Source organism: Nicotiana tomentosiformis, chromosome 6 (assembly GCF_000390325.3).
Source record: "Nicotiana tomentosiformis chromosome 6, ASM39032v3, whole genome shotgun sequence".
Taxonomy (NCBI): Eukaryota; Viridiplantae; Streptophyta; class Magnoliopsida; order Solanales; family Solanaceae; genus Nicotiana; species Nicotiana tomentosiformis.
Window position 1 is genome coordinate 33,357,241 of NC_090817.1, and position 72,089 is coordinate 33,429,329.

A 72,089-nucleotide genomic window follows, 5' to 3' on the forward strand; every position below is an offset into this window, starting at 1 on the left:
CTGGCAGAAGGATGTTCTATTGTATCAGCTTAGTATCTATATTTCCTATGGTTTTGAGGTTATACACTAATTGTTATGATGTTTATGTATTGTTATCGCATGGTGTTAGTGTAATGGTAGGGTGGTCATTTATGTGTCGACGCATTGAATGACTTGAAAAGAGATTTATCTCAGTGGGTGATTTAGAGGTTCAATATTTAATTCCAGCAAAGGAAAGGCAATCAGACTGTGAATGTTCAGGTTGGGTTGATGGAGTAACGAGATTTGGTATTTTTGGGTATGGTGGAATGTTTATCTATGATGTGGTGTCGTTGTCCTTGTTTGAATATATTAAGGTTCGTCGGTGCTATGGTCTTCTTAATTTTGCCATCGGGGCAGGGTTTTGTGAAATGGTGCCTGAGGGGCGGTTGTCAGAAATAGTGGTGTGCAGCGGTTCGGGATCGAATGGGTGATTCCAAGGTTGATGGCTAGAGGAAGATGATCTACTATGAGACTTATAATTAGTAGTAATTTGTTAGTTCAGGTGCTACAAAGATGGATTTCGATTTGATACAACAATTGGGTAACGAGGAATGAGGAAGGATATATGGGAGGTATCTTGCGGTGGTTGAATTACTAGCGAGTCAAGTATGAGAAGCGAAAATCAAGAAGTTGTTTAAAGGAGATGGTTTGATCGAAGTGGGAGAGGCAGAGTAGCATATGGATTCGGTGGTAGAATAACTACGTGCCTTGAGAAAGTGCTGAACGACTTGGGGATTGTGATGAAAGGTGATTGGGTCTACATATTCTATTTGGAATAATGGTCACTGTATAGAGAGAGATTTAATATGGCAAGAAGAAGTTTGCTTGAAATGGGGAGGGGTGTGAAGTTTTAATTATCGTTTCAAATGCAATATGACTTGAGTTGAAAGATATTGTTGAACTCTCAGTTGATGTCAATAGGGAATTAACGGACTTGTACCGCTGGTGGATGAGCATAGGCTCAAGAGGTTTACTGAATGCGTGGTAGTTACACCCAGTGCAACGTCGTTGGAAGATGTCGGCATGGAAGTTCACAAGTGGGTTATCTCCTGTGAGCAGGATAACGGTTGTGTGATGATGATGAAGCTTCTACGAATAATTTTACTTGCTACCCGGTAAGAGGTCGAATATGTAATTGTAGCTGATGGTTCAGAATGTTCGGGGAAAGCTTAACAAAAAGATTTTGAGAATTTGGCGGGTTAACAGTGCGAGATCATGGTAACTGAGAAGGAGGAATCATTGTGGGCTCTACATTATGTGACGGCAGCTTAAAGCTAAGTGGGGGAGCCCTACCATCTACGAGTGAATCGCGTGGTTGTCTACTTGTGCGGTTTCTAGTTATCGGTGCATTAGTGAACTATTTATGACTAAGAAAAGAAAATATCAGGAGAAATTCGAGGAAGGAACATGATGAATGTGTACTAAACTTCATCTTATCGATTCAGGTGCAGCTTTTAGGGAGACTCAAAAATCATGCTTCTTGTGGATGTAAGGTGCAAGGAAGAGAATCCAGCCAGTTGCTTCTTTGAGAGGTTATTCATGTGCTAGCAGAGTAATGGAGCTTGGTTATATTCGAGGCCAGACCAAAGTAGGTGACTCTTAATAATGGTCAAGTGAGTTGAAGAAATTAAGTCTAGTACCTAAGGATTTCGGGTCCGTTGTGTGGTTAAGGATTGAGTTTCTGCAGTGGATGGTGAACGGGACATGGAGTGTTCTATGTTCTCCTCAGGTATGCGGTGCGGTATTGGAGGAAAGAAAGAAATAAATTCAGATTTGCTGGAGGTCACGTTGGATAAGTATACCAGTTGAAAATGCTAGTGTGCGCGTAAGGAGGTATGAGATGATTCATGGGTATTAAGATAATGTGGTCTCACGATTAGGGTCATTATCTGTCACGGCCCAAAATCCGAGTAGTCGTGATTTCACCTAACCCAACCCGCTAGGTAAGGCAATTAACCACTAACCAATTTCAATAACAATAAATAAAGCAATTAAGTATAGAAATATCTAAATCTTATGCATTCCCCAAGGACTGGTAGTATAAATCATGAGCTTCTAAGAATACAATATACAAAGCTGGTATGAAGTAAATACATTATCTATTTGAAAAGTACATAAACAGAGTTTTATAAATCTAAGACTACCATGGACAAGAGGTAACTACAACTGGAATGCAGGTACATCATCAAATCCAGATCCCAACGAACACAACAACATTAGCAGTCAACATCTGCACGCAAGGTGCAGAAGTGTAGTATGAGTACAACCGACCCCATGTACTCAATAAGTAACAAACCTAACCTTAGGTTGAAAGTAGTGACGAGCTTGTACTAAGGTCAGAGTCCAACTCCAATAACCAACAACAGTTCATAGCAACACAACGCAAGTAATAAAAGAGGTAACACAAATATAAAATACTCACCTAAATCATGATTTATGAAAATAGTTCTGCCTTTCAAGTATATCAGTGAAAACCTAAATAGTTTACTGAAGTTGCCAAAAATATCAGTAAGATTGAAAACAGTAATTTTCCCTAAATCCTTTCAATAATAATTAAGATGTTTCATTTTCTTTCCAGATAGCCAGTGTAAAACAAATGCATTACTATGCCCATATGTCAACATGTGTGAGAAGTCATGAATGACGTGATACCGTACAGCATGAGGAAAATACATCTCCATGCATATATGTCATGTGTTCATGTCAATGGAATGTATCTCAGAGATGAACTCATGTACTCGCACTCTCACAGTACTCAATCTCACTTTCTCACATATTCCACTCATCATGCTCAATCACTCGGTATTGTATATGGCCAATCCGACCCAGGGAAGATCCATCTCGGAACATACACATCAACTGTTCATCAGTCACTCAGTACCGAGTAGGGCCAATCCAGCCCGTGGAGAAGATCCATCTCCAGGTATATAATGCTTCGGAAGAGATCCATGTCCAAGGAAGATCCATCCCTCAATAATAGCAATCGCGCTCACTAGGTGTGTGTGCAGACTCGGGAGGGGCTCCTTCAGCCCAAGCGCTATCATAAATTAGTATAACTGTTGCGGAGTGTAGCCCGATCTTATAATGTCACTCATAACCAGGCCCTTTGCCTCACTCAATCATCAATCTCTCTAGTCTCTCTCTCGTTGTCTCACAATGTCATGAAACTAGCCCGAACATGATGATATGATGTATCAATAAACAACAACAGAGACTGAGATATGATATGCATATGAATGCGTATGACTGAGTAGGTAATGCAATGAAACAAGATAACTCAACAGCAGAAATGACCTCAGTGGGTCCCAACAGGATAAGCATGTAGCCTAGACATGGCTTCTAACATGAATCATAGCTCGATAACTCTAGTACATAGAGATTTCATGATTACAGATAAGTTCAGGTAACTACACAGTACCACAGAAATAACGGAATCATAGTTCACACAGTGCATGCCCACACGCCCGTCACATAGCATGTGTATCACCTCAACACCAAACACATAACACGTATAATCAGGGTTCATACCCTCAGCTCCAAGATTAGAAGAGTTACTTACCTCGAACAAGCCGAATCCCATGTTGAGCAAGCTAAACAATGCTCCAAAAATTTCATTTTATGCGTATCAACTTCTGAACAGCTCGAATCTAGTCACAATTAATTTGATTCAGTCCACACAAATTATAGGAATTAATTCCATATCAAAATACTAATGTTTTCCCACAAAATCCGAAATTACACTCAAATTATCGCCCGTGGGGCCCACGTCTCAAAATCTGACGAAACTCACAAAATCCGACAACCCATCCTATGAGAAGTTCAACCATACTAATTTCACTCAAATCCGACTCCAAATCGGTATTCAAAACTCAAAAAAAATTTATATGAAATTATAGAAATTTCCTTCGATTTCTCTTGAAGATTCGATAATCTTACACCTAAAATGAAAATTAATTCATGAAATATAATCACAAGGGAGTCAAGAACACTTACCCCAAGTTATTTTGAACACTTACCCAGCGTCTTCCGCATCTGCGGACAAGAGGTCGCATCTGCGACCTTCGCTTTTGCGGAAAAAGGCTCGCATTTGCGAGACATGCCGCTTCTACGAAGGCCATGGTCGCATCTGCGATCGCGCTTCTGCGCACTTAAACTGCATCTGCCGTTGCGCAGGTGCATCCAAGCACCCGCATCTGCGATCCTAACACCCAACACTCTGCAGGTGCGGTCACACCAGAACCAGAAATCTTCCACAATGCAACATGAAATGAAAATGTTCCGAACCTCGTCTGAAACTCACCCGGACAACCCGTGACCCGGTCCAAGTATACCAACAAGTTCCATAACATAAAACGGACCTACTCGAAGCCTCAAATCACATATAACAACATCAAAATGGCGAATCTTACTTCAAATCAAAATCTACGAACTTTGAACTTTCAAATTCTATATCTTGTGCCGAAACACATCAAATCAATCCGGACTAACATCAAATTTTGCACACAAGTCATAAATGACATAACGGACCTATTCTAATTTCCAGAATCAGATTCCGACCCTGATATCAAAAAGTCAACCCCCGGGTCAAACTTCTCAAAAATTCATCTTTCGTCATTTCAAGCCTAATTCCACTACGGACCTCCAAACAATTTTCTTGACACACTCCTAAGTCCAAAATCACCATACGGAGCTATTGGAAATCAACATTTGTTCGACTTCTCTAAGTTAAGCTTTCCATTATGAGAATAAGTGTCTCATTTCACTCTGAAATCCTTCCGGACCAGAACAAATTAATCTGGTAAGTCATAAAACAGCTATAAATCATAAATTGAACAGTAAACGGGGGAACGAGGCTGAAATAGACAAAATGACCGGCCGTGTTGTTACATTCTCTCCTACTTAAACATATGTTCATCCTCGAACGTGCCATGAGTTGTTTCCAAGCCATCGCATCACTATTCCATCTTACGTCGCACATACCCGGGGGTGATCCCACGTCACCCTATTCTATATAGGCCTGACAACACAATGCAACTGAAAATCATTAATTTAACCTTAGCCCAAAAACCTTGAAATTCAATTCCCAACATTCAGAATTTCTTACAACACCCGAATCTAACAGTTACACACTGTATAAGTTTGAACAAGCTGCTTCGAGCCATAACCATAACCACGGATATAATCACCTAACATATTACACAACTCGCATGCTCGTAGCACCATTCCTGATCACAGTAACTACTCCAAAACCAACACGGCACTGGTTTTAAATCCTATATCAAACAAAATCTCGTTCCAAAACCTTCGTACACTACTGATAATGAAAGAAACACGCAGAAATCTCATGACCCCTTATCAGATCAACAAGTCATGGAGATCCCTCACCCCAACCAGAACCATAATCACTTTCTAAGCTATCTTTCAGTATTATCCTCCCGAATATGCCGTAATCAAACCTGATAATACCCATTCTAGGTCCAATGACCTTATATTATTAAACACAACTAATCCCACAGACACGCCATATCAGCATAACTCAAGCCACAACTACGCAATCCGTGTACCCAAATATAGGAGATGTCTCAAGGAATAGAACCATATTGCAAGCTCAACAAGCACCACCACAACTGAATGCTATAAGCTCATCATATATAGTAGAACCAAGACACATGAATCTAACAATGGTAACCAGCCCTTCTAGAGCTCACATTAACATCAACCGCACGGCATAGTCACCGACCTCTAGTCCCAGCATATCATACAGGAGCAATTAAATAAGTACACATGTATATGATAATGAAATAAGATTCTCATGCTCCTAGACTGGTAAAAATAACACGCCATAGTGTAGGCATGTGCAAAGTCTACTATCGCAACTCAAATCGGCAAGTTTATGCAGAAATAGTAACTACCAAGTTTTCTCAGGGAATAAGCCTCTTTATAACTTCAAGTATAGCCCAGATAGTTCTCCACAAAGGTACGAATACGTGAAACGTTATAACTTTATGCTTAACAGTCAACTCTAGGCATATTATAGCCTAAGCATTCTTCCGAGTATGAATACCTTCCCCAATGCCCGCACATGGGCTCAAACCTCACCTATATGCACACTCATAGCGCATAGCTATTACGATTAATTAACGCAACTAGTGCCTTAACTGAGTTTAAATAAAATACTCACCTCAAATAGGTCACAACCCTTAAATAATATGCTTTTGAAAACTCCCAATTTGCAAGTTTATAGGACACATGAATCATCATAACTGATCCAAATTCTAGTATTTGAATGACTAACACATCTTTCATGCACGATCATCACACGAGGAATACTTCCATAATTCTTCTGTGCCACATAGAAATACTTTGAGTATCAGCAATTTATCAACCATGTGAGTACCTCAATACTAATTAAATATCCGTAAGTCAAAATACAATGCGCCTTCTGAAATACGCACACTTCTCATGCAACAACAAGTAGTAATAGTATTCATCTAGTCATTTGGAACCGCCCATGTTGTCTAAGAATTCATGACCATTCTTCCCAAACTTCGTAACCTTCCCTTCAAGACTGAACTACCACCTTGTACATGTAAATCTAACTTCCGCACAACACATAACATCTATCTTGCCATCATGTGAAAAGTACAAGAATCTCATTATCATTCTGAGTCACAAGTAGAATACAGATCCGGTCAGTTAGAATCCTTCCTATTGCTTCTTTCCAGGAGGAAATCACAATGCACAACCCGTTCCCCACACCTGTAGAAAATATTCGGTTCAAACCATGGTATAAAGCATCAAAAATACTTTGAAACCCATTTGCACATAACCAAGCTATCCGAATTGCATTCCTCTGACTCGACCAAGCCACGCATTTCACCAAACCCAAGAATATTTCCATCAAAACATCTGTAGAGCCTCACCATATAATAATTACCCAAAAGAACCGAGCATACCCTTACAATGTTGGTCTAGCCTACTACCCAGTTGTCTTATTTTCTCCGAGTTTCTTCTGAATGACCCTCAAGTTGACACTTATCATGGTCAAAACACTATGATCTTCACCCAAAGCTCACTACAAGACATCTTAACATAAAATCACACCGCCCTAAGGCCCATAAGTCATTGTAGTCTTATTCAGCACCACATAAATACCACAACCGAGACATCCACTCTGAAAGACCTTATGTGAAATTTAAAAATGTTCCTCTTCCCTTTCTTATACTGAAATATAGAATCCATAGTCATACAGAATTACCGCAAGTCTCGATACTATCCAATGTTAATAACTAATTCTAGCGATATACAAATCCAAAAAAAATTTAATTGCCAATTATACATTTTTGAATCCATTAGCACCTTCTCGAGAGTCAACCCACTTTGCTCAAATCTAAAAATTATACCGCCCAAACTGGATGAAAGACACGTGCCCCATTATCACAACAACACTTAAAGAGGTAATCCGACCTTAACACCACTGATCAAATTCATACTCCGTGCGCACTACATCATTCACAAATAACAACTCACTCATCCCATGATTTTCATACACTCATAAAGCATAATATAACCCGTATTTAGGAATGTCAGTACTTGAGTCATCCTCGATCTCAACCTCTACAAGTCATAACTAATCCACAAGTATGCTTCTGACCAAAACTAAAATTTAACATATAACCATGAAATCAAATCGTCAATAGCAAGCTCCCCCACTTGGCTCAAAGTCATAGATTAAAACATACGATAACTCACAATACCCATAACGTATTACCACCATGATACTGCAGTCGGTCCAACGAAAATTCTTTTCATGCTCATGCAATACCAACTATAAAATACCTCAATCATCCGCTAAGTTCGTATTTATTCTCGTGACAGTCAAGTCAACTTTCTCAACCAGATTCAAATTCAAATCTCAACACATACGCCTCGCTAGCAGAAAAGAAACTCTTCACTCATATTATAAGGAACACACTTACGTAGATTACTCCGCAGGGGGTAACCCACCTGCTTAGCCTCAAATTAGCATCTTGTTATGCCCTTTCGCATCCACAATTACTATGCAACCACTTAATCTTCCTGAGTCCAAACTCATTAACAAGACATGAAAAAATAATTCTCTCCACAATTAAACTGCATGATAGATCCTTCAACACACTCACAATTCGAGATTGTACGTCACATCAAACGAAAGTCAAGCACCCAATGGTCCTCTTTACATTCCAAGGAAACACTTCTCATCACATTCAATCCATCTTTATGCATCCTGCAATCGCATCATCCTCATCATATAGCCATCCGACCGCTCCTCGAGCCACAAGCTCCACTCATAGGGACACTACCAGGCATATGAGTCCAAATGTACAAGTTACAACTGAAGCTATCAAGCCTAAGCTACGGTCCAAACATGGCCTCAAGTCCTCCAGACTGGCCTATCACCAAAACACAGAATACACATCCCGCACGTCATCCCTGAAATCATAAGTCGGTGATACACAACTAATATTGAGCGCTCATATTCGCACACGAATGCGTGGAAGGAATTCAAAGGGTTATATTTCAAGCTGAATTAATTCCGTAAGATTCTACTAAACACTTGCTCATGACTTGTAGAACCTATGAACCTAAGGCTCTGATATTACATTGTCACGACCCAAAATCCGACTAGTCATGATGGCACCTAACCCAACCCGCTAGGTAAGCCAATTAACCACTAACTAATTCCAATAACAATTAATAAATCAATTAAGTAAACAAATTTATGAATCTTATGTATTCCCTAAAGACTGAAAGTACAAATCATGAACTTCTAAGAATAGAGTATACAAAGCGGGTATGAAGTAAATACATCATCTATTTGAAAAGTACATAAATAGAGTTTTATAAATCTAAGACTATCATGGACAAGAGGCAGCTACAACCGGAACGCATGTACATCTTCAAATCCATCTCCCAACTAACACAGCAATATCACCAGCCAACATCTGCACACAAGGTGCAATAGTGTAGTATGAGTACAACCGACCCCATGTACTCAATAAGTAACAAACCTAACCTTAGGTTGAAAGTATTGACGAGCTTGTACCAAGGTCAAAGTCCGACTCCAATAACCAACAACAGTTCATAGCAACATAACGCAAGTAATAAAAGAGATAACTCAAATATAAAATACTCACCTAAATCATGATTTCTGAAAATTGTTATGCCTTTCAAGTATATCAGTGAAAACCCAAATCGTTACCGAAGTTGCCAAAAATATCAGTAAGTTTGAAAACAGTAATTTTCCAAAAATCCTTTCAATAATAATTAAGATGTTTTATTTTCTTTCCAGATAGCCAGTGTAAAACAAATGCATCACTATGCCCATATGTCAACATGTGTGAGAAGTCATGAATGACGTGATACTGTACAACATTAGGAAAATACATCTTTATGCATGTATGTCATGTGTGCATATCAATGCAATGTATCTCATAGATGAAATCATGTACTCGCACTCTCACAGTACTCAATCTCACTTTCTCACACATTTCACTCATCATTCTCAATCACTCGGTAATGTATATGGCCAATCCGGCCTAGGGAAGATCTATCCCGGAATATACACATCAACTGTTCATCAGTCACTCAGTATCGAGTAGGGCCAATCCAGCCCATGAAGAAGATCCATCTCCATGTATATAATGCTTCAGACAAGATCCATGTCCAAGGAAGATCCGTCCCTCAATAATAGCAATCGCGTTCATTAGGTGTGTGTGCAGACTCGGGAGGGGCTCCTTCAGCCCAAGCGCTATCATAAATCAGTATAACTATTGCAGAGTGCAGCCCGATCATATAATGTCACTCATAATCAGGCCCTTGGCCTCACTCAGTCATCAATCTCTCTAGTCTCTCTCTCGTTGTCTCACAATGTCATGAAACTAGCCCGAACATGATGATATGATGTATCAATAAACAACAACAGAGACTGAGATATGATATGCATATGAATGCGTATGACTGAGTAGGTAATGCAATGAAACAAGATAACTCAACAGCAGAAATGACCTCAGTGGGTCCTAACAAGATAAGCATGTAGCCTAGACATGGCTTCTAACATGAATCATAGCTCGATAACTCTAGTACATAGAGATTTCATGATTACAGATAAGTTCAGGTAACTACACAGTACCACAGAAATAACGAAATCACAGTTCACATAGTGCACGCCCGTCACATAGCATGTGTATCACCTCAACACCAAACACATAACACGTATAATCAGGGTTCATACCCTCAGCTCTAAGATTAGAAGAGTTACTTACCTCGAATAAGCCGAATCCCATGTTGAGCAAGCTAAACAATGCTCCAGAAATTTCATTTTGTACGTATAAACTTCTGAACGGCTCGAATCTAGTCACAATTAATTTGATTCAGTCCACACAAATTATAGGAATTAATCCCATATCAAAATACTTATGCTTTCCCACAAAATCCGAAATTACACTCAAAATATTGCTCGTGGGGCCCACATCTCAAAATCCGATGAAACTCACAAAATCCGACAACCCATCCAATGACAAGTTCAACCATACTAATTTCACTCAAATCCGACTCCAAATTGGTATTCAAAACTCAAAAATTTGTTATATGAAATTATAGAAATTTCCTTCGATTTCTCTTGAAGATTCGATAATCTTACACCTAAAATAAAAATTAATTCATGAAATATAATCACAAGGGAGTCAAGAACACTTATTCCAAGTTGTGTGGAAAAATTCCTCTCCAAACTCGCCCAAACCGAGCTCCAAAATCCTAAAATGGCTAAAAATAGCGAAACCCTGAATTTAAGCTTTTGCCCAGTGTCTTCCGCATCTTCATACAAGAGGCCACGTCTGCGACCTTCGCTATTGCGGGAAAAAGGCTCGCATTTACGAGATAGGCTGCTACTACGATGGCCATGGTCGCATCTGTGATCGCACTTCTGCAGTTGCGTAGGTGCGTCCAAGCACCCGCATCTGCGATCCTCACGCCCAGCTCCCCTTCACGTTTCTGCGATAACACTGCCACTTTTGTGGCTCCGCACCTGCGCTGTAAAAGTCCAGAAAATTTTGAAGTATTTAAGTGTAAAGCCCCGTAAAATTTTCAAAAAGAAAATAATATTTCGTGGTGCCGCATTGGGCTTACGTGTTTGAGGACTGTATAAATTCTTTTTGGGTTGAACAATACACTGAGGGATAAAGGAAAAATTTTGGCAGAGAAATGCATTTCTGCAGTCCATTATGCGACCGCAGAATCACTCTGCGGACAGCATAATGGCCGCACAGTGAGGCAGGAGAGGGGCAGTTTTGGATGCCATTCTGCAGTCGACTATGTGACTGCAGAACTGTTCTGCGGTTCATTATGCAACCGCAGAACAGGTCTGCGGACCGCATAGTGACCGCAAACCCAGGCAGATTTTTGCCAGTTTTGGACACCAATTATGCGGCCGATAAGCGATCTGCATATCGATTATGCGATCGCAGACCTCATTCCGGAGCTCCATTTTTGGTTTTTTAAAACCCGACCCTACTTCGTTAAATACATGCTTTGGGCCATTTTTGAGCAAAAATCTGACATTTTACAGTGAGAGAGAGTACCCCTAGAGTCAGTAGGTGTTCCTCAATAATTGTTCTTCAATTCATGCTCCAATCTTGGAAGATTAACAAGGATAACCCACGAGGTCTTCATCCTAGAGATTGAAGTTACTAAGAATTCCAGAACATTTTAGAGTTTGAGGAAGCTCAGATGAGGTATGTTGGCAAAAATACTCTCTTAGAATTGAATTCAATGATGTTCTCATAGGTTTCAAGTATGGTTGTCTCAAGTTCCTTATTCTATGTTCTGAGTTGTTCCCAATAAATTCGATTGTCCCGAATAAATAAAGTGATGAGAATTGTGTAATCAAAACTTGTTCCGAATGTTCCAATCACATTATGTTATCCTTTGGGAATGTTTTCAAGAATGATATGTGTACTAAAATGCTATGTCTTTGAGTCGTGTTCAAAATGAAGGTTATGATGCCAAATTATGCGAGAAAACTCAATATGCTTAAGACTCTTAACTGCTCATATGTATACCTAAAGTCTTGATTGGAAATGTCTTACTGTTGATAACCTATAAAGATGGTTGGAACTGAAATAAGTAAATTAGGGATATAAAGTGTGGCCAACGTGCCAAGAGTGAAAGTTATACTTGTGGCCAATTTTGTCAATGAAATGAAAAGATGTGAAAGAAGTATGAAATGTGATGATTGATATAAGTGAAAGTTATGCATGTGGCCAATGGTGCCAATGAAATAAAATGATGTGAGAAAGGTTATGAAATGAGCCTTGATTCAACTATTCTGAATTAACTTCGAAAATAGAATTGCCTAAAAGCTTATAAACTCAAGTCATGCCCATATGTGGTTGTTTTAACAAATGTTATGCTTTGTGAGTATTTTCAATGTGTTTTGCGTTCTTACATATTCATGAGTGAAAATTGTGTATTGCCCTTCTTGGAAAAAAGTATTTCAAGAATAAATGGTGCGTTACTTGTTGATGATTTTAACTTGCGCATCAATTGCCAATTATTGTACTCCATTTCTCGGAAGGGAATCTATTGTGCTTAAATTGTTCATTTCTAATGAACTTAAAATTGTGATTTCTGGAATAGTATATATGTTGATATTTATGATGATGATACATGAGAGGGAAGGAATAAAAGTGTGGAATATTAAATACGGCTACCGTGCCTTGAATAAAGAATCTTGTGTATAGACAAAAGAGCCAAGGAAATATTGTTGTTGTTATTGGTTGAAAATATTAGGGGAGATTTGTCGCGTCCCATTTTCTCGCGAAAGCGGGCTTCGACATTACGACAACGCTTTTGAGTAGGAGGTAAAGTGTTAAAAGATAATAGTCACCACCTAACGATTTTTAAGGCGCATTAGGGCACCTATTGTATAGATAACTCTATTTGACTAGTCAGCGCCACCGAAGATCGGGTAAGGGCTCAAATTACCTCAAAGAGAAGGTGTTAGGCACTCTTTGAGGTCCACAACTGTGGGTCCCGATCGGACTTAAGACTATGTGGATTATAATTAGGCAAGATGATTAAATAAACAAATAGAATAAAAGGTCAAAGAGTTTCATTATAACACAATGAGAATTGGTACAAATCTTAAGGACTACAAGGATACAACTATAACGGTCTATATTAGATGACTTAAGTGTATAAAGAGAAAGGGGGTCCTAAGATTTTTAGCCTAAAGGATCACCCCGTGCAACATAAAATAATACTTCGTAACTCCTTTTAGATAGGAGTTACTCATATTATTCAGCGGGCACAGACTATTATCTCCTGCTACCCGATTACTATGTTGAAGTTGTTTACTTAGAACGTTCTAATTCAATTCCAGGTCGCGTCCTATGTGTGCACTACCTGTCCCATGCCTATGGTCCAGGAGACATTGGACCTCTATTTGGGTGGTTCTAGACTTTACTTAGGCTTCTTAAAATGAAAAAACTAAGCGACATTCAAAACAAATAGGACTTCACTTAAGGACAATTAAAGGCTCAAGTTAGCCTCCACACTTAGACAATAAATGCACGCAAACAGATTTCTACGTTAGGTACTAGATAGTTTCAGAATTGAGGCAAATTGAAGTCATTAAGCTCTATAGACATGGTTTCTAAACGACTACTCAGTTTAAGAGTATCAGGTCTTGTTATGCTGTTTATTAAAATTACAGATTATAAGTTATTAAAACCTATAGACATGGTCTCTAAGTGATTTACGCGATAGGGGGAATGAAAACCATTGGGAATACTCAAAATTACTCGTATTTCATCCTATTGTCATGCTTTCTAAGCGAGTAGCAGTATTTTATAGATAGGTTCTAATAGTTGGCAGTTGAAAACTGATTTTGTAACACTACGTCCCTATAGGCATGTTTTCTAGGCGAGCAATAGATATAACAGTAACTGATGAATCAATTAAGAACCTATGGACATGATATCTAAATGAGGACGAGTAGAGCATAAGCTAGTATAATCCTATAGGCATGGTATCTAATGAACATGTTGCCGTTATGCAAATTGAAGGATGGTTATTGGCATTTGTTTCCTATAGGCATGATGTCTAGTGACATATAGTAGTAGACATGGGAATAAATAGAGTATTTACGCTCATACTTTGATAGTAAACAAGTTGTGTGAGTGTGTGATTCCCCTAATGGCATGATTTATACTAGTGTACATGGATATTTAAATAGCACATATGGCAGATTGGATAAAATAATAAGTAAATCATACGAATCTTATAGGCATGTTTTCTACCCTTTCATGCAAAACATAAGAATATACAGTTTTCCCAATTTCACTAACACCCCAATTGTTTATTAAAAAATTATTATAGACCGGATGAGGAATATAAGTGCAGATATTACACAAGAAATTATAGCAGGCTTGCAGCAGGCCCAAAGGAGATACCCAGTATTGCTTGGGCCTTCAACAAACCCCTTCTTCGCAAATAGCATGCCCAGATCCGAACAGGGGACTATGCCCATCAGCACAGCCCAAAAATCATAGAGGAACTCAAGCCAAACCAAACAGTCACAAATTGCCCATATGACCCAAATATTGAATTACACAGAAATCACTTACACAACCCAGTTTGCAGATTATACCAATAATGTGAGCAAGTAAAGCTAAATGCCAAAGATAGCTCAAGTTCCATCAGCAATAAAAGTGATCAAAGAACCCCAAATCCTAGTGTGTCAGAGTTCACAAGGGTCTCAAATGGGCCCCGAGCAGTGCTCACACTAGGGAGGTCAATAGAGAGAGTTTTGGTGGCTTTGGCTTTCAGCTGGCCCAGATTGATAGATTCAGAGTAGTGTACGTAACAAATGAGAGTGAGATGACAGTGATCAAGTGATAGAGTTTGAAGAGGTGCACTTATATTTTAGAAGCAGACATAGCAGGGGTGATTGAACAAAGAACATACAAGCAAAGAGAATCAGCAAAAAACTCAATGGACAGGTTGATATCACAAGTTCAAACACTGAGCATATTGGGCAGTAAACATTTTGTAAGAAGAAGGGGAATTAGGTTTTCTGGGACTACAAGATTAACATACAATGGTGCACAATGCCAAACGAATCTAAAGTAGAGCACTAACTTAAATAATTTAAAGCCTAGGGGTCCAAATTATGTTGAATATCCATCACAAACTAGAAAGTAGACATGCCAACTTATATCACTAAGACAAAACAGTATCAAACATTATAAGGAATCACACGTTAAGATGGCTACTCTAAAGGTCCCAACTAATCACCAGGGGGTACAGGATTAGGCAAACCGAAGATATAATGAGTGACAAAATAGTATGGGAGCAGGTCATAGCTAGAGTGAAGGTCATAGATTATGACACATTATAGATACGAGTCAGTCATTACAGGAACCCAGAACAAAGCAGGGAAGCAAACTCATGCCACGTAGTAAATGTAAACATTCAGGTACCAACACAGTAGGCTAAACGAACTTAAGAGAGTCCAAAATTATTCAAGTTAAGCATAAATATATCTCAAAACTAGCAGATTTAGGTAAAATCAAGCGCTAAAGAAGTTCAAATCATAAAACGAGTTCAATGCTAACAAGGTTGCACATAGAGATGGTCTAGAAACACATTAGGTTTTGAAATTTCTGAGGTATGAATATGCAAATCATGAACACAGGAGAATAACATTGCGAAAGCTAAGGAACTTACCAGTTATCACTTAACAAATAGACAAATAAGAAAGAACAAACTCCACAATACTCTGAAAATCAGCAAAGAGCAATAGAACCCAGAATCCTAGTGCGTCAGAGTTCCCAAAGGCTTCAAACGAACCCCGAGCAGTGCTCGCACTAAGAAAAATTGAAAAATCAAATTCCGGTGGCCTTAGCTTTCAGCCGGCCAAGTGAAAAAGTATAGAACACGAGAATGAGAGAATAATAGTGTGACAGCCTTTAGTTTTTAGTGAATCTCGTGAAAAATGTATGTTTCAAAGGGGAATGGGGAGGTGTTTATATAGTAGTAGAAATCAAGCAAACAAACAAGGAAACACTGTAAAAATGAGTTGGGTCAGATTTTGGACTAGGCAGGGTCGCTTGGGGTTGGGCTTGAGGATTGGGCTAGGGATTTGGGTTTGTTTGGTCCGAAAAATAGCTCAAAAGATTGGGCCAGCTTTTAAATAAGAGATTAAAAGAGAAATAATTTAATAAAAATAGCTAAATAAATATATATAGAAATACTATTTATGAAAATTAATACTTTAAAACAATAGTAAAATATTATAAAAATGTAAAATATTATTTTGACTCGGAATAAAATGATAAATGCAATAAAAATGCAAAATATAGGCTATTATTGCAAGATTGTGCAACTAGCCTAAGAATAACAATATAATTAAGTAAAAAATATTTGAAACATGTATTATAGATGCAAATAATAATTTTAGATGATTAGGTCATCACAAGAATAAAATTAAGGAATAATTAATAAATATTTCAGTAATTTAAATGCAAGAAAATTGATTTTAAAGCTCTAAAAATTATGAAAAATTATAGACAATGCTTGTATAGATTTTGTAAACTGCATAATAATGCAAAAAATGATATTTTGAAAGTATATATACTATTTGAGAAAATATGAGGGCAAAATTGGGTATCAACAGCTGCTCCTCTTTACCCGGGAATGATGAAAAAGTTATCGGGTAAAAGAAAATGATGACCAATTTGGCCGAATTGAGTGAGGAATGATGTGATTTGAAAAAATGGAGGCCGAACCCCGGTTCCTGAGTTTCTTACATATCCCTGGTATTACGGGAATCAGGTCGTGTGTAGTTCTGGATCCAACGGTGAATGAAACCGATGGACTTGTTATCGAAATGTTTGCATGTTTCGAAGAGGGTTCTTTTTGGGTGTGATAGTATCGGATGAATTTATGCGAAGTCGTGAATGTCAATTTGAAACGTTACAGATGTGTCACAAGGCAGAAATCTGAACGGTCACAGAGTAAAAGGTAGGAAATTACTGGTAGTTGATTACGTTTGAAACAATTAAAGGATGTGAATGTTATGAACGGAAATCGGAGCGAAGATTGCTCCCGCTTGTAGAACGGTTACCTCCTGGATTACACTACAAGAAAATCGCCTTTAGGGACAAGAATAATGGTCCCTAAAAGTTTGATTCTGGTCGCTAGAGGCTCCGCCGCTAATGGTCAATAACGACGAGATTTAGTGACCGGTCCTTAAAAACCTTTAAGGACTGGTGTGATTTTGGTCCTTAAAAACTTTGAGGGACCACATTTCTGGTCCCTAATGAATGATAAAAAATAATGTTGGATGTTGCATCTAGTGCCTATTAATTTACAACGACCAGATTTTACAGGTCCTAATAGGACTTTGAGGACGAAAATGTCTGGTCCTTAAAGATCTTATGAAATGTTGTCCTAAACAAATGTATTTTATGTCGTGCTTTTCCGAAATAATATTCCATTCATAATGTATATAATGAATGCATGTAGTCAAACTTATCAACAATGTGTTCATATATATATTTGTAAAATAACAAAAGAAAGGATTAACATTCCATTTGTACTGTATCATTTACGCACCCCTTGGGAAGAAAACAAATTAACATCATTTGCAAATAAAATGACTTGTTGTCTATAGTTCTCGGCAACTGATAATTAGCTTGTCAGCTTGAATTCTCCAAAATCTACATCTTCACTTGTAAACTGAAGTTTTCAAGACCCCTATGAGAAGTATGAAATGAATTCACTTCAGAAAAACTATAATAATCAACCAGAAAGATTGGGTAACTAATTGTGAGACCTACATTATTTCACAAACTAATTACAATATAACAATATTTTGGTCATATAAGAAACTTGCATTATGAAATAAAACACAAAATAGCCATGTCTGCAACTAAAACACTGTAAGAGACTCAAAAAGTGCATTTGTTTCATCAATGACTAGGAGCACTACATCTTATTATATAAAAATTGGTTCCATAGGCTTAGAGGGAGACAATCAGATAATTATTTACCATATTACACCCCAAGTTGTAAGTGTCACGCGACCTAAGAAACAAAGATTAAGTTCAACATTAGCATTAATCAGAATCATCCAAAGTCCATAATATAGCGTTAATGAGAATCAGCCCTCATTATTTAATACATTTAAAGATAGGATGCAAATTATAAGATCGAATAACATTATGTTATATAAACTACTAACAAACAAATTGTACTTTTAAAGTACATCTTCCTTTAGAGAATATCTGGCACAGAAATATTTAAGAAAAAAAATCAAAATCAGTGCCTCATAACTTTTCCCATTATCATAATCATATTTTGGGTTCTGCTATAAACAAGAAACTGTGAGGGATTCATGTTCCTATCAGTTCAATGTAGCAAATTTCCAGATCACTCAACACAGATCAGGGTAAATCTGCTGATGCAAAAATAAAAAATAAACTATTGACAATTATCCTATACTTGAACCTAAAACTTGTTGTCCTTGAAATTAGCCATTAACTTGTGAGAAAATAATTAGCACTTCCTTAATGATCAATGCGCGCACACATAGATATTTTTTTTACAAGTAAAAGAAACATAATATTTACAAGAATTTGTGAAAGAAATTTCTGGACCTGCTATCTAACTCTCTCAAGTTTCAGCTCAAGTTGTGCTAACTTCAAATGGCATTGTTTTCAGCTACTCAACTTACTCCTGGAAAGAGAAGGGAAGAGAATCAAGAAAAGGAATTTATCTTCCATATAATTGAATTTTAAAACGCAAAATTTCTTGTACCTTTTTCCGCATACGGCTTTCACACAGTGAGCTTTGATTTTGCTGCTAAACACAAAAGTGAGAGATAAAGAGAAAATGGCTTTGGGTATGCACACCTTGTCGATAATACTCTATTGGTTGATACTCCCATATCAAAGGGTATAAATTGTTCATAAAAGTAAAAAGAGTACATAACCAGATGAGTGTTTGAGATGTACTACATGAAACGTTGCAGTGTTACAACAAAAATAAAACCATATTTGAGAACCTAAGAAATGTATCCCAAATTGTTATAAGATTATATCATGAAGATACATGCGAACTTCAGAGTGACGTATGACACGGAGATGCAGAGAATAGAAGACTAAAGTTTCAACTAAATGGTTATGACATGATATAGAGTGTAAGGTTGAGTTTCAGTCCAAAAGTAAATTGTACCTACATGAGTAGCAAAAACAAACTGAGAGCCAGCAATGAAATCAATAAAAGTGGATAAAGAGAATAAGGAAAAATTAAAAATTGATCCAGATTGTAAGAAGAAAGTCTATCATTTCAAGAGTGAAACATCCCTCACAAATGAACCGCCACCTTTATCAATAGATAACCTTAACAACCATTGCACCAAGATCAAATATCTTCATAAAATCTTATAGAACTACAAGTACAATACTGATTCACTTATTCAAGTAACCTCCTTGTGGAGAAACCAGAAACACATCTCTTTCAAGGTGTTCAACTTTAATACCACATTTTCCTAAAATTTCAATATTTTCTTTAAAATATGTCTTGAAACCATACAACAACATTTTTAAAATTACCAATTTCAATCTATCATTTTCACAAAGGCTTTGCGCGGATGAATCTTTACTTTTTCTATAACTTCAATCCATCTACTAGAGCACTAGCAGCAAACAGTTTTTCCACCACTTGAAATAGCCATTGTCTAATAAGTTCACAAGTTTAATTTCTTTTAGCAAACATAACTATCACTCATATTTAAAAGAAGCTACATGAACCTGATAATCACCATAGACTAGCAAGCTTAGTTTAGCACCTCACCTAATATCAATTCGTAACAAAGTACAATAATCATGTTAATTAAAGCTTCCTTTTAGTACGTAAAGGAGTGTTTAGTAGCAATATTTGACATGGGTATAATAATATTAAGAAGCGCACTATAAAATAAACACCAAATTTTAGGAAAAACGTGGATAACATGTATCCATCAACAAAATGAAGAGCAACAATGAAAATACATACCAAAAATCAGTCATTGCGCCCATAAATGAAATGAATCAAAACCCACAAGCATTAACAACAAAATCCAGCAAGTCTAAAATAGTGAGCGGAAGAAAGGAACTCTAACCGATGATTGGAACACTTCATCTCTTAAGAAAGTTGTAAAGATAATCAAATCTTGCATTCAAGAAATAAAATTGTCAACACACACATATACAAGCATAGCTGAAGCAGATACAGAGAATAGAATTATGGGAAGTAAAACTTACGAATTTCAAGTTAATACTCTTGGAAGCACCTCGGACCACAATGAAACAACTCCTTCCCATTTCACTGCGGAAGCTGAAATGAATAACATGTGAGCTCTTCTTTACAAAACGGCTTAGAGATACGACCTCGCCATAAAAATAACTTGTTGAATCACAGTATGCCAACTCAATCGCACATATCCGACTTCATTTGGTGATGGAAAAGAATACCCAAAATAACTTAGCAAAATTGAATAATCTGTAAAATAGTCTTGAACAGATTGATGATGGAAATCGTCACTTTGAACAATAAAATCAAGAACAGATTTAGATGAAATACCAGAACTGGTTGTCAAAGTGATGAGGGTTTGGGAATTTTAAGAGAAATGTTGAGAGACGGGAAGTAAACCCTAGTTCCTAAATGATGACTTGGGGAATGTTTTTAAGTGTTTCTATTTCTTTATTTCTTTTTCTAGGTTTCTGTCTCTTTATATTTATAAAAATATTAAAATTTTAGAAGAAAATTTGGGCGGCACCTCAAGTCTCGCACTCCCGCCCTATTCTGCATATTAGGGACAAGAATTTTATAATAATAGGGACGAGATTCAGTCCCGTCATTATTTAATTTAGAATTAGGTACCAGAAATAAAACTAGTCGCTATAAGTATACTTTTAGCGACCAGATTTATATCCCGCCGCTAAATATTGGTCGCTAATGAACCTTTTTCTTGTAGTGTTACCTGCAAAACTTAAAACATGGTGCGTGCGAATATACATATGGGTTATTGCGAAAGTTTAAACGTGATGCAAATTCTCTTTGGACCATGAAGGTTGTCTTTAGACGGTGAGGATGATGTCCTTAGACCATGACTCCCTGGGCCATGAAGAGTATGATAAGGGATTCGCAGGCCATGAAATGGTGTCCTCGGGCCATGAGGATGGTGCCTCTAGACTATGACGCCTTTGAATAATGATGTGCAATTTTGAGAGATCCTCATGCCATGGAATGGTGTCTCCCAGCTATGAGGATGATGCCTTCGTACTATGACGCTTTTGGACAAAATGGCGATGTTTCAGCCCATGAAATGCAAGGATATGATGCCTGGTCATATGCGAGGACGAGACAAGACAAGACTTAGTCTTGTGTGAGATGAGGGCGGCGCTTAGCCATAGGTGACCAAAGAGATAGTGCTAGGTCTTAGGTAGCATAGTGGAGATAATGTTTAGTCTCGCGCAAGGAAAGGCAATGCTTAACCTTATGCAATTAGGGAGGCAGTGCTTAGGCTTATACAAGAAAATGAGACAACGCCTAGTCTCATGCAGGGAAAGGGGAGGCAATGCTTAGCCTCATGCAAGAAGAGGAGACAATGCTTAGTCTCATGCAGGGAAAGGCAGTGCTTAGCATTATGCAATTAGGGAGGCAGTGCTTAGCCTCATGCAAGAAGAGGAGACAATGCTTAGTCTCATACAAGGAAAGGCAATGCTTAGCCTTATGCAATTAGGGAGGCAGTGCTTAGCCTCATGCAAGAAGAGGAGATGATGTTTCGTCTCATACAAGAAATGGAGACAATTCTTAGGCTCATACAGAAAAAGGCAGTGCTTAGCCTTATGCAATTACGGAGGCAATGCTTAACCACATGCAAGAAATGGAGACAATGCTTAGTCTCATTCAAAGAAAGGCAGTGCTTAGCCTTATGCAACTATGGAGGCAATGCTTAGCCTTATGCAACTACGGAGGTAATGCTTAGCCTCATGCAAGAAATGGAGACAATGCTTAGTCGCATGCAGGGAAAGGCAAAGCCTTATGCAATTACGGAGGCAATGCTTAGCCTCATGCAATAAATGGAGACAATGCTTAGTCTCATGTTGGGAAAGGCAACGCTTAGCCTTAAGCAATTACGGAGGCAATGCTTAGCCTCATGCAAAAAATGGAGACAATACTTAGTCTCATGCATGGAAAGGTAATGCTTAGCCTTGTGCAATTACGGAGGCAATGCTTAGCCTCATGTAAGAAATGGAGACAATGCTCAGTCTCATGCAGGGAAAGGCAGTGCTTAGTCTTACGCAAGAAAAACAATGATCAGTTACGAGAGAGTAAAGTATTTCTTAGCTTGATGTGTTTGCGTTTAGCAACTTGTCGTCATGGATATAGTGATTTTGTTGTGCGTATGTATTTGCGAATATTACTATTGTGTCTATCGTACCTGCATTCAAAGGAAAATTGTGAATTTTGCGGGGGACAGTTGGTTCGTGCTCTTGATTCCTTGCTTCGCCTTTACTCCTGTCTCGAGATCCTGTTTGAGTTACCCTGGGTAACGTCTGGCTGTCATAGAAATAAAGTTTTCGAAAACATATGCGTGCATTTGACAAATTATTTGCGAAAATATAATTATTTGAATGTAGTATGTGATATCAAATAATTTAGATGAACCGGTGACTGTGACACATTTCAGGGACATTGCAACCCCTAGTTTAAATGCAATACTTTTGGTTGTTCCACATATAACGAAGTTGGCTGAACTTGCAATCCTGTCCCAATTTTTTTTCATGGGAAAATTAAGATTTTATTAAGACGTGACCGAACCCATAGGGCTACCCACGTATCCCCTCTTAAATGGAAATCAGGTCAAGCGTAGTTCAATTCCATCAAGTGAAGAAATGTAAACAATCCTAAACATAGTATCTCTTGACTGCATCTGAGTTGATAGGTTTTGGCCAAATCTCTCCGTCCATTTCTGCAAGTATGAGTGCTCCTCCTGTTAATATTTGATGAACCATGTAGGGACCTTGCCAGTTGGGTGAGAACTTCCCCTTGGCTTCATCCTGATGTGGGAAGATCCTCTTTAGCACCAACTGCCCCGGTGTGAATTGCCTTGGTCTGGCCTTTTTGTTGAAAGATCTTTCCATTCTGTTATGGTAGAGTTGACCATGACATATTGCATTCATTCTCTTTCCATCAATGAGAGCCAGTTGTTCATAGTGGCTCTGTACCTATTCTGCATCGTTGAGCTCCGCTTCTTATATAATTCTCAAAGAAGGGATTCTACTTCGGCAGGAATAACTACTTCAGTGCCATAAACCAATAGGTAATAAGGCTCCCCAGTTGATGTGCGAACCGTGGTATGATACCCGAGCAGAGCAAATGGTAACTTCTCGTGCCATTGCTTGTAATTATCTACCATTTTCCTTAGTATCATCTTGATGTTCTTGTTGGAGGGCTCTACAACTCCATTCATTTGCGGCATGTATGCTGTGGAATTCTTATGCGTGATCTTGAAAGTTTCACACATGGCCTTCATAAGGTCACTGTTGAGATTGGTGGAATTGTCGGTGATGATTGACTCTGGCATTCCGAACAGACAAACAATGCGATCCCGAATAAAATCTGCGACGACCTTCTTAGTTATAGCTTTGTAAGATGCGGCTTCGACCCATTTTGTGAAATAATCTATGGCCACTAGAATGAACCTATGCCCATTTGAAGCAGCGGGTTTGATTGGACCGATGACATCCATGCCCCAAGCGGAGAAAGGCCAGGGTGCACTTGTTGCATTGAGTTCATTGGGTGGCACTCGTATCATATCAGTATGTATCTGGCATTGGTGACATTTCTGAACATACTTGATGCAGTCTGTTTCCATAGTCATCCATAAATACCCTGCTCTTAGTATTTTCTTGGCTAAGACGAAGTCATTCATATGCGGTCCGCAAGTTCCGGCATGTATTTCCTCGAGCAATCTGGATGCTTCCTTGGCATCGACTAGTAACCCCAAGTCAGGAGTTCTTCTATACAAAATTCCTCCGCTTTGAAAGAAATGGTTTGCTAATCTTCGAAGCATGCGCTTCTGAGTATGGGTAGAGTGCTCTGGATATTCTCTTTTTGCCAAATATTCCTTGATGTCGTGGAACCACTGATTTCCATCGCTCTTTTCTTCAACATGAGCACAATAAGCTGGGTGTTTATGAATTCCTATTAGGACAGGATCGATGAAGTTCTTGTCTGGGTGTTGTATCAAAGAGGATAGAGTGGCCAATGCATCTGCGAACTCATTTTGAACTCTCGGAACATATTTGAATTCTATCTTTGTGAACCTTTTGATCAGCTCTTGTACACAATGCAAATATGGCAATATTTTGGTGTTCTTTGTGGACCATTCTCCTAGAACCTGGTGAACCAAAAGGCCTGAATCTCTGATTACCAGCAACTCTTCAACGTTCATGTCAATGGCCAACCGGAGTCCCAAAATGCAGGCCTCATACTCCGCCATATTGTTGGTGCATGGAAACGTGAGTTTTGTGGATATCGGATAGTGTAGGCCGGTCTCTGATACCAAGACAACTCCAATACCTACTCCTTTGAAGTTTGTTGCTCCGTCGAAGAACATTCTCCAATCATCATATGCTTCGGTGATATCTTCTCCCACAAATGACACCTCCTCGTCAAGAAAATACATTTTCAATGGTTCGTATTCTCCGTCTACGGGATTTTCTGCCAGATGATCTGTCAATTCTTGTCCTTTGACCGCCTTCTAGGTTACATAGACGATGTCAAACTCGCTCAGCAATATTTGCCACTTTACTAACTTACCCGTAGGCATGGGCTTCTGAAAGATATATTTCAGTAGATCCATCCTTGATGTGAGATATGTAGTGTATGCAAAGAAATAATGCCTCAACTTCTGAGCTATCCATGTTAAAGCACAGCAGGTGCGTTCCAGCAAAGTGTACCGGGCTTCGTAGGGTGCGAATTTCTTGCTCTGATAGTATATTGCCTGCTCATTTCTTACAGTTTCATCATGTTGTCCCAAAATGCAACCGAAAGCTCCATCCAGTAGAGACAAATAAAGCAGCAGTGGTCTTCCTGGCTCTGGTGGGACCAGAACGGGCAGTTAGGATAAATACTCCTTGATTTTGTCGAAGGCTTTCTCGCATTCTTCAGTCCAACTTGTTGCAGCATCTTTCCTCACATATCACAGTTGATTGTGCTATGAAGTGACTAATGTAATTAAGATGCCCTAAAAAGCTCATCATATCTTTCTTATTCTACGGAGGTGGAAAGTCTTGGATTGCTTTGACTTTTGATGGGTCTAACTCAATTCCTCTGCGACTGACGATGAATCCTAACAATTTTCCGGCAGGGACTCCGAAAGCACACTTTGCAGGATTCAGTTTCAGATTATACTTTTGGATTTCATGATAACATCATCCACGTACACTTCTATCTCTTTGTGTATATGTAGTGGAAAATAGTTGTCATGGCTCTCATGTAGGTGGCTCCGGCGTTCTTCCGACCAAATGGCATCGTTTTATAACAATATATTCCCAATGGCGTGATGAAGGCTATCTTTTCAGCATCCTCCTCATCCATCCAGATCTGATGGTACTCTGCGAAGCAATCCACAAAGGATTGGAGTTCATGTTTGGCACAGTTGTCGATCAATATGTGTATATTAGGCAATAGGAAATCATCTTTGGGACTTGCTCTATTTAGATCTCGGTAGTCAACATATACTCTAACTTTTCCATCTTTCCTTGGAACTGGCACGATGTTGGCCAACCAAGTCGGGTACTCGACCACTCTAAAAACCTTAGCTTTGATCTGCTTGGTGACCTCCTCTTTTATCTTCAAACTCATGTCCGGCTTGAATTTTTTGAGCTTCTGCTTTACCGGTGGACATGTAGGATTAGTAGGTAATTTGTGAGCTACTATGGATGTGCTCAAACCCGTCATATCGTCGTAGGACCATGCAAAGATATCTTCATATTCTTTTAGGAATCTGATGTACTCTTCTTTCTCTGACGGTGATAGATGAATGCTTATGTGTGTTTCCTTGACCAGTTTAGAATCCCCTAAGTCAACTGCTTCAGTTTCATCCAAAATGGACTTTGGCTTGTTTTCAAAATTTTCCACTTCTCTGACGATTTTCTCAGATATCGTATCATCTTCCAGGTCTTCTGAATCACTATATTTATGTTGCGTTGTCTCATTACATATCATAGTCACAAGTTCATCGGTATAGGTAATAATAATGTTGTAAAAGGAGAAAATATAGAGAATAATAGTAAATATGAAAAGTAGTAATGCATTAATTGAAATCTTTAAAATGTTAACAAATGCAGCTCGATGACTCGAGCAATTATTTCAAGGCAAAATACTGAAAATGTTTCAAATGCTTAAAAATAATTGATGTTAATCTGCCAAGCTACCCAGGAACTCGATGGGCCCGGGATGGTGCAGCAATCTAGTTTTTGAGAACAACTCTTTTCCCCACGGTCTGAATGGTAAGGTCTTCCTCCTCCTCCTCCTCCTCCTCCTCTACAACTATCACACTGCAATCCATATCTTCTTCATCCAGAAATAGTTTCCTCATGCCAGCTAAGACTTCATCTTCCTCAGATCCCCACATTATGTCAACTTGATGAAATGTCTGGTGCAGAGGTGGTACTGGTTGTTCCAGTGGATAATAAGGACCACGCCATGGCGGCGACCAATCCTGGTACTCTTGCCAAGTATATTCGTATCTGAGCCCAAACGTTATGCCATGACGCTGCGGTTGTACGAGTTTGGTGATCCCTTGAAGGTTGTTTCCGAGACCCTTGCCAGCTTCATATCCTGTCCATATTAATATGCTTTCTATCTTGTTACTCCACCATTGATCCTTTTCAATTGTGTTGACTCACTCAACGCGATGGTATGTTTCTCCACCCAGCTTCTTCCTATTCTCAATTACTGGAACGGTCTGATTGGTGTAGATGGGGTTGCTTCCATCCCCATGGATAATCACTTCTTGATGATTCCATTCAAACTTTACAGCCTGATGCAGAGTAAAAGCCACTGCCCCAGCGGCGTGTATCCAGGGTCATTCCAATAATAGATTATAGGTAGCAGATATATCCAACACTTGGAACTCAACATCAAACTAGGTCGGGCCCATTTGTAGGTTGAGGTTGATTTATCCGATTATGGCTCTTTGGGATCCATCAAATGCCTTTACATTCATACTTCCCATCTGTATCTCGTGTAGGCCTTTATACAACCTCTTTAGAGTAGTTAGTGGGCATATATTGAGACTTGAACCCCCATCTATCAGGACCCTGGCAATGAACTTATCCTCAAATTGCACTGTGATGTGTAGTGCCCTGTTATAACTTAGTCCTTCTGGTGGTAATTCATCCTCGTGAAAGGTGATTTTGTGGCTTTCCAGTACTTGCCCGACTATGTTGGCCATCTCCCCACTAGTGATGTCGGTGGGTACATAAGCTTCACTCAGCACTTCCATCAAGGCATTCCTGGGTGTCTCGGAGTTTTGCAGCAGTGACAAGATGGATATCTGAGCGGGAGTTTTGTTTAGATGATCAACGACAGAGTATTCCCTTACTTGTACTTTTCTCCAAAGGTCATCAGGGCTAGTCTCAACAACAGGCGGCTTAGACGCAGCTTCCTTGCTTGTTCCTCCCAAGTGCTCAAGTGTATAAACTCTGCCAGTTCTAGTCATGCCTTGCGACACACCTGTTTCCTCTATTTTTGTTTTTCCTTTCCTCCTTGCTTCTGCAACATAATCCTTTTGGATAGCATCAGACTTGTAAGATGGCGTGGGAGCTACCATCACAGTGAAGGGTGTGGTTACCTCGACTTCAAACAGTGCTGGTGTGGTTTCTTCGATTCAAACGGTGCTTAGGTTTATACCACAACTGGTGTGAGGGTGACCGGAGATGTTTTAGGATCATCTCCCTCTTGAATGAGTCTAATAGACCCTTCCAGATCCCATTACTCGTCAGTCTATATCACGTTCACTCCCTCACCTCTGTGATCCGAGAGAGGATTGTTACGAACATTTGGTGCATCTTCCTTTGCATGTATGACCTTGTTGTCGATCAGTGTCTAAATCTTGTCTTTTAGTGTGCAGTACTCATAAATTGTATGACCCTTCATGCCTGAATGATAGGCACATGTCTTGTTCGGGTTAATCCACTGAGAGGAGTTCTCAATAGCAACGGTAGGGATGGGAGTGACATAACCAGCAACCTTCAATCTCTCATATAATTGGTCTATGGGCTCAGCGATTAGGGTGTATTGTCTAGGTGGTCTGCGGTCGAAGTTTGGTCATGGTTTTTGGTAGTTTTTGCGGGCGGGTGGTGGTGAGTGGTAATATGTGGGTTGAGTATTATAGGCGTGGTAGGTGGTAGCAGGTTGTTAGTATTTGGGGGATGAAGGATGGTATGTGGGTGGAGGTGTTTGGTATGTAAGTGGGGGTCTTTGGTATGTGAGAGGAGACTTAGGACCCTGGGCCACCATTATGGCTCCCACTTCTTTCTTCTTTGAAATACCTCCCGATGGCAATGCTTTATTCGTGGCATGCAGTGCCTCGAAATTTGTCACTATCCCATTCTTAATCCCTTCTTCTATTCTTTCTCCCAGCTTGATGATGTTAGAGAATTTGTGATTTTCAATAACCATAAGCCTTTCATGGTACTGCGGGGCTTGATCTCTGAAGAAGAACTTATTTATTTGTTCTTCTTCAAGTGCTGGTCTTACTTCCGCGGCTTAAGATCTCCACCGAGTAGCATATTCACAAAAGGTTTCTGTTGGTTTCTTCTTGAGGTTTTTAATGTAGAAAATGTCGGATTCGCTTTCTCTGTTGAACCTGAATCTGTCCATGAAATCCGATGCCATACTTACCCAATTAACCCACTTATTTGGGTTCTGACTGATATACCAAGACAACGCATCTCCGGTGAGACTTCGCATGAATAATTTCATACCGATTCGTTCATCTTTGCCCACTTCTACAAGTTTATCACAATACGTCCTTAGATGAACTTTCAGATCACCAGTTCTATCGAACATTTTGATCTTGGGAGGTTTGTGACCCTCTGGCAGTTCCACATCTGGCTGAATGCACAAGTTCTCATAGTTTAAACCTTCAAAGCCTTTACCACCTTTGACACTTTGAACTTTGCCAGTGAGCTTCTTGAGTTCTTCCGCTATATTCTTAATAAACAGGTCTTTCTCGGTTGATTCAGGTATGTATAGAGTTTATTGCAGGGTATGGGGTAAGGTCACCATATATATCAGGTTGCTTTGGTGGACTCCAGAGATCTGGGCATAAGGGTGATCATTTGTTGAGTTTTGGAGGTCAGGAGTGGGTTGTGGTATATTCTGGGGAATATGATAAGTAGTAGTCTGCGAGGATTGGGTTGAGTGGTGATGATGTTGTTGCAGAGTTGGTATTGGAGGAGGATTAAGGTTTTGGGGAGGTGTAGGGTACTGGTGTGGTGCAGGAGGGTTTGGTGGCGGGTATTGGTTTTGTGGGTTTTGTGGTGCTTGGTTCTGGGTATTTGGATTTTGTTGGTCAATATCACGGACATTTAGAGTGAGAGAGTGGTTTACCAAGTTCCGAACCTGCTCAAGTTCTCCTTGTAGCTCCAAAATATTTTGTTCCAGTCGTAAGACCAGTTCATTCTGTGCTGGGGTGCGCCGACCATCTGAAGTTTCGACATTCTCAGCTATAGTAGCGTTGTCCTTCTTGATACCAGTCAAATCGTCCATTTTCCCTTTCCCTTTGCTTTTGCCTTTAGGATCACTTGGTAGAGGAGGAGGAGGTAGAGGACCTTTGGATCTAGTGTGATATGCTGACAATGTCGGTATGCACGAACCAACCTTGGGGAATGGGAATAATCAAAAAGAAGAAAAAGCAAAAGGTAACCAAGTTAGTAAGGGGTATTAAAAGAATGCTTGTAATATTAAACATGTTTTGCAAAATCATGTAATAATTCACGTCGTAATTTGGGGACCTCGTTGTGCCCGAGGTAGGCCTAAGCAACACATAGACTTGGAGAAAATTGATGCCAATAATTTCATCATTTCATAAATGTGAAAATGATCCAAACCTTCACTAAATCGACAATAATAATAAAGCTACTAATGGCATTTAGCCTTATTACAATTTAAATCTGAAACTAAGCTAGAAAATAATAAAGGACATTATTTGCTAATCTACTTGGTCCCTGAAGGACCTTCTCCGTGCTTGGCTCTTTTGACTCCATCAATCAAGTTCCCTAGATCGCGCATATCCAACAATAGGTAAGCCTTTTCTAGATGCCCTCCTTCACTTCCATCCGTGTTTTGACAATCTGAAAGCCTCTTTCTCATCTTCCCTTCAAGCTCCATCAATCCCTATTCCAGATAGTCTAACATTTCTGTTGCATTAGTGGAAATCCCCTTCCATTCATTTATTGTCTCCATGTCCACTTTATGTTGTTCCAGATGTCTAGCTTTAGACTCAAAAATCCTTTTGCGAAGCCTTCTATACTTGACCTGTGCCTCAACAGCATCATCAATGATCTTATTTTCCAAATTGTCCCCTGGCTTGACGTCTCCCGCTATATCATCTACCAACCATGATGGATATAAATACACATGACCAGCATGGTACCTGTCTGGCTCGATAGTCTCTCTTTCCATGATGACCTTCTAGTTCCACATATGTTGCGCCTCGAACTTTAAAGGAATGATGTCCCATTTGAAATCTGCCTTGTACTGGACCATGTTGGAAACCCGAAGTATGACCTGTTTCCTTCCTGCTTGTCTCATTACCCTTATAGGAGCATAAGTATAAATGCCTCACGACCCTATCAATACCAAATGAGTATTATCCCTCAACCTGGTGATGAACTCACTGCTAGGAAACCACTCAAATATCCAATGTACCTTCTCGTTTGTTAGATTACTGAACAAACGCACCCAACTTACAGCACTTCCGGGCTGTGCGAACCTATCTGGGATGAATGTCATTTTCTTTGGATGGTGATAAGCTATGTAGTCATTACATGGCCTTCACAGAAGCTCTTGATGATATTTTCCCCTCTGAAAGTGTTCCAATAACAGACTTGCAATAACAGATTACAGCCTTCGAAATGTCCGAAACCCTGCTTGCACCGATCTAGAGCACGGTACAGTTCAGCTAGGATTATAGGGATGATGGTGTAGGTTTTCCCCTCGATGTCTTCCATTAATGTTCTTGCAACCATTGCTAAACGAGTGTGAATCCTTCCCCCTTTCATTGAAAATATCAACAATCCCAAGAAGCAGATGATGAATACATAAACCCGGCGATGCGTCCAACCTAATGAAGTAATGGAGAGTTCATCATGATGAAGGCGATATGACTTACTGTGTCCATAATGCTTATAAAGGAATTCAAATGGGATCTATGATTTCTTCAAACAAAGCAACTCATCATTTTTCTTGAAACCTAGCATTTTCAGAAAATCGTGAGGAGTGTGATTTTCCGGTACTAATAACCCTGGACTATCCCATGGAAACTTAGCAAAGCCTCTTATTTCTTCTAGGAGAGGAGTCATTTCTATGTCACCAAAATGGAAAATGGCCCTTTTCTCATCCCAGAACATGGTAGCAGCCTCAATCAATGCCCTATTTGGTCGGAGGTCAAGCAAAGATGGCAAGTCACCAAGGACCCTTCTCACATGATTCTTGTCGCAAGGCGCAAGGTCTTTCAACCAGTCAAGTAGCAAAGGTGGGATGTTTTGGAACTTTTCGAACCTGGGGACTTCGTGCTTCATTTTTTGCAAATAAATAAAGTTAGCCCTTTCCCCCTCCAAATATGACCACTTACACAATAATGATCAACATATTGGCATATTTTCTCCAAGTAATGCACATAACATGGTAGTGTCCATTGGGATTGTAAAAAATCCCGTCGGACTTTGGACAAGGCTTATCTTAGCGGGCTATTATGTTAACAACGTTTTAACCTGTACTATGTGTAACATGATGCATGTACATTTGATATTGGAGTAAGGTTTCTAGAAAGGTATAGACAGGTACTCTCAAGTGGACAACTTGAGAGGGAAAGGCACGGGACCGCCGACTGCACCGCTGATCGACTAGTCTACCACAAATAAGCCTTTCTGATTTTTAAAAAAAATAATTTTGGAAGAGCGCGGACACTCATCAAGCGCCGCTATGTTGATAATTGGCATGAATGGAGTATGATGTGGAGCATGCTTTATGCAGAAATAATACGTTGTCAAGTATTTGCATGATAAATATGTAAAAGCAGTAAATACAATAGTAAGGTAAACATAGGAAATATATAGAAAAGAAGGACAAAAGGAAAGAGTCAGTTTAGTTCGTGGAATATATGCAAGAATGTAATAAAGCAGATATGGGAATAGGGATGGGAGAGGCATGATATGGCAGTCTTAGACAAGATGAAATAAAGAGTGGTCATAGTGAATAAAAGTGAACGGAAAAGGGATGTGCATGTCAAAACAGATTTAAACAAATAAAGTGAACGGAGAAGGGATGTGCATGTCATAACAAATTTAAACAAATAAAGGTAAATATGGGAAGGGATATGTATGTAATAGCAAAATTTAAACAAATAAAGGTGAAAAAGGGATGTACAGGTAATAAAGAAAGTAATCCACATAAGTCAAGTTCATTATGGTAAGAGCCTAAGTGTAATTCCCCAGCAGAGTCGCCATGCTGTCGTGCCCCGTTTTCTCGCAAAAATGGGCTTTGACATTGCGACAACTCTTTTGAGTGGGAGGTAAAGTGTTAAAAGAGAATAATTGCCACCTAACAATTTTTAAGGTACGTTAGAGCACCTATTGTGCAGATAACTCTGTTTGACTAGTCAGCGCCACAAAAGATCGAGTAAGGGCTTAAATTACCTCAAAGAGAAGGTGTTAGGCACTCTTTGAGATCCACAATTGTGGGACCCGGCCGAACTTAAGACTATGTGGATTATAATTAGGCAAGATGATTAAATAAACAAATAGAATAAAAGGTCAAAGAGTTTCATTACAACACAATGAGAATTGGTACAAATCTTAAGGACTACAAGGATACAACTATAACTGTCTATATTAGATGATTAAGTGTATAAAGAGAAAGGGGGTCCTAAGTTTTTTAGCCTAAAGGATCACCCCGTACAACATAAATAATATTTCACAGCTCCTTTTAGAAAGGAGTTGCTCATATTATTCAGCGGGCACACACTATCATCTCCTGCTACTCGATTACTATGTTGAAGTTGTTTACTTAGAGCGTTCTAATTCAGTTCCAGGTCGCGTCCTATGCCTATGGTCCAGGAGACGTTGGACCTCTATTTGGTTGGTTCTAGACTTTACTTAGGATGCTCAAAATAATAAAACTAAGTGACATTCAAAACAAATAAGACTTCACTTAAGGACAGTTGAAGGCTCAAATTAGCCTCCACACTTAGACAACAAATGCACACAGACAGATTTCTACGTTAGGCACTAGACAGTTTTAGAATAGAGGCAAATTGAAGTCATTAAGATCTATAGACATGGTTTCTAAACAACTACTCAGTTTAAGAGTATCTGGTATTGTTATGTTGTTTATTGAAATTACAGATTATAAGTTATTAAAACCTATAGACATGGTCTCTAAGTGATTTACGCAATAGGGGGAATGAAAACCATTGGGAATACTCAAAATTACTCGTGTTTGATCCTATTGGCATGCTTTTTAAGCAAGTAGCAGTATTTTATAGCTAGGTTCTAATAGTTGGCAGTTGAAAACTGATTCTGTAACACTACGTCCCTATAGGCATGTTTTCTAGGGGAGCAATAGATATAACAGTAACTGATGGATCAATTAAGAACATATGGACATGATATCTAAATGAGGACGAGCAGAGCATAAGCTAGTATAATCCTATAGGCATGGTATCTAATGAACATGTTGCCGTTATGCAAATTGAAGGATGGTTATTGGCATTTGTTTCCTATAGGCATGATGTCTAGTGACATATACTAGTAGACATGGGAATAAATATAGTATTTACGCTCATACTTTGATAGTAAACAAGTTGTGTGAGTGTGTGATTCCCCTAATGGCATAATTTATACTAGTGTACATGGATATTTAAATAGCACATATGGCAGATTGGATAAAATAATAAGTAAATCATACGAATCCTATAGGCATGTTTTCTACCCTTTCATGCAAACGTAGGAATATACAGTTTCCCCAATTTCACTAACACCCCAATTGTTTATTAAAAAATTATTATAGACCGGATGAGGAATATAAGTGCAGATATTATACAAGAAATTATAGTAGGCCTGCAGCAGGCCCAAAGGAGATACCCAGTATTGCCTGGGCCTTCAACAAACCCTTTCTTCGCAAATAGCATGCCCAGATCCAAACAGGGGACTATGCCCATCAGCACAGCCCAAAAATCATAGAGGAACTCAAGCCAAACCAAATAGTCACAAATTGCCCATATGACCCAAATATTGAATTACACAGAAATCACTTACACAACCCAGTTTGTAGATTATACCAATAATGTGAGGAAGAAAAGCTAAATGCCAGAGACAGCTCAAGTTCCAGCAGCAAAGAGAGTGATCAAAGAACCCCAAATCCTAGTGTGTAAGAGTTCACAAGGGTCTCAAATGGACCCTGAGCAGTGCTCACACTAGGGAGGTCAATAAAGAGAGTTTTGGTCGCCTTGGTTTTCAGCCGGCCCAGATTGATAGATACAAAATAGTATACGTAACAAATGAGATTGAGATGACAGTGATCAAGTGATAGAGTTTGAAGAGGTGCACTTATATTTTAGAAGCAGACATAGCAGGGGTGATTGAACAAAGAACATACAGGCAAAGAGAATCAACAAAAAACTCAAAGGATAGGTTGGTATCACAAGTTCAAACACTAAGCATATTGGGCAGAAAACATTTTGTAAGAAGCAGGGGAATCAGATTTTCTAGGACTACAAGATTAACATACAAAGGTGCACAATACCAAACGAATCTAAAGTAGAGCACTAACTGAAAGAATTTAAAGCCTAGGGGTCCAAATTATGTTGAATATCCATCACAAACTAGAAAGTAGACATGTAAACTTATACCACTAAGAAAAAATAGTATCAAACATTATAAGGAAACAAACGTTAAGATGGCTACTCTAAAGTTCCCAACTAATCACCAGGGGGTACAGGATTAGGCAAACCGAAGACATAATGAGTGACAAAATAGCATGGGAGCAGGTCATAGCTAGAGTGAAGGTCATAGATTAGGACGCATTATAGATACGAGTCAGTCATTACAGGAATCCCGAACAAAGTTGGGAAGCAAACTTATGCCACGCAGTAAATGTAAACATTCAGGTACCAACACATTAGGCTAAACGAACATAAGAGAGTCAAAATTATTCGAGTTAAGCATAAACAAATCTCAGAACTAGCAGATTTAGGTAAAATCAAGTGCTAAAGAAGTTCAGATCACAAAACGAGTTCAATGCTAACAAGGTTGCACATAGAGATAGTCTAGAAACACATTAGGTCATGAAATTTCTGAGGTATGAATATGAAAATCATAAACACAGGAGAATAACATTGCGAAAGCTAAGGAACTTACCAGTTATCACTTGACAAATTAACAAACAAGAAAGAACAAACTCCACAATACTCTAAACGTCAGGAAAGAGCAATAGAACCCAGAATCCTAGTGCGTCAGAGTTCCTAAAGGCTTCAAACGAACCCTGGGCAATGCTCGCACAAAGAAAAGTTGAAAAATCGAATTCCTGTGGCCTTGGCTTTCAACTGGACAAGAGCCAAAGTATAGAACAAGAGAATGAGAGAATAATAGTGTGACGACCTTTAGTTTTTAGTGAATCTCATGAAAAAGGGTCTGTTTCAAAGGTGAATGGGGAGGTGTCTATATAGTAGTAGAAATCAAGCAAACAAACAAGGAAACATTGTAAAATCAAACATAAATAAGGAAATATAACATGCATAATCAATTTAATTGGATTAGGAGAAAAATTAGGTAAACCCTAATTGACAGAAATCAAAGATTCGACCGAAGATTTTGGTGAATCGATTTCATATCGCCTTGCCATGAACGTATATAGACGGAATACCTTCCAAAAATAGGCAAGTACTAAGTAATAGCAGAATCGTGTAAGTAACACGGAGATGGAGCATATATGGAAGGCAAATCGTAAGAGGATTCCATGTCACGGTCGAAATCGGAGATAATTAGGGGTGTGACGGCTAGGGTTCGTGAAGGAGAAGGGAGTGACAGAGAGAATAGAGGCAGCTGTCTTTAGGAAATGGTGATTAGGGTTAGGTTATGGGGATATAAAGAAAGGGAGTGGGGTGTTGTGAGTCGTTGATCGCTTTTGATCAACGACTGAGATTAAAAACGAGTTGGGTCTGATTTTGGACTGGGCAGGGTCGCTTGGGGTTGGGCTTGAGGATTAGGCCAGGGATTTGGGTTTGTTTGGTCAGACAAAATAGCTCAAACAATTGGGCCATCTTTTAAATAAGAGATTAAAAGGGAAATAATTTAATAAAAATAGTTAAATAAATATATAAAAATTCTATTTATACAAATTAATACTTTAAAATAATAATAAGAGATTATAAAAATATAAAATATTATTTTGACCCTGAATAAAATGACAAATACAATAGAAATACAAATTATAGGCTATTATTGCAAGATTATGCAAATAGCCTAAGAATACCAATATAATTAAGTAAAAAAATTTGAAACATGTATTATGGATCAAAATAATAATTTAAATTATTAGGTCATCACAAGAATAATTTTAAGGAATAATTAATAAATATTTCAGTAATTTAAATGCAAGAAAATCGATTTTAAAGCTCTAAGAATTATGAAAAATTATAGAAAATGCTTGTATAGAATTTGTAAACTACATAATGATGCAAAAAATTATATTTTGAAAGTATATATACTATTTGAGAAAATATGAGGGCACAATTGGGTATCAACAAGATTCATACAATGTGAAAGATGATAAGGTAAATACATTTGTACCTATGTTATTTTTGAGAATTATTCCCCTTATTTGGGATGAGATTGATGTGATAAAATTATTCCTCTTAATTGGGATGAGATTGATTGATTTCTCGAATAAGACAGCATAGCCGGGGCCTTATTGCCGGCATTTCCATACTGTTCTTCTGTCATACTTAGAGGCGCTGTAGACATGTTGTGGTATTGTATGCTGTTGGGAATTGAACTAGAAATATTTCTATTTGGCAAACATTTTTTTCGATTAATTCTATAAACTCGTAATATTTTGGAAATTATGAATGAAGCTGCTAATGAAAATGAAATGGAAGTTGTTAATGAAATCTTCTCAGTGTTTGATTAATGGAGTACATCTCCTCTTATCTCATGAATGAGTTTAGGTAGAATGAAATCTAACAGGCTTGCTCAGCCGAGTTTACTCGGTTGAGCACCTGTCGCACTCCCCGAGTTTGGGGTATGACATGCGCCCAACACTCCGCGGGCGCGGTCACACCAGAACCATAAATCTTCCATAATGCAACATGAAATAAAAATGATTTGAACCTCGTTTGAAACTCACCCGAGCCACCCGGGACCCCGTCCAAGTATACCAACAAGTTCCATAACATAATATGGACCTACTCGAGGCCTCAAATTATACATAACAACATCAAAATAACGAATCGCACCTCGAATCAAAATCTATGAACTTTGAACTTTCAAATTCTATATCTTGTGCCGAAACACATCAAATCAATCTGGAATGACTTCAACTTTTGCACACAAGTCATAAATGACATAACGGGCCTATTCCAATTTCTAGAATCGGATTCCGACCCAGATATCAAAAGTCAACCCCCTGATCTAACTTCCCAAAAATTCAACTTTCGTCATTGCAAGCCTAATTCCACTACAGGTCTCCAAACAATTTCTGGATACACTCCTAAGTCCAAAATTACCAAACAGAGCTACTGGAAACATCAAAATTCAAATACGAGGTCGTTTACACATAAATCAATATCCGGTCGACTTCTCCAACTTAAGTTTTCCATTATGAGACTAAGTATCTCATTTCACTCTGAAATCCTTCCGAACCTGAACCAATTAATCCGGTAAGTCATAAAATAGCTGTAAAGCATAAATTGAGATGTAAATAAGGGAACAGAGCTAAAATACTCAAAACGACCGGCCAGGTCATTAAATTATTGCGCCTTAATTGTGCTTTGGTTTGTGGCGTATTGCGCTATCCGTCTCCCAGATTTGTATTTTTGCACTTGGCATGCTTGTGATCGATATTCAGGTATTTCGTAAGTATAAGCGTTGCGACTTGATGCATGTTTTCTTCTTGATTGTTATGTAAGGATCGGGTGACATGCTACCACGTGTATATAATGTTTTGATTGGGATGCATGCCGCAACAGTTTCATGATGAATCGGATTGCACGCCACAACAGTGAGATGTTGGGTATGGTTCCATATAATTATTTCTATGTATTTTGTTTCTCATTCACTTAGGAGAGTTCATAGTGTCTGTTCGACCGTTTTATTTGTTACGCGGACTGGGAAGTTCCATTCCAGAGTTCGCTTTTCCTTATGTATCTCATTCAATTTTGTAGCCTATTGGCGCATTGTTGGCATCATACGAGATCTGGGCCAGTGTTTGAGGTGGCTTATTGCCTGTGTAGCTTATACTGGGTGAGACAATACTATTGGACCTGAAATCAGTGCAATCAGATTTAAATAAGGTATATTAAAGAACAATTATCGCTATTTAGTTCAGAATGAGGTAATGGTCCTTATCAGGATGAGAGACTCAATGAATTATTGATTCTACATGTGGTTATGAGTTTCTATACATCTTCTCTGTCATGGGAGTATTGTGAGGATTGAAACCGGGCTTATATGTGTTATGAGGTATATTGCGGGCATCAACGTTGTGAAATTTCAGCTATTATGGTTGGGGGATTTTACTATGGGCAACCGACTTATGTGGTGCGAGGTGTGATTCAGCACAGGTGCACAATCATGTTTTAGTACAGTGTGTAGTGATTGATACGGTGTTGGTATGTTAGAATCAGGTATTGTAAAGAAATTCGAAGGTTGAAATTTGGTTCTAAGGCTTATTAATTGAATAAAAGGGAGGACCTTCAATCCGGCTCAAGCTGCGGTGCCAAACTGGGATTGTGATGGTATGTGTAGGGCACAAGGTATTAAACAGTAATTTTGGACAACTCCGGAGCAGCTCTTAGCACGTTCAAGGACGAACGTATGTTTAAGTGGGGGAGAATGTAACGACCCAACCGGTCATTTTAAGCTCTAGCACGCCGTTCAGCGGTTTGAGGCCTGGAGTAGCTTCACTTCAGGTATTATGACTTGTACGTATGGTCGAAATCAAATTTTGGGAGGTTCGAAGTTGATTTGAGAAGAAAATTTTAAATTCGGAAGCTTAAAGTTGGAAGAGTTAACCAAAATATGACTTTTGAGTAAACGACCTCGGAATCGGAATTTGAAGGTTCCAATAGGTCCATATGATGATTTCAGACTTGGGCGTATGTTTGGGTCGAGTATCGGGTGGCTCGGGAGTATTTTTGCGCCTATTACTGAAGGTTGACATTTTTAAAGTTTAAGAATTTCCTAATTTTGGGTTGAAGTGGATTTTGATGTTATCGATATCCGTTTGGGATTTCAAGCCTGGGAATAGCTCTGCATGTTGATTCTGGTCTTAGGGGCGCATCCGGATGTGGATTTGGAAGTCTGTAGGTCATTTTAGGGTCATTTGGCGAAAGTTGGAAATTTGAAGATTTTTGGGAAGTTTGACCGGGAGTGGACATTTTGATATCGGGGTCGGATTCCGATTTCGAAAGTGGGAGTAGGTTTGTAATGTCAATTATAACTTGTGTGCAAAATTTGAGGTCAATCGAATTCGATTTGATAGGTTTCAGCGTCGAATGTAGACTCTTGAAGTTCTAAAGTTCATAAAGCTTCAATTGGGGTACGCTTCGTGGTTTTAATATTGTTTGATATGATTTGAGGCCTAAAGCAGGTTCGTGTTATGTATTGGGACTGGTTGGTGCGATTGGACGGGGTCACGAGGACCTCGGGTGTGATTCGGGGTGGTTCCGGACCAAGTTTGGGTGTTTTGATATTGCTGGTTGCTCGTTCTGGTGTTGTTCTTCGCGTTCACGAGGAGCCTCTCGCGTTCGCGAAGAAGGATTTTGTTGCTGGGACTTTGTTCTTCGCATTCATGAAGAAGAAATTTTTGTTGTCTGTCGTCTAATTTTGGAAGCTTATATCTCACAATATATAACGAATCTAGAGATGATCCAAAAATGTAAGTTGTAGCCTTTGGTGGCTAGTTTTCAGAAAGGTAAACCATTTGTTATTTGAAGTTGTGTACGCAAAGTTATGGTGGATACACTACAGTCTACAGGTTGTCTGGGAAGAGTTTGGAAATCTCTGCTGCACAGGGCTGACTTTGGAAGCATATATCTCGCAATCTATAAGGAATTGGGAGATGATCAACATATGAAAGTTATAGCCCTTGATGTCTAATTTCTTGAAAGTCAAACCATTTTGATGCAGAGTGTTGTACAAAATATTATGACCATTATACTAGAGGTTGTTTGAGAAGAGTTTGAAAATGGCTTTTGAGAATTTTCTTCATCGCGAACGCGATGGGAGGCTCGCGAACGCGAAGAAGGAAGTCGGGGCAGTGTTATAAGTCCTCTATTTCGGACCTTTGATCTATTATTTCGTATTTTTAGTTAGGAACCTCGAGATTTAACGATTTTGGGGAGGAATTTCACCACAAAACTTGAGGTAAGCATTCTTGACTCATTTGTGATTCTATTTCATGGATTAATCTTCATTTTCGGCGTTCGATTATTTATTTTTCAAGAAGAAATTGGAAGAAATTTCTATAATTTCACAAAACGAATTTTCGAGTTTTGAATATCGATTCGGAGTCAGATTTGAATGAAATTAGTATGATTGAACTCGTAATTGAATGTGATATCAGATTTTATGAGTTTCGTTGGGTTCCAAGATGTGGGCCCCACTGCCAACTTTTTGAGCGGAGTTGAGAATTTTTATAAATTATTAAATTTCAAGCATTGGAGTATACATTTTGATTGGTTTGCACATTATTTGCATAGTTTTGGATCGACAAGCATCGATTTGAGGTGTTAGAGTGGCGTTGGAGCCGCCCTATGGAACTTCGGAGCGAGGTAAGTCTCTTGTCTAACCTTGTAAGAGGGAATTTACCCCATAGGTGATTTAAACTAATATTTGCTGCTAATTGTGGGGGCTACGTACGCACGAGGTGACGAGAGTCTGTGCGTAGCTACTAATTATGCTATGTCCGGGTAGTTTAGGACTCAAATCATGAATTACCTGTAATAATTGCATACTTTATTTAATTAAAGTATTGTAATTATATTGAAAATTATTAGAGGAAATAGTAAAGGAACGGAATTTTACATACTTGAATTTTTGTGTAAATTACTTGACTATTAATAGAAATTGTACATCCTTATGTGTTAGCTTTATAATAACTTCTCATTTCGGAGGTTCATAAGAAAATGTCCTCCTTTCTTGTGGAGCGGGCCGAATGCCTCAGCAGTATAGATGCATCTATGGATCATGTCGCACGTCCCTCGATAGTGTACACGACACTCTGGATCGAGTCGTACGACCTCGGCAGGAATCGTGCTTAATAATAATAATTACACGATACCTTGACATCCTATTGCAGCTTGTGAAGATAAATGATTAATTGAAAATTATTGAATTTGAAAGAATTATTTATTTTCGCTTGTTAAGAAAATTATTGTTATTCACATAAACAATGTTTATTTAAATATTTATATTTTAATATTATTGACCCATAGTGAGTGTCAAAGTCGACCTCTCGTCACTACTTCTTCGAGATTAGACTTGATACTTACTGGGTACACGTTGTTTATGTACTCATAGTACGCTTGCTGCACTTTTTGTGCAGGATCTGAGACAAGAACCTTAGGCGGTCTTACCGGTGTGCATTCACACTATCCCGAGGCCTAGTGGTGAGCTGCTTCTCCTGAGCCGTTCCGCAGCACATAGTGTCTCCCTTTGTATTTATTTTGTCGATTTTGTGTTCAGACAGTATTTTGGATTTCTTTTGTATAATGTACTAGATGCTCATATACTTGTGACACCAGGTCTTGGCACACACACTAGTATAATTGTGGATTAAGTATTTTCTTGGTTTTATTTAATTAGAACCTTTTATATTTTTTCTTAAATCTTGGAAGTAAGAACAGTTTAATTACTCGGAAGATTATTAAAGGAATAAATAGATGTTTAATTCACTAGTTAGCTTGCGTAGCTGTGATGTTGGGCGCCATCATGACCTATAGGTGAAATTGGGTCGTGACAAAATATAATCTTAAGATTTTTAGTAAATAAATTTTAGACACGAGAAACCATGGTTCTGATACCACTGAAGGATTGCGTATAGGTGTTCGTAATACACAGCGGAAGACAATAACAATCCTAGAAAAATCTTTTCGTGTTTAAAATTTATTTACATGTCAAAGATCAAATGTGAGACATACCTGGTAAAGAAAGCCTCGTTTCAAAATTTTTTCGATAGTGCGAATACTCTATGCGTATCAAAACCGAGACCGATCCTTGCTATCAACTCTTTGATCAATGAAACCCGTGAACAAATTGAATGAAATATTGTGCTGAAATTGCTTTTCAAAAATCTCAACTCAAAGATAGAAGAACAAGAATCATGTTTCTTGTAATTGTATTTTCTCTCTTGGCTTTGTATTGCACTTTCACTTTCACAAAGTCGGTTTTCTTCTCAAGACATAATCCGGCAAATTTTCTCCATCACCCTTTATATAGCATCACGTATAAACCTTTTTCTTATTTGGTTGAGGTGATGATTTACTTAGGGTAAACATTTATTCCAAAAATAAACTTCGTAAAACTTTTCCATTGAAAAACTTTTCCGTTTGCCACTCCTACTTCTGAATATTGACACATAAAGGAAAACGAATCAAAAAAACTAAAAAATAAAAATGGTCTTTAATCCACATATAAATCTTAAAATTGGATTACACATGCAAAAATTGTCCAGATATCGCTTGGATGCTCAAATGACAATCCTCTGTCTGTCATTCTGTTGAATACATAAAGTATAATTTATTGAAAATATATTTCCGTTTCTATAAAGAAAATCAGACAATATATGCTGCATAAGTTTCATAACTAGACATTTTTCTTCACAAGAAAAGAATGAAAAAAAGAAAAGAAAAAAGAATTGAAGCGTTGTAGCACGAAGAATAACCAAATGAACTATCTATCTATACATGTAATCAAATTGACGAATAAGATAGAATGTTAATGGAGTGTTTGGTTTCATACATTTACGATATATAATAATGCAAGGTTGGTATGGTAAAGCATTTTACAAGCTAATTAGGAATGGACCTACAAAATCCATTCACTTAGAATGAGGAATGTAAAAGACCAACCAAGCCACTTCAAATTAAGTGATCACTTGTAATCATATTAAAATGAAGTAAAAAAAAAAAAAAAGAAGTCCATTACGCGGCGGTTCAGAAAAATGACAAGAAGAAAAGGAAGAATGAACAGGTAATCAACCTTTTGGCATTTTCTTAGTTTTCTCAACTTCCCCAACTACTCTCATAAGGTTTGTAAACGAACCTTCTGTCGTCAGGACAAACATTACAAACATTCTATATATGTTCGCCTTTCTGTTCTTTTTCTTTTTTCCCCTTTTCTTTTTGGAGTTAAACATTTAATCAACTGTTTAGTTTATGTTCGATGACTTTATTGACTTGGATGTGGTTGTAACATTGGTTGTTTGTTATTTTTTCTTTCTTTCTTCCCACAGAATTGTCACTATTGAACATTGCATGGAAGCTGCATCAACTGGCCGGATATGTAAACCTCCTTTCATTTTCTGAAATAAAGCAAATGTGCAGATGAGATTAAATTAGACATCTTACCAAATGAGAGTTACATAATTTGACTATGCAAGATTTGTCAGGATCAACCATTTGTTGGAATGGAGATCTAATATACCCACTTAGCTTCTCCTAGAGCTTAGAATTTTCTTTTACATTTACATACATGTTGAGAAATTATATTGTTTTTCTACCTTTTTGTAATTTTATACCTAAACCGACTTGCTAAATTTTTTTTTGTAGCTTGAGAATTTAATAAAATGATATTTCTCATCATATCAAAGCAGGCAATGATCCGAAATTTAACAAAAACGTTTTCTTTGACCCAAAAATAAATAGAATTAGACAAGTATTAGCCACCTGTCGACAAGAGATTTTCGTAGTCCTTAACCTCTCACGTAAAAAGAATTGGTTGTAAATCTTAAGTATGCATCTAAGAGTTCAGTCATTTTGGTAAACTTCCATTCAAATTGTTAAATGCTCTTTTACTTAAGTTTCAGCGACGCGTCCTCCTTTTCTCAAATTTGTTTTTTTAATTCTTTCTTATTTTTGTTTTTCAATTTCGTAACAGAAACGCTAATGGAACCAGCAACCAAATATTCTCGGACGATATTATGAGGGTATTATAAGCATTTTGTCTATGTTTAGGCAAATGTTTGAATAATTTGCATTAAGTGGTTTCAACCTAACTGTTGAAGTGTGTACTATTACTATTAAATTCTATCATGTGGTTGCCCAATCTTAAGGTGTTCGGCGAATGCCTAAATGCTTTCAACCAATTTTTTTCTACAAATCAGTTCCATCTCTACAGGACATGTCGACAAAGTCAACTAATGAATCTCCACATGTTTATTTTTATTAATTAATGGGAAAGTAATTGATTTGCACTCGTTATATGCACTAAGTTTAGTTAATTGTTTAATGTAATGATCCGGCCGGTCGTTTTGAGTATTGTAGTCTCGTTCCCTTATTTATTACATCTTCTATGTTCATTTGTGGTTATGTGCCTTGGCGGGGTAGTTGGTTAGGTTTCGGATGAGTTTCGGAGTGAATTGGGACACTTAGTTCCAAAGTTGGAAGCTTAAGTTGAAAGAATTGACCGGAGTTTGACTTATATGTAAATGACTCCGGGATAGAGTTTTGATGGTTTCAATAGCTTCGTATAGTGATTTTAGACTTAGGCGTATGTCCGGATGTTAATTCAGAGGTCCGTACGTTGATTTGGTGCTTTTGCGAAAGTTGGAAAGTTGAAGGCTTGGAAGGTTGATAGGTTTGACCGAGGGTTGACTTTATTGATATCGGACCGGATTGTGATTTCGGGAGTTGGTATTGGTAGGTTGTGTCATTTGAGACTTGCATGCAAAGTTTGAGGTAATTCGAAGTTATTTAGGCTTGTTCGGTGCATGTATCGACCCGTCCGGTCGTTTTGAGTATTTTAACCCTGATCCCCTAATTTATACTCGCTCTATGTCATATTATGGTTACATGACTTGCCGGGGAGCTTGGTGTCGGGTTCGGGAGAGTTTCGGAGTGATACGGGACACATAGTCCCTAAGTTGGAAGTTTAAGTCGTAGGAGTTGACCATAGATGGACTTGTGCGAAGATGACTCCGAAATGGAGTTTTGACAGTTCCAATAGCTCTGTAGGGTGATTTTGGTCTTAGTAGAGTGTCCGAATATTGATTTGGAGGTCGTGGGTCATTTCGGCATTAATTGGCGAAAGTTGGAGAGTTGGAAGATTTTGGAAAGTTTGTCCTAGAGTGGACTTTTTGATATCGAGGTCGGATTACGATTTTAAAAGTTGAAATAGGTCTGTAATGCCATTTATGACTTGTGTGTAAAATTTGGTGTCAATCAGAATTGTTTTGATATAGCGTGGGTTTTGAAATTCGGAAGTTTATAGTTCATAGGCTTGAATTTGGGTTGCGATTCATAGAATTTGTGTTGTTTGATGTGATTTGTGGCCTCGAGTAGGTCCGTTATGTGTTTTGAAACTTTTTGGTATATTCAGACAGGGTCCCGGGGGCCCGGGTGTGAATCGAATGGAAATCAGATCATTTTTGGACCTAGGGAATTGCTAAGGTGTTGCTGGTTTTGGTGTCATCGCACCTACGGAGGGATTGGCCGCAGATGCGGGCTCGCAAATGCGAGCCACTGGTCGCATAAACGGATTTTGTCTAGCCCAGCTGGGATTATAGATGCGATTATTTGTCCGCAAAAGCGGACTCGCAGATGCGGGGGCTTCCTTCGCTGAAGCAAAACTTAGGGAAACAACCTTGGGCTTGACCGTAGATGCGGTTGTTACTCCGCCGAAGCGGGTTCGCAGATGTGAGCTCTTATCTGCAGAAGCGGAACCCCTGGACTTAAGCTTGGACCGCACCTGCGATGGTTTTTCCGCAAGTGCGATGTCGCAGATGTGACAGAGGGCCCGCAAATGCGGTTTGCCTGGGCAAAAAAGGGGATTTTCGAGGGTTTTGCTTCATTTTTCATTTTGGGATTTTGGGAGCTCGGCTTGTGGCAAAATTTTGAGGGTTGTTTGAAGGAATTGTTGGGATTCGAGCCGTTCGGAGTTTGAAAATCGAGGAAAAGGCCTTCTAGTTGGTTGATTTAGCGTGGTTTGAGGTAAGTGACTTGTCTAACCTTGTTTGGGAAAAATTCTCCTTAGAATTTGGTATTATTGTGATGATTGTGAAATGTGAAAGCCATGTGCACAAGGTGACGAGTGCGTACACAGGCTAAATGTAAAATTTTCGGATTTTTGCTATGTAGTTTCCTTTCATTCTTTAATTGAGTTACTTTAATATGTTATAGACATTATGTTTAGTATAATTTCACATGTCTACTTGTTGTATCTCTTATTTGCAAATTTCCCTACATGTTTAGTTGAATTACATGTTTTCTTTTATTCTGTATTCATTATTTAACTATTGAACCCTTACTTGAAATTGCTATTCTTGGAGTATTTTGCTGTTGAGTTTGGTATTGAGTTGCAAAGACCGTGGTTTTTATTGAGGCAAAGTGTAAGTTGTGAAATATCATTTTTATTGAGTTGTTATATTTTGGCATTTGTGTTTTTGTTTAGAGGTTTGTTTGGTTGTTTGCACGAGGTTTCTACCGTGCTGTTGTTACTATTTGCACGAGGTTTCTGTCGTGTCGTTGTTACTATTGATATGTATGCGGTGGTATAAGGTCTAGGTGTTGAAACGCATACGGTGAGATAAGGTGGATTTGATACGCGTGGCTAGTAGGAGAACTACTAGACGTCATGCAGTGTGATAAGGTGGGCTAAAACGCGGGGCGCTATTTCGGGAAAATGATTTTTAAAACTAAATGTAAAGGCTCTTGCAGTGATATAAGGAAAGATTGTGTGTTACTTTTATGATTTGGGACTACGAGGCGGTACCTCGGTAGAACCGCCTGTTGATCTTTCTATATTTGTCGTATTTGTTTTGGTTGTTGTTTCCTTAATAGGTAAAACCCTTGTTTCCTTTCGTGTTATATTAACTGCCTTGATTCTGTGTTGCTAATTTTCCGTAGATTCTTTATTGTTTCACTTCCTTTGTCATTTTCATTATATCGTTATGTCTTCTGTCTTATTTCTTATTATCTCTAGTAGGGCCTTGACCTGACCTCGTCACTACCCTACTGAGGTTACGCTTGGCACTTACTGGGTACTGTTGTGGTGTAGTCCTACTACGCTTCTGCACATATTTTTGTGCAGATCTAGGTACATCTTATCAGTCCCAACATTAGCGCGCTGAGCTTGCTATTGGAGATATCAAGATACACATGCCCGCGTTCGCAGGCCTCGGAATCTCCTTCTATCCTGTTCTTCCTTATTTCCTTATACTTTTATAGACAGTGATGTATAGGATTATCCAGCACTGTATCTAGAGCTTGTGACTTATATTTCACAAGATTTTGGGGAGATGTACGCATTGTGTTTATAGATTCTATTTATGAAATTGTTGAAGTTTTGAGATTTTAAGTTTTATTTAATGTTTTCGCATATTGTTAGGCTTACCTAGTCTTAGCGATTAGGTGCCGTCACGACATTCTATGGAGGGAATTTGGGGTCGTGACAGCGCAAGTTTTGAATTTGGAAATGTTCATTAGTTCATAAGGCTTGAATTGAGGTGCGATTTATAGTTTTGATGTTGTTTGATGTGATTTGAGGCCTCGAGTAGGTTCGTGTTATTTTTGAGATTGGTTGGTGTGATAAAACGATGTCTCGGAGGCCTCGAGTGTGTTTCAGATGGTTTCGGGCCATTTCTCCATGTTTTGGAAGAGCTTGTTCTCAGTTTTGGTTTCCTTCTTCGCGATCGCGTAGGGTGTTCTTGATGGTAGGCGAGTTGTTAATCGCGTTCGCGAAGTGAAGGTCGCGTTCCCGAAGGTTTAGGTGCAGTGGTCTTCACGATCGTGTTAGGGTGGACGCGTTTGTGTAAAAGGGAGTTCAGCTGGGGGGGGGGGAGGGAGGGATTCAAGCTGTAAGCCTTCACAATCCCGCATTCGCATAGTGGCAAAGTGTTCCTGCATCGCGTTCGCGAGAGGATACTCGTGTTCGCTTAGGCTAATTCGGGGGCAGTGATGGTTTGTTCTTCGCGATAGCGACGTAGATCCTGCGATCTTGATGTATAACATCTGGGTAGACAATATAGTACTCTATTTCGAGGCTTTGGTTCATTTTAACATATTTGGAGTTGAAGAGCTTCGATTTGGTCGACTTTGGAGGGGATTTTCACGATTTGGATCGGGGCAAGTGTTTTTTACTCGGATTTATCCATTATTCCTAATTTCATCTTTGTTTTCATCACTAAATTAGTGATTCAAATTGGAGAAATTGGGAGTTTTTGTAAAAACGTTTCTAAAGTAAAAAAATGAGAATTTGAATGTCGATTTGAGGACGAAATTGGATGGTTTTGGTAAGGTTGGACTCATAATTGAATGGATGTTCAGAATTTGTGAGTTTGATCGGGTTTTGAAGTGTGGCCCGGGGGTTGACTTTTTTTAGTTAACTTTTTATTTTCATTAAAGATTGAATCTTTATTATCCAGAATTGCTTCCTATGTCTTTTATTTATGATATTAAGTTATTTTTACTAGATTCGAGCCATCCGGAGTTGGATTTGTGCGGGAAAGGCTTATTAGTGGATTGATTTAGCTTGTTTAAGGTAAGTGTCTTACCTAACTTTGTTTGGAGAAAACTACCCCTTCGGATTTGGATTATTTGTACTATTTGAATTATGTGGAAGACGTGTACATGAGGTAACGAGTGTATACATGGGCTATTGACTGGTTTTGACTCTTAAGTTACTTATAAGCACTTAATTGAAAATATTATTATTTGTTCCATCTTTTGTTGTTAAGTCTATTGTCACATGCTTTAATTGAAGTTGTTATTACATGTTCTAGTTTCCATAGTCAAGGTTTCCTTATGTGCATTTATTGGTAGTTGTTGTTACATGCTATTCTTTCCATTGTTGAGTTATTCTTATGCATTTAGTCATAGTTTCTATTTTATGCTATCTCTTTTATTATTAAGCTTATGTTATATATTGGAATTGGAAGATGTCATTTCATGGAAATACTTTCATTGTTGAATTATTGAAGTTGTAGTTGTGGAAGCTATTTATACATTGTGGTTGAAATTGTTGATTATTGGGATATCTTTTCTTGTTGAGTAAATTTTCGTTCACTTTATTATTATTGAAATTCTTGTACACATTATGGTTGAGCCGTGGGCGATGTGTTGTGATTATTAGTATTGTTAATTTTGGCAATGGCGTGATATATGGGCATGTGTGGTGCGAGTTGATTATTATGTTGTGATATTGATGCACATGCGGCGGTATAAGGACAGGGGTTGATGTGCATGCGGCGAGATAAGGTGGGATTTATACGTGTGCTGCTAGTAAGAGAATTACTTGAAGCCCCGCGGTGAGATAAGGGGGCAAAAGCGCGTATAGCTATTTCAGAAAAAATGTTTTTAAAAATAAAAATGCAAGGCTCACGCTGCGATATAAGGACAATTATGATTTGTAAATTGTGAAATGTGGATATGAGGAGGGGTGCCTAGATTGTGATTCTTGTTTTACATTCTATGTTCAAAAGGCTTGTTGATTGAACGATTATTGTTATTCCTTCATTTGTTTTACATGTACTTTGACTGTATCTAATTACTTGTAGTTCTTACCATATGCTCATTCTTTGTTGTCCTTTATTCCTTTGATTTTCGTTGTTCGCCTTATATTATCGCACTGTTTTGTTGTCATTCATCTCTTTGTTTTTCATTATTAGATTATATTTTGAACAGGTTTCTAAGTCTAATAGGTGTCTTGACATTGCCTCGTCACTACTCTACCGAAGTTAGGTTTGATACTCACTGGGTACCATTGTGGTGTACTCATGCTACACTTCTGCATATTTTTGTGCAGATCCAGGTACTTCTGCTCATGATGGATGCCAGTGAGTTGACTCGGATATCTCTGAGACTTCAAGTATACTTGCTTGATGCTTGCATGCCACAGAGTCACCTTCTACTACTTTCTTTTCGACTGTTATTTTCACATCAAACAATATTGTATTTTGAGATTTGTACAATACTTCTTAGAGCTTATGACTGAGTTTCACCGGTTTTGAATATTTTATGATTGATATTTAGTATAGATGTTATTATGAGACTTATCAGTTTAATTTAATACTCCTAGTCATTGAATCTGTTAATTTCTCTTATTTGTTAGGCTTACCTAGTATTAGAGACTAGGTGCCATCACGACCTTCTAAGATCAAAATTTGGGATCGTGACAAGTTGGTATTAGAGTCCTAGGTTCATAGGTGCGACTATTCATAAGCGGGTTTAGTAGAATCTTGCGGATCGGTACAGAGATGTCTGTACTTATCTTCGAGAGGCTACGGAACTATTAGGAAAAATTCCACCTCTATGATTCCTTTTCGTGCGAATTTGTTGATTTCGAAATTTGAGTCTTTGCCTTTCTATTCTCTCACAGATGGTGAGGACGCGCACTGCTAGATTAGATAATCAAACACCTGCTCCCCTGCTAGAGCCGCGAGAGGCCGGGGTCGGGCCGAGCAGCAACTGAGGAGCCACTAGTAGCTCTGGTTGGGAGACAGGCACTCGATGCGCCTGTTGTTAACCCTGGACTTCAGGAGACCCTAGCACATGTTTTGAGCATGTTCGGCACTTTAGCTCAGGCGGGATTGATCCCTGTTGCACCAGATACATCTCAAGAAGGGGGAAGATCTCAAACTCTCGCGGCCCACACACCAGAGAAGTGGGTCCATATCGATCAGGTTCCGGGTGTCATGCCAGCACAACCAATTATTTTGGTTCGGCCTGAGGTCAGGCCAGAGGCATTTGAGGAGGAGCAGAGGAGACTTGAGAGGTTCAAGAAGTGCTATCCTCCTACTTTCAGTGGTGCAGTACTGAGGATGCATAGGGTTTTCTTGACAAGTGCCACTGTATTCTCCGCACCATGGATATTGTGGAGGTGAGCAGAGTTGCCTTTACTATATTTCAACTATCAGGAGCAGCATATAGGTGGAGGCAAGATTACGAGGAGGGTAGGCCAGTTGATGCATCCCCTCTCACTTGGGCTTAGTTTTGAGATATGTTTTTGAGAGAGTTTTTTTCCCATACCCTCCAGGATGCATGGCGCACAGAGTTTGAGCAGCTATGTCATGGGACCATGACAGTGTCAGTGTATGCCGTCAGATTCAGTGAGCTATACCGATATGCACCTGCTTTGATTTCTAAAGTCAGAGAGCGCGATCGCAGATTTATTGAGGGCCTCAATTATGGTCTTAGATTCAACATGGCTCGAGAGAGTGAGACGGATACTTCATTTTAGCAGGTTGTAGAGATTTCTCAAAGGACGGAAGATGTGCGGGACCAGAAGAGGGAGGATAGGACGGCCAAGAGGCCTTGAGATTCTGTAGGATTTAATGGTGCCCACGATGCAGTTTCAGCCCGTCATGGAAGAGGGTATATGAGTCACCCAGTTCATTCAGCACTTCTAGCTACGCGTAGTACTCTAGCTATTCCGAGGTCTCAAGTTGCCTATTATGCACAACTACTTTCTAACGCACCTCCTGCACCGGGTGCCTTCAGTGGTCAGTCTAGCCGACCAGGCCAGGGTCAGTTTCAGAAGACACGCCCACCGAGAGCTTGTTTCGAGTATGGTGATACCAAGAATATGGTGAGATACTGTCCTAGGTTTAGGAGGGGTGCACCTCCACAAGCTACACAGGGTTCACAGACCATGGTTGCTTCTTTAGTTGCCGCTCCACCCTCACCTCTAGCTAGGGGTGGGGGTCAGGCGGGTAGAGGTCGCCCTAGAGGGGGAAACCAGGCTCGTTTCTATGTTTTTTTGAGTAGGATGGAGACTGTTGCATCGGATGTTGTCATCACAGGTATTGTTCCGATCTGTCATAGGGATGCATCGGTTTTATTTGATCCGGGTTTCACTTATTCATGTGTGTCCACGCCTGCGGGAAATTTTACTTTTGTAGACCATGTTTATCGGTCGTGCTTAGTCACTATTGGTGGTTATGGAACCAGAGTTGATTTATTACTACTCAGTATGGTAGACTTTGACGTGATCTTGGGCATGGATTGGTTGTCGCCCTATTACGCTATTTTAGACTGTCACGCCAAGACCGTGACATTGGCTATGACAGGGTTGCCACTATTGGAATGGAGGGGTACATTAGATTATATTCCTAGTACGGTGATGTCCTTTTTAAAGGCACAGCGAATGGTTGAGAAGGGGTGTGATGCATATCTAGCCTTTATGAGAAATGTCAGTGTTGATACTCCTACCGTTCAGTCAGTATTGGTAGTTAGAGATTTCCCATATGAGTTTCCATCCGACCTACCGGGCATGCCATACTATTGGGATATCAATTTTGGTATTAACTTCGTGCCAGACTCTCAGACCATTTCTATTATACCTTATCGTATGGCACCAGTGGATTTGAAGGAATTACAGTGTAACGACTCGGCCGGTCGTTTCGAGAGTTATAACCATGTTTCCCCCATTTCTGGTTCATTTTGTGTTCTTCAGCTATATTATGATATGCCAGATTAGTTGGTTCGGGTCCGGAGTAGTTTCGGAGTGAATTGAGACACTTAGTCTCTAGAGTAAAAGCTTAAGTTAGAAAAGTCAACTAGAGGTTGACTTATGTGTAAACGATCTCGGATTTTAATTTTAATAGTTTCGTTAGCTCTGTTAGGTGATTTTGGACTTAGGAGTGCGTACGAAACCTTATTTGGAGGTCCGTAGTGGAATTTGGCTTGAATTGGCGAAGGTTAGAATTTTGGCGAATTTGACCATCAGTGGAAATTTTGATATCGGAGTCGGATTTGATTTTCGGAAGTTGGAGTAGGTTCGTGGTGTCATTTCAAACTTGTGTGCAAAATTTGAGGTCATTAGGATGCGATTTGTTATGTTTCGACGTCGTTTGTAGAATTTAGAAATTTCAAGGTTCATTAGGCTTGAATCTGTGCATAATCCGCATTTTTGATGTAGTTCGACATGATTTGAAGGCTCGACTAAGTTCGTATGGTGTTTTAGGATTGGTTGGTATATTTGGTTGAGGTCCCGGGGGCCTCGGGCGTGTTTCGGATGCTCAACGGGTCATTTTTGGACTTAGGGAGTTGGTAGATTTTCTGGTGTTATTGCAGACATTTTTCTTCACCGCGTTCGCGAGGGAGATCTCGCGATCGCGTAGGTTATCTGAGAGGCCACCTAAAATTTTCTTCGCGTTCGTGAAGATGAAGACGCGATCGCGTAAGGTTATCAGGCAGTGCACTGCGAACGCGTGGGCTAGGCCGCGTTCGCGAAGAAGTGAGGCAGCAGTGGAGTTTGAGATTCCTCGCTGCGACACCAGGAAACCTAGAAAGTTTCCCAAGGCCACACCGAATGCACACTTTTCGGGATTTAGTTTCATTCCGTACCGTCTGAGTATGTCGAAGGTCTCTCTTAGATTGCCGATGTGATCCTCTTTCATTTTGTACTTGACCAGCATGTCATCTATATAGACTTCCATCGTTCTGCCGAGTTGGTCTTTGAACATCCCCGTCACTACCCTTTGGTAAGTAGCCCCCACGTTTTTCAACCCGAAGGGCATGACCCTGTAGCAGTACGTCCCCTGATGGGTGATGAAAGTGGTTTTCTCCTGATCCTCTTCTTCCATGAGTATTTGATTATAGCTCGAGTAGGCATCCAAGAGGCTCAGTAGTTCACGCCCGCCATTGTGTCGATGAGTTGGTCGATATGGGGTAACAGAAATGAATCTTTGGGGCATGCTTTGTTCAAATCTGTAAAGTCTACGCACATCCTCCATTTACCATTCTTTTTCTTCACCACGACCCCGTTGGCAACCCATTTGGGGTATTTTGACTCTTTAACGGAGCCATTTTCCAATAGTGTTTCCACCTCATCGCGTACCGCATCATTAATGGAATTGAACATACGCCTAACCTGCCTCACCGGGGGATGGAATAGATCGACGTTCAGCTTGTGCGTGGTGATTTCCTTCGGGATGCCTGGAATACATGCGTGGCTAGAAGCAAATAAGTCCGCGTTAGCAGTTAAGAATTGACGAAATTCACCTGGTTCCTAAAGCTTGCAGCCGAGGTAAGCTTTCTTGTTACGGTCGTTGCTGTCTAATTGAACGGGGTCTAGGTCTTCTATGGTCGATCCTGCGGCTTCGACCGTATCGGGGTCTCTGATGACGTTTTCGCTATCATCGCGCATCGACCTCGACCATATTGATTCCTATGCCTCTTTTTATCTGTCCTTCGTCTGTTGAGTGACTGTGTAGTCTAGAGAGATGCAGTAGAATTCCCGGGATGTGCATTGTTCTCTTCGTATACTAAATATGTCCCATGGAGTAAGGAATTTGATGACTTGGTAGAAGCTAGAGAGGATGGCCTTCATGGTGTGTATCCGTGGTCGCCCTATTATGGCGTTGTATGATGTGCCCTGGTACGTGATACGGAATATGGTTTCCAGAGTGACACCACCGGCCAGGACGGGGAGTGTGATCTTTCCGGATGTTCTCTCCACTACAATGTTAAAGCCTATTAGCGTAATGCATCGCAGAACTATCGTATCCTAGAGTTTCAATTGTGCAAGTACTCGAGGGTGGATAATGCACGCGCCGCTCCCATCGTCTACCATAATGCATCTCACATCGGTATCTAAAATTTGTAAAGTGATAACAAGGGCATCGTAGTGAGGGAAAATCAAACCATTGGTATCTGACTTATCAAAGATGATACTTTCTTCGAGTTTATCATACTGTTCGTGGGTGATCGACCGTTTGAGCTTTTGGGTGGTGGTGAACTTCACACTGTTGATGGTAGCATCTTCACCACCGCTGATGATCATATGGATGGTGCGGGTCGGCGAGGGTGGTTTCAGCGGTCCTTGATGTTGTTCACGACCTCTGGTTAAGTTGATCCTTCCCCGGTTACTCAGCAACTCTTTGAGGTATCTGTTTCGTAGCATGTTTACGACCTTCTGTCTTAAGGCGATGCAATTCTCGATTTTGTGCTTTCGCTCTTTGTGGAACTCGCATAAGGGGTCCGACTTTTTGGTACTCGGGTCCGACCTCATATTTTGTGGCCACTTCACCTTTGGGCCGAGCTTCTCCAAGGTGTAGACTATTTCTATTGGATACACACAGAAATAGTGAGCGGATAATAAATGGGGCATACCTCTTTCGTTCTGGTGAGTCCCTGTTCTTGGTCGGGGTAGGCCCTCTTCATGGCGGGAGGTGGACGCAATGGCGGTTCTGACATATAGTAGATGTCATTCCCTGTTGGGTGACTGAGCTACGAGGTACCTTCCGACATCGTTTCTTCGATCTTTTCTAGATTCGGCTTGTACCGAGGTCAGCCGATGAGTCGGCCCGTTGAGGTCATCCTCGTCTGCTTGGACCTCAGCATAATACGCATTGTGAATTTCATCCCAAGTAGTTGGGGGGTACTTCATAAGCTGACTTAATAACTTTCTTGTTTCACTCTAACCATTTCTGCTCAGAATGTTATGGAAAGATGTGACCGCCATCCGTTCCGATACATTCGGGAAGTTCATTCTTACTCGGTTGAACCGGGCGAGGAAGTCCCTCAATCCCTCTCCCAGAGACTGTTTAATAGAAAATATGTCGTTTACTCTTGCGTCGGCCTTCTTAGCCCTAACATGGGCCGTTATGAACTTATCAGCCATTTCTTCGAAGGTTTTAATGGAACGCACATGCAGTTGTGAATACCACGTTATTCCTCCTCCTGTGAGGGTCTCGCCAAATTATTTTAACAAAATGGAGGATACTTGTTCCTTGGAGAGATCATTGTCGTTCATGGCGGTGATGTAGTGAGTCACATGGTCTTCGGGGTCGGTCGTTCCATCATATGTTTTCAGATAGGGCGACATTATAAAGGTCTTTGGTATGGCATGTGGGGCGGCATCATCACTATACGGCTGCTCAACGAACCGACCGACATCTCTCTTCGGCAAGAGCTTAGGGGCGCCCGGTATCTTATCTACCCTTTCTTGGTGTTCTCTCATTTTATCCTGAAGTGCTTTGTTCTCATCCTCCATTCTTTTTCAGAATGGATGCGAGAGTGTCGTCACCTGCACTACTTACGACATTGTGAGTAATACTTTTCGTTGGAAGAGGAGGACATTTATCATGCTGCTCGTCCACTGCTAGTATAATGCAAGTCCTTGCGTTTGCTATAGCCGTGTCCCGAGCGGACTTGTGGAGGATGCTGGTTAGCGTGTCGGTTAGACAAGCTTCAAGGAGCTTTTTTTTACTGTTGGTGGCATCTCTTCCACCATGGATGTGGAGGCTCCCTTACCAAGAGATTTTGTGATACTACAGTTAGGAGGGGGTGACCCACCTCGCCTGGGGGAGGCATTGGGCATTGCGCCCTCGTCCACTGCTTTAGAGCTCTCATTGATGATATTCATGAGCTTGGTTGGGAAGTTACTCATTATTCCTGTTCTTTCTTTCCCGTTACATGCCATATTAGATCTGTGCATACAAAGAAAGGGGAGCTTCTTCTTGTTTTTTTTTACGTTAGCGATTCGTGCCAGTTATAGATCTAGAGAAAACTAAAAATTTAACTAGAAAATCCCCACAGACCCTCGGCAGTGCACAGATTATGATGGGATCGGGTCGTATGCCTCTGCATTTCTATAAAATATCCTCATGAAATAGTGCGTAACATTTGGCAAGAAGCCAGTGTATCTGTGAATTCTTCCTGATTTAAAGTATAATGACCCATTTTGGTGAGGTCCACTATATATTTATATATATGCTCTGGTTGAGGAGGAAATTTACTAATTGAAAGCTTGAGCCTATTGTAAAGAGGAGAATTGTACCACGTATTTATACTTATTTATTTTATTTATTTACTCTACCTCATATTTGTTCACCTCATTACTGTACCTGATATTATTGGACCACTAGTGAGTGTCGATGTCAATCCCTCGTTACTACTTCTCCGGGGTTAGGCTAGATACTTACTGGGTACACGTTGATTTACGTACTCATACTATACTTGGTGCACATTTTTGTACAGGTACTTTTATGTCTAGTGATCATTTGGGTGCAGAGACGCGGATGATGCGGGGACTTACCGTGAGCTGCATTTCATGTTACGATCCGCAGCCAGCGGAGTCTCCTTCAGAGTTATTTATATTCTCCTGTCCAATTTGTATTCCGGACAGATGCTGTATTTTATTTTACTTCCTAGTAAATGCTCATGCACTTGTGACACCAGATTTTGGAGATGATTATGGGTTGTTCCGTATTATTGTTGTTGTAAAGATATTATCATTTACTCTGTAAAATTTTATCTCTTACTATTTAATTGAAGGAATTTACGATTTCAAAAATACTAAAATGAGTAATTACATTAAACTTTTATTGTTGATTTGCCTGACAGTAGTGTTAGGCGCCATTATGACCTTTAATGGATTTTGGGTCGTGCCAGTTAATATAATATTTCATCATGTGCAGGGTCTATTAGATGTTGTAAGGAATATATGTCCACAATCATATCACAGATATTATGCAAGGCATATTTAAGCAAACTGGAGCAAATATTGGAAGACTAATGAGATAAAAAAAATTAATGTGGTGGTGTTCTTGGAGCACATATGAGAAAGAATTTAAGGATATATTGAAATAATTTGGTGAAGTGTCTAAGGATGCTGTCAGGGACTTGCTGAAATATCCTCCAGTAAGCTGGTGTAGAGCTTACTTTGATACCCAATATAAGAACCCAATGGTGGAAAACAACCTTATAGAGTCTTTCAACTCTTGGATTCTTGAAGCTAGACATAAGCCAATAGTGAAGACGCTTGAGAATATAAGAGTGAAGGTGAAGTCTACCGTTAATTTGTTAGTTTGTCTACTGTTGACTAGTTGACTCTATTCTTGTTAATTTATCTAACTGATGTAAGAGTAAAGGATTAACAACTGCTTGTTAAATACTCTATTGTTGACTAACTGCTTGTTTACTAGTTGATAATTGAAGGTGATGAATCAACTAAAGGATAGAGTAGATGAAGTTAGCTGTTGTAGAGGTGAATACAGCCCATATGCAATGGAGTTTTACAATGATTATAGAGAGATGACTTTAAAGTGCAAGAAAAATTTCAATGGAGATAGGGGTTTTGAAATAAGTGAAGGTAAAGACAGGAACACAGTGATTCTGGAGCAACAAAGGTGCACATAAGGGTGGCAAGTGGGCCGGGCCCGGTCCTAAGTGGGCTTCGCGGGCCCGGTCCTAAGTGGGTCGGTCCTAAGTGGGCCGTTCCTATGCGGTCCGGTCCTAAACGGTCCCGGGCTTCACGGGCTTATTGCTGGAACCGACTCGGGACCGGGACCACGAACTAACGGTCCCGGGTTAAGTGGGCCGGTCTCGGGCCTAAACGGGCCCAACAGAAACTTTGTATTTTTAATTTTTTTTTTATAGAAGTTAGAGAAAAAAATAGTAATAAAGATATATAAGCTATATTCAATTTATATACTATATATACATCTTAAAATATATATATATACTATATTATATACATAGTATACATCTTAAAATATACTATATATACATCTTAAGATATACTATATATATATAGTATAGTATAGTAGATCTTAAGATATATATACATCTTAAGATATATAAGCTATATATATATATATAGTAAGATGTATATATAGTATATCTTAAGATGTATACTATCGAATATGACTTATAAACTATGTATATATATTATAGTATATATATAGTATATTATAGTATATATATAGTTATATATATATATATATATATATATACACACATACATACACACACAAACACACACTATACTATATATACATATATATATATATAAGCTTTTATATATATATATATATATATATATACTATACTATACTATACTATATATACATCTTAAGATATATAAGCTATATTCGATTTATATACTATATATACATCTTAAGATATATATATATATATATATACACACACTATACTATATATACATCTTATATATACACACACTATACTATATATACATAGTATATAAGTCATATTCGATAGTATACATCTTAAGATATATATAATATATATAGTAAGATGTATATATATTATAGTATAGTATAGTATATACTATATATACAACTTAAGATATATAAGCTATATTCGATATATTCGATATACATATATATATATAAGCTTATATATATACTATACTATACTATAATATATATACATATTACTATATATAAGCTATATTCGATTTATATACTATATATACATCTTAAGATATACTATATATACATGTATATCTACTCTATATATATCTAGTATATCTTAAGATGTATATATATCTTAAGATGTATATATAGTATAGTATATATAGTATATCTTAAGATGTATATATAGTATAGTATATATATAGTATATCTTAAGATGTATATATAGTTTATATATCTTAAGTTTTATATATATATATATATATATATATATATATATATATATATATATATATATATATAAGCCTATCGAATATAGCTTATATATCTTATGAGATGTATATATAGTATAGACTATAGTATAGTATATATACTATACTATACTATATTATACTATATGTATAGCTTAAGATATATAGAAAGACAAAAATATTGTAAAGAGATATTCAAATCAATGAGTTATATTTTTATTATAGCATTAAAAATCATGGCAATATCTTTCTTAGTCTTCCTCCCCCCTATGGAATGAGCACAACAAGGTGCTAATACCACCATTGAGAAGAAAAAGAAACTAATCCAGATGTGCCAAAATACAAGTTATATATTAATTTACATAGTATCTCTTATAAATTTCATAAATCCTTCAAGGTACGGAGGAATTTCCGTTGGTGGCGGCGGAAATGAAGCTTGCTCATCACAGCTTCCAGGCGAAGCATCATCCTCCGCAAGTTCAGCTAGCATTTCTTCGTAAGTTTCGTCTACCTCTGGTTGTGATTCAGCAAGTCCAAAATTTCTTCTTTCCGAACGGATCCAATCTCTGAAAAGTACTGATTTTTTCAAGCTCTCCCTCATAGACGCTCTATAATCACCGAGTTGAAGTCTTGCTTGACTGAAAGCGCTCTCTGATGCCACTGTTGAAGTTTGAATAGTTAAAATATCTCGGGCCATCCTTGAAAAAATCGGAAAGTGTTTTTCTTTGTCCTTCCACCATTCCAAAATATTAAAGAAGCCGTCGGGATTCACTTCCTCAATTCCCTGTGACAAATAAACTTCAAGCTCATTTAGTTGTGAAAAATCACTAGTACTAGAACCTTGAGAACCCCTGAACCTTGCCCAAGCACTAAGTGCTCTTACTCCCGCAGTTCTTTTAGATGATTGAGAACTAGAAGAAGAAGGAGTTGGAACATTTGGTCTAGCATGATCTAATGCAACTTGATAAGCATTATAAATAGTTTGAACATTTATTTTAATTGAGTCTATTGCATTTGGAAGTTTAGACAACTCCTCATCTTCAAGTGCTAAACCATTATAAACAGTTTCATACCAAAATTGAGGACCTCCTAATTTCATAGTAGGATTTAACAATGCAGCAATACCATAAATAGGGGGAATAGGGAAAAACTATTTTTTATACTTTTTTTTCATGGAATCAATAGCAAGTTGATAAATTTCCCCACCCTCTGAAAAATGATCAAACAAATTTGCAAGTTTTGCAATATAAACTAAACAGTTAGAAATAGTAGGATAATATTGCCCAGAAAATTTATTTGTAGCAATATGAAATTTTTCTAAAAACTCTACAAGCATTTTAACATTAGCCCAATCCGCATTTGTAAGGTGCTCATCATCATCACTTACATGAGCATTAAACGTTGAGTTTATGGGGTTTCTATATTCATATGCAATAACTAAACTTTCATACATGTAATTCCATCTAGTTGGACAAGGTTTAGGAACCTTTCTTTCTCTTAGGCCAAATTCATCGCATCTTTTAAAATATTCTCTAAGTCTACTTCTACGGTTTGAATAAAAAAGCCAATTAAGAGCCATTTTAACCTTTTCAATTTCAACATTTAAAATTCGCATACCATCACCCACAATTAAATGGCAAATATGACAAATACATCTAACATGAAAAATGTTACTAAATACAGGACTTAGTATAGTGGTAAGCAAGGCTACAATATTTGTGTTACTAGTAGCATTATCCATTGAAACTGATATTATTTTATCACTAATGCAAAAATATCTACAAATATTCGCAATCGTGCTAGAAATAAACTGCCCTGTGTGACGTGAATTAATTATTCTATAAGCAATAATGCGCTTTTGCATTATCCAATGCTCATCAATCCAATGACTGGTAACAGTAAGGTAATCACAGTCATTACCACTTCTACCAATATCAGTTGTAATAGCAAGACGACAATTTATATGAGTAAATAAATAGCGCAAATATTGTTCATATTCATGTTTATATTTATAAATATCACTCTTTACGGTTGTGCGAGGAAAATCTTTATAAGTAGGATTATAAATTTTTCTAATATAATGCACAAAGTGGGGGTTAGAAGGAAAACTATAGGGTAAGCACATAACAGTGACCATTTTTGCCAATTCTTCCCGATCTTTTTTTGGATCATAATATAAAATACCACCGGTAATAGTGTTAATTCCCGGTTGAAATTGATTTGACCCGGTACTAAGGTCAGCCTGACTAGGTGCACTTGTCCCCTCAGCCAAAACTTTCATACGAAAATATCTAGCTTTATCTTGAGGGTGTAGCAATATGTCTCTAGTCAAACTTCCCGTCCCCCCCTCTCCCCCCCCCGACTTCCAACATATTGAAAAACTAACTCTTTTCCACAAGTATTACACTTAGCCATATTTTTTTCTCTTAGTTGAGTAAAAAATTACCAAACAAGAGATGTTTCTGCCCGTTTAGGAGGTTGTCTAGAAAAAGTAGGGGCACTAATAGGAGGGTCAGACGGGGGATCATCTAGATTATTATTAGTTGGGTTAATTTCAGGAGCAGGACTAGTGGGTGTATCATCATCCGGTTGCGTTTCATCAAAATCTATTTCTTCATCATCATTTTCATCAATAGTTGGATTACCATAAAGAGCATTCATATATTCATGGTTTAATTATTCACCGGGTGCAATATTATGGCAAAATTGACTCTCGGTAAATTATAATAAACTATTATCGCTATCAAGAATAGGAGGTGTAGGACGGGTAACATGTTTGGGTTGGGGAGCCGGGGGAAGTGGAGGAGGAACATATTGGCCACTAGATTTACCACTCTTCGATTTTTTCTTATTTTTACTAAACATATTTTTTAAGGAATAAGCCATCTTAATTAATCAAGCAAAGTAAATAAAATAAATAAAATTATAATATTAAAACTTAAGAGTTGGAACGAGTTTACCGAATTGACGAACAACTTGTTAGAAATTGATTATCGTTGAAGACTTCAATTCACCAACTTCACAATTGTTTCACAAATTGTAACAATAAAGTAAGCAATAGTAGCAATTATAGAAGTAAATTAGAGAGAGATTGTGATAGATTGATGATTTTGTAAGAAAAAATGAAATAATAATGGGGTATTTATAGTTGAAAATAGGAAAAAAGTGTAATTATAAAAAGTTTGGGATTAAAATAAAGTTGAGGGGTTAAATGGCTATTTCATAAATAGCCAACGGCTATTTTTGACAGCCCAACGGTTATTTTTTTAAAAAAAATAGCCGTTGGGCCCGCTAGGCCGGCTAAGGGACCGGGCCGGTCCCAGGCCATGGCGGGCCAAACGGTCCCGAGCCTGACGGGCCCAAATCATAGGACCGGCCCATGAGACCGGACCAGGCCCGCTAAAACCGGACCAAACGGTCCTGGCCCGTTTAGCCTTTTGGCCCACCGGTCCCGGGCCTGGACCAGCCCACTTGCCAGTCTTAGGTGCACATGCAGACTTTGGGACTTGTTTGGAATCCCTTGTGCTCATGCTATCAAGGCATTCAACAAAGGTGCACATGCAAACTTTGGGACTTGTTTGGAATTCTTTGTGCTCATGCTATCAAGGCATTCAACTATAAGAAATTGGACCCAACACTTGGGATTCACTGGTGGTATTCCAAACAAGCTTGGTAATTGGTGTATCAGCACAAACTGCAACCTGTTAGAGGTGAAAAATTCTGGAAAGTTGAGCCACACCAAGCTATGGAACCACCACCATTAGCAAATAAGGTATACTTATGATCTATTTTTTATACTTACAATCAGTTTTTTATACTTACAATATAAGTTTTATACTTACAGTCCAAGAATGTGCAAGACCACACTTAGACAACTCAAGACCAAGAATCATAATTTTTCATGGTCACTAATCCTGGTTTTAAAGTACAAGACCAACAAATACCAAATCAGGCTCCAACTAAGTCAGTTGTCGAGTTATCAATCCAGTCAGCAATCCAGTCAGTACACGCAGATGCCAAGTCAGCAATCCAGTCAGTACACCCAGACAACTCAGATGCCAAGTTAGAATATGCAGACCAGAAGAACGCTTATTCAAGCAGACTTTGGTACAGAAGTTGGCCCTGTTTTGAGACCTAAGGTTGTCTCTCATATTAAGACTAGACTTCAGCATAAGAATCAACAAAATTCTGGGACTAGGAAGATACAATTCACAGGGAATCACACTGGTAGCTCACAACCAATAAAATTGTCATACTCCCCAAAGAGAACTACCTGGAAGGGAAAGGAGGCAATGACAACGGCTCAACTGTTGGGCGTGAAAGAAAAAAAGATTGGTAAACTTAAAGCTAGAAGAGGCAAGGGGAGGGGCAAGGGGGAGTAGTGTAACAAGAAATGATGAATGTAATATACATTTAAATCCTTTTTATGCATGAATGTTTGACTACATGATGTTTGTTCATGTTCTAGATTTTTAGACAAGTAAATGTTGTGACAGTGGTGCAGGTTTTTGGATCACACATTTACTTGTCTAATAGCAATATTTTGTTGGGCTTAATTCTTGAAATAATGTATGTTTACTACTCGATTAATGGCAATGTTCTTCTTTTATATCTATAAAAGATGATTCTATTTGACTTAGTAATTTTTTGTGTATGAAAATATTTGTATGAGAGTGAAGGATAAACAAAAAACTTCATTTCATACCAACAAAGAACCACTACAACTGCAGCATTACAACATTTGCAGAATTACAACATCTGAACCAAATCGATAAACATCTGCAGAATTACAACATCGGCAGAATTACAAAATAACCTAACTACTCTACATCATCTTGAAAACTAGTACCAACACAAAGACAACCCAAGAAAACACAATAAACCACTTCATCATTTGTAGTTTATCCTCCATCCTAGCGATATTTTCTAAGTTTGCTGAATTAATTCCCTCCATCTCTTCTATTATTTTCTCCATTTTCAGTCTTTCAGCAGAAACGACATCTTCCAAGTTAGCCACCATCTTCTTCAGATAATTTCTTTCAACTTCCACTGACTTCAGTGAAGTATTCAAGTTATTGATTAACATCGTCACATGTGGTGGCATCTCTTCATCCCGCCATTCCCACAAACCACATGAAGCTTCCTCGTCAAAACGAGGGCATTTGTAGAATTGACGACTACCGTTCAAATGAGTCTTAGCCACAAAATGATTTGCAATTGAACCACAACGATGCGACGAACCAAAAGAGACGTAATTTACAGACATTTGAATTTTTTATTAATCAATAAAGGCACAACTTTTATAGCCAACCACAAGATTCGAAGGAAAAAGACAAAAATTAATTAGTTGAAAAAGAGAAATTTTGGGAAAGAAGATTATATGAGCAACCTGATGACCTGGGTTCTAAATTGGGGAAGAAGACGAGTAAAATACGTGGGTATAGGGTTAAAAGAGTGTGCATAAGGTAAGAAGAGTGGGTCGATCGGTTAAATGGGTCGAAATTTACCCAAATACAATTTCAGCCCCCCCAAAGCCACGTGGCCAAATGAAAGGATGCCACATCATTTAATGAGAGGCCCCATGTGCTGTCGTTAGTCGCGTGGGTACTTTTGAGAATAGAATTAACGTCCTATATATTTTCAGACGGATAGATGGACAGGGAATTTTATAAACCATTTAGCATACAATTGTACTTTAAGCCCTTTTCTGTTGATTTAAACTATATAAATCGAAAAAATCAAAGATCAACTACAGATTAATTCTATAAATGCCCTTCTCCAAGTAAATATGAAATATAACATTAATAATTGAAGCGTATTTTCTGTAAATATAATACTTTGAATAGAATAACTACTACCCAATAGGAAAGGTAAGCATATTTATATTACGTACATAAACCTACAAGCTCAGTCCATTTGTTATGTCTCCTTGTCACTTAAAGGAAGATATTAAGGGCATGTTTGGAAAGTCACCAGATAATTGAAATTTCTGTAATTACTAGCCACAGTCTAGTAATTATACAGTATTATAATTACGATGACCTATTTATTTGTCATAATATAATTATAGTGTAATTACAAGCGTACTGTTTTGGTTGCACAAATGTAATGACACAGTTAGATTAAATTTAAATGAACTAATTATCAAAACTTAAAATTTAATATAATAAATATATGCCTATAAATATTTTTATATAAGTATAAATGATATTAGATTTGGTATTTAAGATGCATATTTTTTCTTGAATATAAATTAATTAGTAATTATATATTTATAACTAATATTGTAAAAATAATTGGTATATATTTTTCAAATTAATAATATTTAGTTTAATAAATTATAAAAATTAAAAATATACGTTTTGTAAGAACATTATGGAATGCATGTTTGACAAAACTAATCTATCAATTCTAACTAAAAAATGAACAACATGCAATGTGAAATAACAAGTCAATACTACATAAACAAATAAAGTGGAACCATAAATATAACACAATTTTAAAATTTTAAAAAAATAGTTTAACATATGTCAAATTCCAACATAATAAAAATAAGTTCCAATACAACTTAAGATTAGGAAACATAATAAGTTTATTACCTTATTCAACAACGAAATTCTACTTTAATGACATCACTCATTATATGCCAAGTTTGTTAATGACTCATTATTTCTAATATTATGAGTTGTAGTTTCAAAAACTAGAATATAACGCAGTTACGCTAAATGAAAAAGATAAAACAAATAAGAAATAAAATATACAAGCAATTCCATGAAATCACAAGAAGTAAAGGTAGAGTAACAAAAGATAATAATATACAAAGAAAATATATTTAGAAATTAAAAAGTGAAATTAAAATAAAAAGAAATTAAAATAATGGAAATAAAAAGTTATAAAGAAAATAAATTAAAATAAAAATAAAAAGAAAAGAAATTAAAAAGTAATCTTGCCAATTCTCACCTCCCCTTGAGAATTGGAGGTGTAATTACACCTCTTCAGTTACACCCAATTTCATGCTGATCAAGTAATTACTTGGTCAGACAAACATGCCAAAGTGCGTAATTACACTCAAATTCAATACCTAGGTGGCTTTCCAAACAGGCTCTAATTGAAGTTTGATCAAGGCACCAATTGCTTCAACAATTTGAACAATAGTTTTTTTTTTATTTTGCAAAAAACACTAAAAACTTTTAGTGTTCTGTTGAAAAACAACTTCTGCTGAAAATTTTCACTCTTCAATTTTCTGAAACAAACACCAATTGGCCTACCACTAAAGAGCGAAGATGAATTGCGTCGACATATGATAATAGATACTGAAATTAGATCCTACATTTTGGTGGCCTACTTGCCGATTTCTTTGGTTGTTTGCCGAAACATTAACGCTGTTACTTTTGGCAACAACAAAATGAAAGAAGCATTAAATGAACTAAAGCTATGCCGATTACTACTATAATAAAACCAGCATTAGACTATGTAAAAGAATAATTAAAAATTGTAGGAAATTATAGTAATTGTCTGAGATTTGATATTTGTTAGTCTATATAACTTATGTATAGTTAAAATTTGTAGTCAAATTTCATATAGAAATAGACACTGCAGTTTTTTGTCAAAATAAGGTTTATACTCTTATAAATAGGTGTTGCTAGTTATTTTATGTGTAGAGAGCAGTGAAGAATTATAGGGATTTATAGTAAAATATTTTGTTCAGACTATGCTGGCCGCCCTATCTAGCAGGAGGCCTTAAAACTATGTTTGGCGTAATTAAAGGCTTTTACATTGTGGTTTGGCTTGACTTAATTGAAGAAGAAGAGGCAAAATCTCAACTACTGGAATATAATTCTAGAATGAATTAATATTACTATGCTAACATTAATTGCTTAGCGTAAGGTGTGTTGGTTTGCTTCAGAAATTTAAGGACCCGTCTATAAAAAAAATAAAAAGGCAAAAGGGCTAAAACTGTTCTCAGACTATTTGATTGGGCATAAATATGCCATCCGTCTATCTATTGAGCCAAAAAATTCCCACCGTTATCTTTCTAGCTCACTTATACCCCTACGATTAATGGTCAATGCCAAATAAAAAAAGGGTTACTTAAACTACACATGGCAACTTTTTAGTGGTCCAATTTTAAACTATGACCCCAATTAAATAAACACACCCTTAACTCATTTTTTACCCAACCGAAAAATCTGACCCGCCTTGAAAAATGGTCAAACTCTTGATTGTCAAAAAAATTAACTTCTCCATCTTTTCAATTCTACCACCATCATAGCTGCCACCATCCCCTTTTCACTATAGTAAACACGCTGCCACCATATATTTAGTCTAGGGGCAGTTTTGGTCCTTTTTCATATTTTTATCATCTTCTTCATTTTACATTTACCATTGGAGCTGTCATTTTTCGAAAATGTTCGTCAAAAGACCTTAATTTTTAAAATCAAATGTCATTTACAGTGGTAAATCTTTTTTTCTTTCTTATCACATAAGATAATCAAAGAACCCATTATGAATTCATGGGCTTCAAATTCTAGAATAGTTCAGTTTTTTCTTCACATTTTTTGTAAATTTTGCAAACTCTTAATAAGTTGTTAGACCCAAATGATAATTTATTGAATAAAATAAAAATTTTATGGCCTAGTACTTCTCCTCGAACAAAATCCTAATTTTACAAAAAAAGTTGACAAAAGATTTTCTAATCGGACCCTTTCGATTGGCATAATATTCTCGCTGTTATTGTTCGAAAATGGAGGAATGGAGCAAACATGAGAATCATGGTTGTGGTGGCAGCGTGGTTGTTATGCAGGAAGGGGGGGGGGGGAGGCAGCTATGGTGATGGTAGAGTTGAAAAGATGGAGAAGTTAATTTTTTTAACAATCAATAATTTGGCCTTTTTTTTAGGTGGGTCGGATTTTGGGGTTGGGTGAAAAAAATGATTAAAGGTGGGTTTATTTAATTGGGGTCATAGTTTAAAATTGGAATGTCACGACCCAATTCTCCTATAGGTCGTGATGGCGCCCAGCTTTACCGCTAGGCAAGTCAACAGTGAATTAAACCATATTATTTCCCTTTTAATAAGTTTTCAAGTGATTAAATTCCATTAATAAAAAGGTTAAAAAATCGCAAATTTGTAAATAAATAGACGAAAGCAGTTGAGTGCAATCATAACAATAGAATAACCCAAAACCATATGTCTGCTAGTGTGTATGCCAAGACCTGGTGTCACAAGTGTATGAGTACTAATAGATTATACAAAACTCTAGCTACTGTCTGAAATGTAAATAGACAGAAATAAATGCAAAGGAGAGATTCTAGGTGCTGCGGAACGGCTCAGGAAGCAACTCACCACTAGGCCTCGGGATATTTGGGATGCGCGTCGGTCGTACCTCCAGATGCACCTGCCTCAGATCCTGCACGATTAATGTAGAAGTGTAGCGTGAGTACATAAACAACATGTACCCAGTAAGTATCAAGTCTAACCTCGAAGAAGTAGTGACGAGGGGTCGATATCGACACTTACTATGAACTACCAATAGTAGTACAAAAGTTCTAAATAAGCATGAGTTATATAGATGGTAATAATAATAACTTGTCAACAAGCGAAAAATAAATAATTCTTTCACACATGGATATTCCCAAATTAATTCAATCATATATGATTTCGACTTCCCATGCCATGAAATGATATCAAATGTATAATTAAACTCCAAGTATTATCACACACGATTATGCCGAGGTCGTACGGTCCAATCCAGAATAATGTGTACACTGCCGAGGGTCGAGCGGCACGAACCTTAGATGTATCTATCTACTGCTGAGGCGTTCGGCTCGCTACACAAGAAGAGAGGATACTTTATAGGCATTTGACTTAAACGTTATTAAATGCTAATACACAATGTAATACAAATTCCATTAACAGTCTTTCACAATTCCTCTAACAAGTTCTAATATAATTTAAGCACTTTAATTAACAAGTAGGGTGCAAACATTTCAAATAATTCATGATTTGGGCCCTAAAACTACCTGGACATAAGCATATAATGTAGCTACGCACGGACTCTCGTCACCTCGTACATACGTAGCCTCCCACAATTAGAAGCAAACATTAATTCAAATCACCGATGGTGTAAATTCCCTCTTACAAGGTTAGACAAGAGAATTACCTCGTCTCAAGGCTCACTTTCCGGTCACAATTTTACTCTAAAGCCCTAACTCGGTGCTGAACAATCCAAAACTAGTCAAATATTATATAAATTAATCAATACATGTTCAAAAGTTCATATTCTAACTATTAGAGTGATACCCAACCCAAATTGGAAGATTCTAACTCACCCCCCGGGCCCACATACCCGGATTTTTGAAATTTTTGAAGAAAGTTGTTACCCATAACCTCACGAGCTCAAATATATAATTTTCACCCCATTCCATAACCATTTTTGTGGTTAAATCTTATTTTTATCAAAACCTGGACTTTTCATCTAAAACTATAATTTTTACAAATTTACATGTTAAAATATACCCATAATTTATGTATTTAACTCACATTGGATAGAGATTACTTACCTCCAAATAGCTAGTGAAAACCCCTCTTTAAGAGTTCCAAAAATCGCCGAAAGAATGCAATAAATGAACTCAAAATAGCTGAGTCCACACTTAAATGAAGGTTAGCGCTTCTGCAGAAATAGGTCTGCTTCTGCGGAATTCCACAGGTCCACTGTTGGCCGCTTTTGCGGACAGGGACTCGCTTCTGCGGACGCCAAGTGCATCTGCGGCCTTTGCGCACCTGCGGCTCTTCATCGCAGAAGCGAGGCCGCTTCGGCGCACACATCTTTGCTTCTGCAGACCACTGGCCAAATGTTCCAAGGCCGCTTCTACGGCCAAATGCACACATCTGCGGGGGTCGCAGGTGCGAGCACACCAGATCTGGTGCACCAGCAGCCCTTTTGAGTCCAAGTTCAATCCGTGCATTGCTCGGATGGCACCCGAGGCTCCCGAGGCCTCGCCCAAACATACCAATAAGTCCGTAAATATGAGACGGACTCGCTCGAACCCTCGGAATGCGGAAAACAACATCATAACTAAGAATCGCAACCCAAAACCAATAGGATTAAATTATGAAGTTAAAATTCTTCCAACTTACTCCGAATGCGCCAATTCGTACCTAAACTACTCGGAATGACACCAATTTTTTGCGTGCATGTCTCAAATCACCATACGGAACTATTCCTAGGTTCGTAATCCCAAACGGACCTTGATAACACCAAAGCCTACTCCAAACCAAATTTAAAGAACTTTTAAACCTTTAATAAGTAAATTTTCAACCTTAAGCGCTGAAACACTCTTGGGTCATCCAAAACCCGATCCGAACATACGCCCAAGTCCAAAATAATCATACGAACCTACTGGAACCGTCAAATCCCGGTTCTGAGGTCGTTTACTCAAAATGTTGACCAAAGTCAAACTTAGCCTTTCAAAAGCCAACTAAGGAACTAAGCGTTCCGATTTCAACCGGAAGCCTTCCAAATCCCGAACTAACCATCCCCGCAAGTCATAAATAGTAAAAGTACATACGGAGAGTCTTATTTAGGGGAACGGGGACCTAGGAAGAAAAATAACTGATCGGGTCGTTACATGGACCAATAAAAATTTGCCACGTGTAATTTAAATATATTTTTTTATTTGGCATGGACCGTTAGTCATAGGGATAAGTGAGCTAAAAAGATAACGGTGAGGACATTTTTAGCTTAATAAGTGAACAGAGAGCATATTTATACCAAATCGAATAGTCTAAGGGTAGTTTTGGCCCTTTTCCGTAAAAAAACAAATATCCTTCTTTTCGAATTTTTTTTTTAAAAATGTATTAGTTCATAAAATTATCAAGTTTTTGAAATTTTT

General features: G+C 38.3%; 2 protein-coding genes and 1 long non-coding RNA gene across 6 annotated transcripts; all 3 read right to left on the reverse strand.

The window, feature by feature from the left end:
• Positions 1-17,595: 17,595 nt before the first annotated feature.
• Positions 17,596-20,825, reverse strand: LOC104105456 (uncharacterized). 4 transcript variants are annotated; one of them, XR_011408478.1, is made up of 4 exons: positions 18,883-20,825; positions 18,723-18,801; positions 18,117-18,150; positions 17,596-17,820 (listed from the first exon to the last, which is right to left on the reverse strand). It is a non-coding gene; the product is annotated as an uncharacterized lncRNA (long non-coding RNA). The 4 variants fall into 4 exon arrangements; XR_688381.3 differs by lacking the exon at positions 18,117-18,150 and having other exon boundaries at positions 18,883-20,277; positions 20,370-20,824; XR_011408477.1 differs by lacking the exon at positions 18,117-18,150 and having other exon boundaries at positions 18,883-19,299; positions 20,122-20,823.
• A 2,552-nt stretch (positions 20,826-23,377) lies between these two features.
• LOC138893766 (uncharacterized) lies at positions 23,378-24,802 on the reverse strand. Its single transcript, XM_070178426.1, has 2 exons — positions 23,970-24,802; positions 23,378-23,816 (listed from the first exon to the last, which is right to left on the reverse strand). The coding sequence occupies exons 1-2, from the start codon at positions 24,800-24,802 to the stop codon at positions 23,378-23,380; spliced, it is 1,272 nt and encodes a 423-aa protein (XP_070034527.1).
• A 4,091-nt stretch (positions 24,803-28,893) lies between these two features.
• On the reverse strand, positions 28,894-30,519 carry LOC138893767 (uncharacterized). Its single transcript, XM_070178427.1, has 3 exons — positions 30,350-30,519; positions 29,740-29,968; positions 28,894-29,358 (listed from the first exon to the last, which is right to left on the reverse strand). Exons 1-3 carry the CDS (start codon positions 30,517-30,519, stop codon positions 28,894-28,896), a joined length of 864 nt encoding a protein of 287 aa, XP_070034528.1.
• Between the last annotated feature and the right edge of the window lie 41,570 nt (positions 30,520-72,089).

Coding starts and splice junctions, on each gene's coding strand:
- LOC138893767 (XM_070178427.1), bottom strand. CDS start 30,519: ATGGAGCTTGAAGGGAAGATGAGAAAGAGGCTTTCAGATTGTCAAAAC. Junction 29,969..30,349: donor GAAGGTCCTTCAGGGACCAA/GTAGATTAGCAA, acceptor ATATCACACTAG/ATCCAAAGGTCCTCTACCTC. Junction 29,359..29,739: donor TTGAGCAGGTTCGGAACTTG/GTAAACCACTCT, acceptor GAATCAACCGAG/AAAGACCTGTTTATTAAGAA.
- LOC138893766 (XM_070178426.1), bottom strand. CDS start 24,802: ATGTATTTTCTTGACGAGGAGGTGTCATTTGTGGGAGAAGATATCACC. Junction 23,817..23,969: donor ATGGAAACAGACTGCATCAA/GTATGTTCAGAA, acceptor AAATGGGCATAG/GTTCATTCTAGTGGCCATAG.